The sequence below is a fragment of the Arachis stenosperma genome, chromosome 9, assembly GCF_014773155.1.
Source record: "Arachis stenosperma cultivar V10309 chromosome 9, arast.V10309.gnm1.PFL2, whole genome shotgun sequence".
NCBI classification, from domain to species: domain Eukaryota; kingdom Viridiplantae; phylum Streptophyta; class Magnoliopsida; order Fabales; family Fabaceae; genus Arachis; species Arachis stenosperma.
In genome coordinates, this window is record NC_080385.1 from 139,617,400 (window position 1) to 139,687,603 (window position 70,204).

The following is a 70,204-nucleotide window of genomic DNA, read 5'->3' on the forward strand; positions in this document are numbered from 1 at the left end:
AGTAATGATATGCCGAGGAATGCCAAAACGGCAAATAATATTTTTCCAGATGAAAGAGATCATTTGCTATGATGCAATCTTAGCTAAAGGTTGGGCTTCAACCCATTTTGAAAAATAATCAATTGCAATGACGAGAAATTTTACCTGTCCCAGTACTATTGGGAATGTACCGAGGATATCGAGCCTCCAGTGGTTGAAAGACCAACTGACGTCGGAGGATTTTCGAAGCTAAACTTCGAGCTCCAATGTGTGTTCCGCAGATTCCCTTGTGAGCTTCAGATAGTGCTATTTCTGCTTTAGTTTTGGTAAGGCATTTCAATAATGGGCGAGTGTATCCTCGCCTATATAAAGATCCGTTGAGTAATGTAAAAAAGGACGCTTGTCGTCGAAACTTCTTTGCATTTTCGACACTGTCTGGTATATCACCTGTTTGTAAATAATGTATAAAGGAGCTTTGCCAATCCTGTTCCTGTGTGATACTCAAAACATTTGTTAGAGTAACACTTGGAGTGGTTATAGTGGATTGATCTAATATAGATAGATCAGATTATGTACTACCGAGTTTAGATAAGATATCAGCCCTATGATTTTGATTTCGTAGTATATGCTGTATTTCGAACTTTATAAATTTTGAACTTAAATGTTTTACTAACAATAAGTACTTAGAAAGCAGAGGATCTTTTACCTGAAAAAGGTCGTTTACCTGCTGTACTACCAATAGGGAATCGCAGTATACCTTTATGGCTGATATATGAAGATCTAAATAAAGTCGGAGTCCGGCCACCAGCGCTTCATATTCTGATTGGTTATTGTTGGCTTTAAAGGATAGATGAAGTGAATGTTACAGCATGAAACCATTGTCACCCTCAAGCCGGATTCCTGCGCCACACCTTTGAGTGTTTGATGAACCATCGACATACAATGCCCATTGCACTGTATGGTCATCTTCGGTTGGGATCGTCAGTTCTGATATAAAATTGGCAAGGAATTGAGACTTGATCGAACGTCGTGCATGGTATCTGATGTCAAACTCAGACAATTCGACCGACCACTTAACAAGTCGGCCTGCAATTTTTAGTTTATGCAACACCTGGAGTAATGGGTGGTTGGTCCGAACATGAATGACATGGCTCTGGAAATAAGGTCAGAGCCTTCTTGCTGAAAATATTAATGCTAACGCCAGTTTTTCTATCCTTGGATAGTTGATTTCAGCATTGGTGCGCGAAATTGTGATCACTACACAACTTTGCACAACTAACCAGCAAGTGCACTGGGTCGTCCAAGTAATACCTTACGTGAGTAAGGGTCGATCCCACGGAGATTGTTGGTATGAAGCAAGCTATGGTCACCTTGTAGATCTCAGTCAGGCAGACTCAAATGGGTATAGATGATGAATAAAACATAAAGATAAAGATAGAGATACTTATGTATATCATTGGTGAAAGCTTCAGATAAGCGTATGAAGATGCTTTCCCTTCCGTCTCTCTGCTTTCCTACTGTCTTCATCCAATCCTTCTTACTCCTTTCCATGGCAAGCTTATGCAAGGGTTTCACCGTTGTCAGTGGATACCTCCCATCCTCTCATTGGAAATGTTCAACGCACCCTGTCACGGCACGGCTATCCATCTGTCGGTTCTCAATCAGGCCGGAATAGAATCCAGTGATTCTTTTGTGTCTGTCACTAACGCCCCGCCCTCAGGAGTTTGAAGCACGTCACAGTCATTCAATCATTGAATCCTACTCAGAATACCACAGACAAGGTTAGACCTTCCGGATTCTCTTGAATGCCGCCATCAGTTCTTGCCTATACCACGAAGACTCTGATCTCACGGAATGGCTGGCTCGTTTGTCAGGCGAGCACTCGGTTGTCAGGCGATCAACCATGCATCGTGTATCAGGAATCCAAGAGATATTCACTAGAGCCTCGTATGCTTGTAGAACAAGAGTGGTTGTCAGTCACTTTGTTCATGAGTGAGAATGATGATGAGTGTCACGGATCATCACATTCATCAAGTTGAAGAACAAGTGATATCTTGGACAAAGAACAAGCGGAATTGAATAGAAGAACAATAGTAATTGCATTAATACTCGAGGTACAACAGAGCTCCACACCTTAATCTATGGTGTGTAGAAACTCCACCGTTGAAAATACATAAGAACAAGGTCTAGGCATGGCCGTGAGGCCAGCCTCCCAGTGATCAAAAGATTCAAAGATCTCCAGATATCAAAATACAATAGTAAAAGGTCCTATATATAGAAAACTAGTAGCCTAGGGTGTACAGAGATGAGTAAATGTCATAAAAATCCACTTTCGGGCCCACTTGGTGTGTGCTTGGGCTGAGCAATGAAGCATTTTCGTGTAGAGACTCTTCTTGGAGTTAAACGCCAGCTTTTATGCCAGTTTGGGCGTTTAACTCCCATTTAGGTGCCAGTTCCGGCGTTTAACGCTGGGAATTCTGAGGGTGACTTTGAACGCCGGTTTGGGCCATCAAATCTTAGGCAAAGTATGGACTATCATATATTGCTGGAAAGACCAGGATGTCTACTTTCCAACGCCGTTGAGAGCGCGCCAATTGGGCTTCTGTAGCTCCAGAAAATCCACTTCGAGTGTAGAGAGGTCAGAATCCAACAGCATCTGCAGTCCTTTTCAGTCTCTGGATCAGATTTTTGCTCAGGTCCCTCAATTTCAGCCAGAAAATACCTGAAATCACAGAAAAACACACAAACTCATAGTAAAGTCCAGAAAAGTGAATTTTAACTAAAAACTAATAAAAATATACTAAAAACTCAACTCAAACTACTAAAAACATACTAAAAACAATGCCAAAAAGCGTACAAATTATCCGCTCATCACAACACCAAACTTAAATTGTTGCTTGTCCCCAAGCAACTGAAAATCAAATAAGATAAAAAGAAGAGAATATGCAATGAATTCCAAAAACATCTATGAAGATCAGTATTAATTAGATGAGCGGGGCTTTTAGCTTTTTGCCTCTGAACAGTTTTGGCATCTCACTCTATCCTTTGAAATTCAGAATGATTGGCTTCTTTAGGAACTCAGAATCCAGATAGTGTCATTGATTCTCCTAGTTAAGTATGATGATTCTTGAACACAGCTACTTATTGAGTCTTGGCCGTGGCCCAAAGCACTCTGTCTTCCAGTATTACCACCGGATACATACATGCCACAGACACATAATTGGGTGAACCTTTTCAGATTGTGACTCAGCTTTGCTAGAGTCCCCAATTAGAGGTGTCCAGGGTTCTTAAGCACACTCTTTTTGCCTTGGATCACAGCTTTATTTCTTTCTTTCTTTTTCTTTTTCTTTTTCTCTTTTTTCCTTCTTTTCTTTTTTTTTTCTTTTCGTTTTTTTTTCTTTTTCATTGCTTTTTCTTGCTTCAAGAATCATTTTTATGATTTTTCAGATCCTCAGTAACATGTCTCCTTTTTCATCATTCTTTCAAGAGCCAACATTCATGAACCACAAATTCAAAAGACATATGCACTGTTTAAGCATACATTCAGAAAACAAAAGTGTTGCCACCACATCAAAATAATCAATCTGTTATAAAATTCAAAATTCATGCAATTCTTCTCTTTTTCAATTAAGAACATTGTTTATTTAAGAAAGGTGATGGATTCATAGGACATTCATAACTTTAAGGCATAGACACTAAGACACTAATGATCATAAGACACAAACATGGACAAACATAAAGCACAAATTTTCGAAAAACAAGAAAATAAAGAACAAGGAGATTAAAGAACGGGTCCACCTTAGTGATGGCGGCTTGTTCTTCCTCTTGAAGGTCTTATGGAGTGCTTGAGCTCCTCAATGTCCCTTCCTTGTCTTTGTTGCTCCTCTCTCATGATTCTTTGATCTTCTCTAATTTCATGGAGGAGGATGGAATGTTCTTGGTGCTCCACCCTTAGTTGTCCCATGTTGGAACTCAATTCTCCTAGGGAGGTGTTAATTTGCTCCCAATAGTCTTGTGGAGGAAAGTGCATCCCTTGAGGCATCTCAGGGATCTCATGATGAGAGGGGTCTCTTGTTTGCTCCATCCTTTTCTTAGTGATGGGCTTGTCCTCATCAATAAGGATGTCTCCTTCTATGTCCACTCCAACTGAATAACAGAGGTGACAAATGAGATGAGGAAAGGCTAACCTTGCTAAGGTAGAGGACTTGTCCGCCACCTTATAGAGTTCTTGGGCTATAACCTCATGAACTTCTACTTCTTCTCCAATCATGATGCTATGGATCATGATGGCCCGGTCTAGAGTCACTTCGGACCGGTTGCTAGTGGGAATGATTGAGCGTTGGATAAACTCCAACCATCCTCTAGCCATGGGCTTGAGGTCATGCCTTCTTAATTGAACCGGCTTCCCTCTTGAATCTCTCTTCCATTGGGCGCCCTCTTCATAAATATCAGTGAGGACTTGGTCCAACCTTTGATCAAAGTTGACCCTTCTAGTGTAAGGATGTTCATCTCCTTTCATCATGGGCAAGTTGAATGCCAACCTTACATTTTCCGGACTAAAATCCAAGTATTTCCCCCGAACCATAGTAAGCCAATTCTTTGGATCCGGGTTCACACTTTGATCATGGTTCTTGGTGATCCATGCATTGGCATAGAACTCTTGAACCATTAAGATTCCGACTTGTTGAATGGGGTTGGTAAGAACTTCCCAATCTCTTCTTCGGATCTCATGTCGGATCTCCGGATATTCACTCTTTTTGAGTGAAAAAGGGACCTCGGGGATCACCTTTTTCAAGGCCACAACTTCATAGAAGTGGTCTTGATGCACCCTTGAGATGAATCTCTCCATCTCCCATGACTCGGAGGTGGAAGCTTTTGCCTTTTCTTTCCTCTTTCTAGAGGTTTCTCCGGCCTTGGATGCCATAAATGGTTATGGAAAACAAAAAGCAATGCTTTTACCACACCAAACTTAAAAGGTTTTCTCGTCCTCGAGCAAAAGAAGAAAGAAGAGAGTAGAAGAAGAAGAAATGAGGAAGAAGGGAATGGCTTTGTGTTCGGCCAAAGAGGGGGAGAAGTGGTGTTTAGGTTGTGTGAAAATGAAGGGGTGAAGAAGGGTTTATATAGGAGTGAGGGGAGGGGTAGGGTTCGGCCATTATGGGTGGGTTTGGGAGGGAAAGTGGTTTAAAGTTTGAATGGTGAGGTAGGTGGGGTTTTATAAAGGATGGATGTGAGTGGTGAAGAGAAAGATGGGATTTGATAGGTGAAGGGTTTTTGGAGAAGAGGTATTGAGGTGATTGGTGAATGGGTGAAGAAGAAGAGAGAGAGTGGTGGGGTTGGTTGGGGATCCTGTGGGGTTCACAGATCCTGAGGTGTCAAGGAAAAGTCATCCCTGCACCAAATGGCATGCAAAAACACGTTTTGTGCCAAATCTGGCGTTAAACGCCGGGCTGGTGCCCATTTCTGGCATTTAACGCCAGGTTCTTGCCCTTTTCTGGCATTTAACGCCAGTCTGGTGCCCCTTTCTGGCGTTAAATGCCCAGAATGGTGCCAGACTGGGCGTTAAACGCCCAACTGCTAGCCTTACTGGCGTTTAAACGCCAGTAGGTTCTTCCTCCAGGGTGTGCTGTTTTTCTTCCTGTTTTTCATTCTGTTTTTGCTTTTTCAATTGATTTTGTGACTTCTTATGATCATCAACCTACAAAAAAACATAAAATAACAAAAGAAAATAGATAAAATATAACATTGGGTTGCCTCCCAACAAGCGCTTCTTTAATGTCAGTAGCTTGACAGAGGGCTCTCATGGAGCCTCACAGATACTCAGAGCAATGTTGGAACCTCCCAACACCAAACTTAGAGTTTGAATGTGGGGGTTCAACACCAAACTTAGAGTTTGGTTGTGGCCTCCCAACACCAAACTTAGAGTTTGACTGTGGGGGCTCTGCTTGACTCTGATTTGAGAGAAGCTCTTCATGCTTCCTCTCCATGGTGATAGAGGGATATCCTTGAGCCTTAAACACAAAGGATTCTTTATTCACTTGAATGATCAGTTCACCTCTATCAACATCAATCACAGCCTTGGCTGTGGCTAGGAAGGGTCTGCCAAGGATGATGGTTTCATCCATGCACTTCCCAGTCTCTAGGACTATGAAATCAGCAGGGATGTAATGGTCTTCAATCTTTACCAAAACATCCTCTACAAGTCCACAAGCTTGTTTTCTTGAATTGTCTGCCATCTCTAGTGAGATTCTTGCAGCTTGTACCTCAAAGATCCCTAGCTTCTTCATTACAGAGGGAGGCATGAGGTTTACACTTGACCCTAAGTCACACAGAGCCTTTTTGAAGGTCGTGGTGCCTATGGTGCAAGGTATGGAAAACTTTCCAGGATCTTGTCTCTTTTGAGGTAATTTCTGCCTAGACAAGTCATCCAGTTCTTTGGTGAGCAAAGGAGGTTCATCCTCCCAAGTCTCATTACCAAATAACTTGTCATTTAGCTTCATGATTGCTCCAATGTATTTAGCAACTTGCTCTTCAGTGACATACTCATCCTCTTCAGAGGAAGAATACTCATCAGAGCTCATGAATGGCAGAAGTAAGTCCAATGGAATCTCTATGGTCTCATTTTGAGCCTCAGATTCCCATGGTTCCTCATTGGGGAACTCATTGGAGGTCAGTGCACGCCTATTGAGATCTTCCTCAGTGGCGTTCACTTCCTCTCCCTCCTCTCCAAATTCGGCCATGTTGATGGCCTTGCACTCTCCTTTTGGATTTTCTTCTGTATTGCTTGGGAGAGTACTAGGAGGGAGTTCAGTAACTTTCTTGCTCAGCTGTCCCACTTGTGCCTCCAAATTCCTAATGGAGGATCTTGTTTCAGTCATGAAACTTTGAGTGGTTTTGATTAGATCAGAGACCATGGTTGCTAAGTCAGAGGGGTTCTGCTTAGAACTCTCTGTCTGTTGCTGAGAAGATGATGGAAACGGCTTGCCATTGCTAAACCTGTTTCTTCCACCATTATTGTTGAAACCTTGTTGAGGTCTCTCTTGATTCTTCCATGAGAATTTTGGGTGTTTTCTCCATGAAGAATTGTAGGTGTTTCCATAGGGTTCTCCTAGGTAATTCACCTCTTCCATTGAAGGGTTCTCAGGATCATAAGCTTCTTCTTCAGATGAAGCATCCTTAGTACTGCTTGGTGCATTTTGCATTCCAGACAGACTTTGAGAAATCAAATTGACTTGTTGAGTCAATATCTTATTCTGAGCCAGAATGGCATTCAGAGTATCAATCTCAAGAACTCCTTTCTTCTGACTTGTCCCATTGTTCACAGGATTCCTTTCAGAAGTGTACATGAATTGGTTATTTGCAACCATTTCAATTAGTTCCTGAGCTTCTGTAGGCGTCTTCTTCAGGTGAAGAGATCCTCCAGCAGAGCTATCCAAAGACATCTTGGATAGTTCAGAGAGACCATCATAGAAAATACCTATGATGCTCCATTCAGAAAGCATGTCAGAAGGACATCTTCTGATTAATTGTTTGTATCTTTCCCAAGCTTCATAGAGGGATTCTCCTTCCTTCTGTCTGAAGGTTTGGACTTCCACTCTAAGCTTACTCAATTTTTGAGGTGGAAAGAACTTTGCCAAGAAGGCATTGACTAGCTTTTCCCATGAGTCCAGGCTTTCTTTAGGTTGTGAGTCCAACCATGTCCTAGCTCTGTCTCTTACAGCAAAAGGGAATAGCATAAGTCTGTAGACCTCAGGGTCAACCCCATTAGTCTTGACAGTGTCACAGATTTGCAAGAATTCAGCTAAGAACTGATGAGGATCTTCCAATGGAAGTCCATGGAACTTGCAATTCTGTTGCATTAGAGAAACTAATTGAGGCTTAAGCTCAAAGTTGTTTGCTCCAATGGCAGGGATAGAGATGCTTCTCCCATAGAAGTCGGGAGTAGGTGCAGTAAAGTCACCCAGCGCCTTCCTTGCATTGTTGTTGTTGTTGTTGTTTTCGGCTGCCATGATTTCTTCTTCTTTGAAGATTTCTATCAGGTCTTCTACAGATAGTTGTGCCTTAGCTTCTCTTAGCTTTCACTTTAGGGTCCTTTCAGGTTCAGGGTCAGCTTCAACAAGAATGCTTTTGTCTTTGCTCCTGCTCATATGAAAGAGAAGAGAACAAGAAAATATAGAATCCTCTATGTCATAGTATAGAGATTCCTTGAGGTGTCAGAGGAAAAGAAAAATAGAAGGAAGAGGTAGAAGAATTCGAACTTAATTAGATAGAGTTCGAATTGTGCATTGAGAAGGAGTGATACTCCATAAATAGAAGGATGTGGGAAGAGAGGAAGAAATTTTCGAAAATCAAGAGAAGTATTTTGAAAACATTTTAAAAAAAAAATTTAATTAATTTTCGAAAATCAAGAGTGAGAAAGAGATCAAGTAGTTTTTGAAAAAGATTTTTGAAATTAGAAATCAAAAAGATATGATTAAAAAAAACTGTTTTGAAAAAGATGTGATTAAAAAGATATGATTGAAAAGTTATGGTTTTAAAAAGATATGATTGAAAAGATATGATTTTGAAAACAATTTAAAAAGATTTGATTTTAAAAATTAATGACTTGCCTAACAAGAAAAGATATGATTCAAACATTAAACCTTTCTCAACAGAAAAGGCAACATACTTAAAATATTCAATCAAATCATTAATTGTTAGTAAGTATCTTTGAAAAAGGAAAGAAATTGATTTTGAAAACATTTGATTGAAAAGATATGATTTGAAAAAGATTTGATTTTGAAAAACTTTGAAAACTTGAAAAAAAATTGATTTTGAAAACAAAATCCTCCCCCTTGTGCCATCCTGGCGTTAAACGCCCAGAATGGTGCACATTCTGGCGTTTAACGCCCAATGCACTACCTTTTTGGGCGTTAAACGCCCAACCAGGCACCCTGGCTGGCGTTTAAACGCCAGTCTGTCCTTCTTCACTGGGCGTTTTGAACGCCCAGCTTTTTCTGTGTAATTCCTCTGCTGCATGTTTTGAATCTTCAGTTCCCTGTACTATTGACTTGAAAATAGAACCAAGATCAATGCATGCAAGACACCAAACTTAAAATTAGACACTAGACTCAAACAAGAAACATAAAATATTTTTGGTTTTTTTATGATTTTGTAATTTTTTTGTGCTTTTTCGAAAATTATATGAAAATAGAAAATAAAGGTTTCAGAATTCTTAATTTGAATTCCAGGAATCATTGCAATGCTAGTCTAAGACTCCGGTCCAGGAATTAGACATGGCTTCACAGCCAGCCAAGCTTTCAAAGAAAGCTTCGGTCCAAAACACTAGACATGGCCAATGGCCGGCCAAGCCTTAGCAGATCATTGCTCCAATAGCAAGATTGATAGAAATCAACAAGCTCTTGTGATGATAAGTTGAAACCTCGGTCCAATAAGATTAGACATGGCTTCACAGCCAGCCAGACTTCAACAGATCATCATGAAACTCTAGAACTCATTCTTAAGAACTCTGAAAAAAAAATACCTAATCTAAGCAACAAGATGAACCGTCAGTTGTCCATACACGAAACAATCCCCGGCAATGGCGCCAAAAACTTGGTGCGCGAAATTGTGATCACTACACAACTTTGCACAACTAACCAGCAAGTGCACTGGGTCGTCCAAGTAATACCTTACGTGAGTAAGGGTCGATCCCACGGAGATTGTTGGTATGAAGCAAGCTATGGTCACCTTGTAGATCTCAGTCAGGCAGACTCAAATGGGTATAGATGATGAATAAAACATAAAGATAAAGATAGAGATACTTATGTATATCATTGGTGAAAGCTTCAGATAAGCGTATGAAGATGCTTTCCCTTTCGTCTCTCTACTTTCCTACTGTCTTCATCCAATCCTTCTTACTCCTTTCCATGGCAAGCTTATGCAAGGGTTTCACCGTTGTCAGTGGCTACCTCCCATCCTCTCATTGGAAATGTTCAACGCACCCTGTCACGGCACGACTATCCATCTGTCGGTTCTCAATCAGGCCGGAATAGAATCCAGTGATTCTTTTGCGTCTGTCACTAACGCCCCGCCCTCAGGAGTTTGAAGCACGTCACAGTCATTCAATCATTGAATCCTACTCAGAATACCACAGACAAGGTTAGACCTTCCGGATTCTCTTGAATGCCGCCATCAGTTCTTGCCTATACTACGAAGACTCTGATCTCACGGAATGGCTGGCTCGTTTGTCAGGCGAGCACTCGGTTGTCAGGCGATCAACCATGCATCGTGTATCAGGAATCCAAGAGATATTCACTAGAGCCTCGTATGCTTGTAGAACAAGAGTGGTTGTCAGTCACTTTGTTCATGAGTGAGAATGATGATGAGTGTCACGGATCATCACATTCATCAAGTTGAAAAACAAGTGATATCTTGGACAAAGAACAAGCGGAATTGAATAGAAGAACAATAGTAATTGCATTAATACTCGAGGTACAGCAGAGCTCCACACCTTAATCTATGGTGTGTAGAAACTCCACCGTTGAAAATACATAAGAACAAGGTCTAGGCATGGCCGTGAGGCCAGCCTCCCAGTGATCAAAAGATTCAAAGATCTCCAGATATCAAAATACAATAGTAAAAGGTCCTATATATAGAAAACTAGTAGCCTAGGGTGTACAGAGATGAGTAAATGTCATAAAAATCCACTTTCGGGCCCACTTGGTGTGTGCTTGGGCTGAGCAATGAAGCATTTTCGTGTAGAGACTCTTCTTGGAGTTAAACGCCAGCTTTTATGCCAGTTTGGGCGTTTAACTCCCATTTAGGTGCCAGTTCCGGCATTTAACGCTGGGAATTCTGAGGATGACTTTGAACGCCGGTTTGGGCCATCAAATCTTGAGAAAAGTATGGACTATCATATATTGCTGGAAAGCCCAGAATGTCTACTTTCCAACGCCGTTGAGAGCGCGCCAATTGGGCTTCTGTAGCTCCAGAAAATCCACTTCGAGTGCAGGGAGGTCAGAATCCAACAACATCTGCAGTCCTTTTCAGTCTTTGGATCAGATTTTTGCTCAGGTCCCTCAATTTCAGCCAGAAAATACCTGAAATCACAGAAAAACACACAAACTCATAGTAAAGTCCAGAAAAGTGAATTTTAACTAAAAACTAATAAAAATATACTAAAAACTCAACTCAAACTACTAAAAACATACTAAAAACAATGCCAAAAAGCGTACAAATTATCCGCTCATCAAGCATGTTGGAGGGTTTTGCTGACGAAATATACTGGATGTTGAACTTTGTTGCTTTCTGTAACAAGAGCAGAGTTTATCCCCCAGTCAGTAACTGACAAGTATAAGAATAAATCTTCCCCTTATAAGGGCTTTTGTAAAATTAGTGGTTGCGAGAGAGTTGTTTTTAGAGTATTAAAGGCTCTTTCGCAATCGTCATTCCACTGAAAGGTGTTTTTCTTAAGTGTTTGAAAAAAAGGAATAAATTTTGATGCTAAACATAGGACGAATCTCGATAGTGCAGCAAGTCTTCTTGTTAGGCGTTGCACTTCCTTTATCGTCTTTGGGCTCGTCATTTCCAGCACTGCTCGGCATTTATCTGGGTTGACCTCAATACCCCTGCTAGTTAGTAGAAAACCCAAAAATTTACCACATTGAATGGCAAAGGCGCATTTTTCAGGGTTCAGGCGCATGTTGTAATGCTGTATCTGACCGAATATTTCTGTTATGTCGTCGATATGGTTATTGCCAACCTTTGTCTTGGCGACCATGTCATCGACGTAGACTTCCATATTTGTACCGATCTGGTTGGCGAAGACTTTGTCCATAAGACGCTGATAAGTTGCCCCTGCATTCTTTAATCCAAAAGGTATAACTTTATAACAATAATTACCGAATTCAGTGATAAATGCCGTTTTACTTTGATCAGAAGGGTGCATAAGGATTTGATTGTAACCAGAATAGGTGTCCATGAAACTTAAGGTGGCATAACCAGAAGCGTTATCCACCAGAGAATCTATGAACAACAAAGGGTAAGAATCTTTCGGGCATGCCTTGTTTAAGTCAGTGAAGTCGATGCACATGCGCCACTTATTTGTTTCCTTACCATTACAACATTGGCGAGCCAGGTAGTGAATCTGATTTCTCTAATAAAGTCGGCGTTGATTAGCTTTTGAGTTTCTTCTAATGGCGCCTTCTTCTTTTCGTCTCCGAGGTTTCTCTTTTTCTGCTGCACTGGTCGTGCGGAAGGGTTGATTTCCAATCTATGGGCAATGATTTTTGGGTCGATGCCGGGCATATTAGAAGGTGTCCATGCGAAAAGATCGGCTTGCTCTTGTAGTAAAGCTTGTACTGTTTTCAGTTCTTCCGTGCTTATTGATGTACCTACATAGGTGTATTTATTAGGATCATTATTGAAATATACTTTTTGTAACTCACCTGTTGGCGTAGGTCGTTCGAGAAATTCGGCTCTGGGGTCTAGGTCGGCGTGTGCCGAGTTGTTGTTGGAAAGGTGGACATTGTTGACCTGAGCTTGTTTTGAATGGTTTGGCTACCTCATGCTGATGTTGTAGCACTGTCATGCTTTTTTTTGTCTCCATGGATAGTTGCAATTTGCTCGTCCTGCTGATGAGCGGATAATTTGTACGCTTTTTGGCATTGTTTTTAGTATGTTTTTAGTAGTTTGAGTTGAGTTTTTAGTATATTTTTATTAGTTTTTAGTTAAAAATCACTTTTCTGGACTTTACTATGAGTTTGTGTATTTTTCTGTGATTTCAGGTATTTTCTGGCTGAAATTGAGGGACCTGAGCAAAAATCTGATTCAGAGACTGAAAAGGATTGCAGATGCTGTTGGATTCTGACCTCCCTGCACTCGAAGTGGATTTTCTGGAGATACAGAAGCCCAATTGGCGCGCTCTCAACGGCGTTGGAAAGTAGACATCCTGGGCTTTCCAGAAATATATGATAGTCCATACTTTACCCAAGATTTGATGGCCCAAACCGGCGTTCAAAGTCACCTACAGAAATCCCAGCGTTAAACGCCGGAACTGGCACCTAAATGGGAGTTAAACGCCCAAACTGGCATAAAAGCTGGCGTTTAACTCCAAGAAGAGTCTCTATACGAAAAATGCTTCATTGCTCAGCCCAAGCACACACCAAGTGGGCCCGGAAGTGGATTTTTATGTCATCTACTCATCTTTGTAATCCTTAGGCTACTAGTTCCCTATAAGTAGGACCTTTTACTATTGTATTTTCATCTTGGTTCTTCTGGTTCCCTCTCTGGGACCGAAGCCAATGATCACTCTTGTTCTTATGTATTTTCAACGGTGGAGTTTCTACACACCATAGATTAAGGTGTGGAGCTCTGCTGTACCTCGAGTATTAATGCAATTACTATTGTTCTTCTATTCAATTCCGCTTGTTCTTTGTCCAAGATATCACTTGTTCTTCAACTTGATGAATGTGATGATCCGTGACACTCATCACCATTCTCACCTATGAACAAGGTGACTGACAACCACTCTTGTTCTACAAGCATATGAGGCTCTAGTGTTTATCTCTTGGATTCCTGATACACGATGCATGGTTGATCGCCTGACAACCGAGTGCTCGCCTGACAAACGAGCCAGCCATTCCGTGAGATCAGAGTCTTCGTGGTATAGGCAAGAACTGATGGCGGCATTCAAGAGAATCCGGAAGGTCTAACCTTGTCTGTGGTATTCTGAGTAGGATTCAATGATTGAATGACTGTGACGTGCTTCAAACTCCTAGCAGGCGGGGCGTTAGTGACAGACGCAAAAGAATCGCTGGATTCTATTCCAGCCTGACCGAGAACCGACAGCTGATTAGCCATATGCTGTGACAGAGCATAGGAACATTTTCATTGAGAGGATGGGAGGTAGCCACTGACAACGGTAAAACCCTTGCATAAGCTTGCCATGGAAAGGAGTAAGAAGGATTGGATGAAGACAGTAGGAAAGCAGAGAGACGGAAGGGAAGGCATCTTCATACGCTTATCTGAAGCTCTCACCAATGATATACATAAGTATCTCTATCTTTATCTTTATGCTTTATTCATCATCTATACCCATTTGAGTCTACCTGACTGAGATCTACAAGGTGACCATAGCTTGCTTCATACCAACAATCTCCGTGGGATCGACCCTTACTCGCGTAAGGTTTATTACTTGGACGACCCAGTGCACTTGCTGGTTAGTTGTGAAAAGTTGTGTAGTGATCACAATTTCGCGCACCAAGTTTTTGGCGCCGTTGCCGGGGATTGTTTCGAGTATGGACAACTGACGGTTCATCTTGTTGCTTAGATTAGGTATTTTTCTTCAGAGTTCTTAAGAATAAATTCTAGTGTTTCATGATGATCTGTTGAAGTCTGGCTGGCTGAGAAGCCATGTCTAATCTTTTTGGACCAAGGTTTCAACTTATCATCACAAGAGCTTGTTGATTTCTATCAATCTTGCTATTGGAGCAATGATCTGCTAAGGCTTGGCTGGCCATTGGCCATGTCTAGTGTTTTGGACCGAAGCTTTCTTTGAAAGCTTGGCTGGCTGTGAAGCCATGTCTAATTCCAGGACCGGAGCCTTAGACTAACATTGCAATGATTCCTGGAATCCAAATTGAGAATTCTGAAACTTTTATTTTCTATTTTCATATAATTTTCGAAAAAGCACAAAAAAAAAATTCACAAAATCATAAAAACCAAAAATATTTTATGTTTCTTGTTTGAGTCTAGTGTCTAATCTTAAGTTTGGTGTCTTGCATGCATTGTTTATTTGATCTTGGTTCTATTTTCAAGTCAATAGTATAGGGAACTGAAGATTCAGAACATGCAGCAGAGGAATTACACAGAAAAAGCTGGGCGTTCAAAACACCCAGTGAAGAAGGACAGACTGGCGTTTAAACGCCAGCCAGGGTACCTGGTTGGGCGTTTAACGCCCAAAAAGGTAGCATTTTGGGCGTTAAACGCCAGAATGTGCACCATTCTGGGCGTTTAACGCCAAGATGGCACAAGGGGGAGGATTTTGTTTTCAAAATCAATTTTTTTCAAGTTTTCAAAGTTTTTCAAAATCAAATCTTTTTCAAATCATATCTTTTCAATCAAATGTTTTCAAAATCAATTTCTTTCCTTTTTCAAAGATACTTACTAACAATTAATGATTTGATTGAACATTTTAAGTATGTTGCCTTTTCTGTTGAGAAAGGTTTAATGTTTGAATCATATCTTTTCTTGTTAGGCAAGTCATTAATTTTTAAAATCAAATCTTTTTAAAATGGTTTTCAAATCATATCTTTTCAATCATATCTTTTTAAAAGCATAATTTCTTATCATATCTTTTTAATCACATCTTTTTCAAAACAGTTTTTAATCATATCTTTTTGATTTCTAATTTCAAAAATCTTTTTCAAAAATTACTTGATTCCTTTTCCACTCTTGATTTTCGAAAATTAATTAAAGTTTTTCAAAAATGTTTTCAAAATATTTCACTTGATTTTCGAAAATTTCTTCCTCTCTTCCCACATCCTTCCATTTATGGAGTACCACTCCTTCTCAATGCACAATTCGCCAGGCAGTACTAAGGATGCTTCATCTAAAGAAGAAGCTTATGATCCTGAGAACCCTTCAATGGAAGAGGTGAATTACCTAGGAGAACCCTATGGAAACACCTATAATTCTTCATGGAGAAATCACCCAAATTTCTCATGGAAGAATCAAGAGAGACCTCAACAAGGTTTCAATAACAATAATGGTGGAAGAAATAGGTTTAGCAATGGCAAGCCTTTTCCATCATCTTCTCAGCAACAGACAGAGAATTCTAAGCAGAACCCCTCTGACTTAGCAACCATGGTCTCTGATCTAATCAAAACCACTCAAAGTTTCATGACTGAAACAAGATCCTCCATTAGGAATTTGGAGGCACAAGTGGGACAGCTGAGCAAGAAAGTTACTGAACTTTCTCCAAGTACTCTTCCAAGCAACACAGAAGAAAATCCAAAAGGAGAGTGCAAGGCCATCAACATGGCCGAATTTGGAGAGGAGGGAGAGGAAGTGAACGCCATTGAGGAAGACCTCAGTGGGCATGCACTGACCTCCACTGAGTTCCCAAATGAGGAACCATGGGAATCTGAGGCTCAAAATGAGACCATAGAGATTCCATTAGACTTACTTCTGCCATTCATGAGCTCTGATGAGTATTCTTCCTCTGAAGAGGATGAGTATGTCACTGAAGAGCAAGTTGCTAAATACCTTGGAGCAATCATGAAGCTAAATGACAAGTTATTTGGAAATGAGACTTGGGAAGATGAACCTCCTTTTCTCACCAAAGAACTGGATGACTTGTCTAGGCAGAGATTACCTCAAAAGAGACAAGATCCTGGGAAGTTTTCCATACCTTGCACCATAGGCACCATGACCTTCAAGAAAGCTCTGTGTGACTTAGGGTCAAGTGTAAACCTCATGCCTCTCTCTGTAATGAAGAAGCTAGGGATCTTTGAGGTGCAAGCTGCAAGAATCTCATTAGAGATGGCAGACAATTCAAGAAAACAAGCTTATGGACTTGTAGAGGATGTTTTGGTGAAGATTGAAGACCATCACATCCCTGCTGATTTCATAGTCCTAGAGACTGGGAAGTGCATGGATGAATCTATCATCCTTGGCAGACCCTTCCTAGCCACAGCAAAGGCTGTGATTGATGTTGATGGAGGTGAACTAATCATTCAAGTGAATGACAAATCCTATGTGTTTAAGGCTCAAGGATATCCCTCTGTCACCATGGAGAGGAAGCATGAAGAGCTTCTCTCAAATCAGAGTCAAACAGAGCCCCCACAGTCAAACTCTAAGTTTGATGTTGGGAGGCCACAACCAAACTCTAAGTTTGGTGTTGAAACCCCACATTCAAACTCTAAGTTTGGTGTTGGGAGGTTCCAACATTGCTCTGAGTATCTGTGAGGCTCCATGAGAGCCCTCTGTCAAGCTACTGACATTAAAGAAGCGCTTGTTGGGAGGCAACCCAATGTTATATTTTATCTATTTTCTTTTGTTATTTTATTTTATTTTGTAGGTTGATGATCATGAGAAGTCACAAAATCAATTGAAAAAGCAAAAACAGAATGAAAAACAGGAAGAAAAACAGCACACCCTGGAGGAAGAACCTACTGGCGTTTAAACGCCAGTAAGGTTAGCAGTTGGGCGTTTAACGCCCAGTCTGGCACCATTCTGGGCGTTTAACGCCAGAAAGGGGCACCAGACTGGCGTTAAACGCCAGGAAAGGGCAAGAACCTGGCGTTAAACGCCAGAAATGGGCACCAGCCCGGCGTTTAACGCCAGAATTGGCTCAAAGTGCATTTTTGCACTCCATTTGGTGCAGGGATGACTTTTCCTTGACACCTCAGGATCTGTGGACCCCACAGGATCCCCACCAACCCACCACTCTCTCTCTTCTTCCACACCCATTCACCAATCACCTCAATACCTCTTCCCCAAAAACCCTTCACCTATCAAATCCCATCTTTCTCTTCACCACTCACATCCATCCCCACCTACCTCACCCTTCAAATTCAAACCACTTTCCCTCCCAAACCCACCCATAGATGACCGAACCATGAACCCCCCTCTCCTATATAAACCCTTCTTCACCCCTTCATTTTCTCACAACCTAAACACCACTTCTCCCCCTCTTTGGCCGAACACTAAGCCACTCCTTTCTTCCTCATTTCTTCTTCTTCTACTCTCTTCTTTCTTCTTTTGCTCGAGGACGAGCAAACCTTTTAAGTTTGGTGTGGTAAAAGCATTGCTTTTTGTTTTTCCATAACCATTTATGGCATCCAAGGCCGGAGAAACCTCTAGAAAGAGGAAAGGGAAGGCAAAAGCTTCCACCTCCGAGTCATGGGAGATGGAGAGATTCATCTCAAGGGTGCATCAAGACCACTTCTATGAAGTTGTGGCCTTGAAGAAGGTGATCCCCGAGGTCCCTTTTTCACTCAAAAAGAGTGAATATCCGGAGATCCGACATGAGATCCGAAGAAGAGGTTGGGAAGTTCTTACCAACCCCATTCAACAAGTCGGAATCTTGATGGTTCAAGAGTTCTATGCCAATGCATGGATCACCAAGAACCATGATCAAAGTGTGAACCCGGATCCAAAGAATTGGCTTACTATGGTTCGGGGGAAATACTTGGATTTTAGTCCGGAAAATGTGAGGTTGGCATTCAACTTGCCTATGATGCAAGGAGATGAGCATCCTTACACTAGAAGGGTCAACTTTGATCAAAGGTTGGACCAAGTCCTCACAGTCATATGTGAAGAGGGCGCACAATGGAAGAGAGATTCAAGAGGGAAGCCGGTTCAATTGAGAAGGCATGACCTCAAACCCGTGGCTAGAGGATGGTTGGAGTTTATCCAACGCTCAATCATTCCCACTAGCAACCGGTCCGAAGTTACTCTAGACCGGGCCGTCATGATCCATAGCATCATGATTGGAGAAGAAGTGGAAGTTCATGAGGTTATAGCCCAAGAACTCTATAAGGTGGCGGATAAGTCCTCTACCTTAGTAAGGTTAGCCTTTTCTCATCTCATTTGTCACCTCTGTTATTCAGTTGGAGTTGACATAGAGGGAGACCTTATTGATGAGGACAAGCCCATCACCAAGAGAAGGATGGAGCAAACAAGAGACTCCTCTCATCATGAGATCCCTGAGATACCTCAAGGGATGCATGGTGCACGAAATTGCAATAACACTTTTGCAATCCCGCACAACTAACCAGCAAGTGCACTGGGTCGTCCAAGTAATACCTTGCGTGAGCAAGGGTCGATCCCACGGAGATTGTCGGCTTGAAGCAAGCTATGGTTATCTTGTAAATCTTAGTCAGGATATCAGAAATTATCAGGATTGATTGTGAAAAGCAAAAGAACATGAAATTAATACTTGTTCAGCAGTAATGGAGAATAGGTTGAGGTTTTGGAGATGCTCCATCTTCTGAATCTCTGCTTTCCTACTGTCTTCTTCATCAAACACGCAAGGCTCCTTCCATGGCAAGCTGTATGTAGGGTTTCACCGTTGTCAATGGCTACCTCCCATCCTCTCAGTGAAAATGTTCCTATGCTCTGTCACAGCATGGCTAATCAGCTGTCGGTTCTCGGTCAGGCCGGAATAGAATCCATCGATCCTTTTGCGTCTGTCACTAACGCCCCGCCTGCTAGGAGTTTGAAGCACATCACAGTCATTCAATCATTGAATCCTACTCAGAATACCACAGACAAGGTTTAGACCTTCCGGATTCTCTTGAATGCCGCCATCAGTTCTAGCTTATACCACGAAGATTCTGGTTAAGGAATCCAAGAGATATCTACTCAATCTAAGGTAGAACGGAGGTGGTTGTCAGGCACACGTTCATAGTTGAGAATATGATGAGTGTCACAGATCATCACATTCATCCGGGTTAAGAACAAGTGATATCTTAGAATGGAAGCAAGCATGATTGAATAAGAAACAGTAGTAATTGCATTAATCCATCAAGACACAGCAGAGCTCCTCACCCCCAACCATGGGGTTTAGAGACTCATGCCGTGGAATGTTCACAAAGAAACGTGTAAAATGTCATGAGGTACAGATACAATGTCAAAAGATCCTATTAATAGTAAACTAGTATCCTAAGGTTTACAGAAATGAGTAAATGACAGAAAAATCCACTTCCGGGCCCACTTGGTGTGTGCTTGGGCTGAGCAATGAAGCATTTTCGTGTAGAGACCTTTTCTGGAGTTAAACGCCAGCTTTCATGCCAGTTTGGGCGTTTAACTCCAAGTTTTATGCCAGTTCCGGCGTTTAACGCTGGAATTTCTGAGGCCAAATTGCTACGCCGGTTTGGGCCATCAAATCTTGGGCAAAGTATGGACTATCATATATTGCTGGAAAGCCCAGGATGTCTACTTTCCAATGCCGTTGAGAGCGCGCCAATTGGGCTTCTGTAGCTCCAGGAAAACCCACTTCGAGTGCAGGAAGGTCAGAATCCAACAGCATCTGCAGTCCTTTTCAGTCTCTGAATCAGATTTTTGCTTAGAACCTTCAATTTCAGTCAGGAAATACCTGAAATCACAGAAAAACACACAAACTCATAGTAAAGTCCAGAAAAGTGAATTTTAACTAAAAACTAATAAAAATATACTAAAAACTAACCAAAAGATACTGAAAACATACTAAAAACAATGCCAAAAAGCGTACAAATTATCCGCTCATCACAACACCAAACTTAAATTGTTGCTTGTCCCCAAGCAACTGAAAATCAAAATAGAATAAAAAGAAGAGAATATACTATAGACTCCAAAATATCAAAGAAACATAGCTCCAATTAGATGAGCGGGACTAGTAGCTTTTTGCCTCCGAACAGTTTTGGCATCTCACTCTATCCTTTGAAGTTCAGAATGATTGGCATCTATGAGAACTCAGAACCCAGATAGTGTTATTGATTCTCCTAGTTAAGTATAATGATTCTTGAACATAGCTAGTGTATGAGTCTTGGCTGTGGCCCAAAGCACTCTGTCTTCCAGTATTACCACCGGATACATACATGCCACAGACACATAATTGGGTGAACCTTTTTAGATTGTGACTCAGCTTTGCTAAAGTCCCCAATTAGAGGTGTCCAAGGTTCTTAAGCACACTCTTTTTGCCTTGGTTCACAACTTTATTTCTTTCTTTTTCTTTTTCTTCTCTTTTCTTCTTTTTTTTTTCGAAAATTTTTTTTCACTGCTTTTTCTTGCTTCAAGAATCATTTTTATGATTTTTCAGATCCTCAATAACAGTTCTCTTTCTCCTCATTCTTTCAAGAGCCAACAATTTTAACATTCTCAAAATAACAAATTCAAAAGACATATGCACTGTTCAAGCATTCATTCAGAAAACAAAAAGTATTGTCTCCACATCAAACTAATTCAACTAGTTTCAAGGATTAATTTCGAAATCCTGTACTTCTTGTTCTTTTGTGGTTAAAGCATTTTTTCATTTAAGAGAGGTGATGGATTCATAGGACATTCATAGCTTTAAGGCATAAACTTTAAATTTTATTAATTATGAATTAAGAACAAGACTCAAATATAGATATAAGATGAGACTAAAAAAAATAAAAATAGGAATGGAAAACAAAAGAAAAACGCAAAAATAGGCTCCTAATGATAGAGGTTTTCACAGAGTTAGGACTCAACAACCTTGATTTTGAGAAGTGGATGCTCCCTCAGCTTGAGAGGAGAGCTTTTGGCGTTTCATTTCTTGGAGTTCACGCCCCTGCTTCTCTTGTTCCTTCAGCAATTTGCAGAGCATGCAGTTCTGATTCTGCTGTTCTTCCTTAAGTTGCTCCATAGTTTCTTGCAACTTGGTGATAGATGCTTCTAGGCTGGCCCAGTAGCCAATTTCAGGAAATTCAGGGAGGAACTCCTGCGCCCTCCTTTTGATAGAGTTTTCTTGCACTTGTCCTTCCATTGACTTCTTGGTGATTGGATGTTCAATGGGTATGAATTCATCCACTCCCATCTTCACCCCAGCCTCTTTACAGAGCAAGGAGATTAAGCTTGGGTAAGCCAGTTTGGCTTCAGTGGAATTTTTATTTGCAATTGTGTAGATCTCACAAGCAATCACATGATGAACCTCCACTTCTTTTCCAAGCATAATGCAATGAATCATCACTGCTCTCTTGATGGTAACCTCAGAACGGTTGCTAGTGGGCAATATGGAACGCCCAATAAAGTCTAGCCAACCTCTTGCAATTGGTTTGAGGTCTCCCCTCTTGAGTTGGTTTGGGACACCCTTAGAATTGGTTATCCACTTAGTTCCAGGGAGGCATATGTCCTCTAGAACTTGATCCAACCCTTTATCTACTCTCACCATCCTCCTATTAAAGGAGTCAGGATCATCTTGAAGTTGAGGCAGCTTGAAGATTTCTCTTATTTTGTCCAGATGGAAGTACATAACTTTCCCTCTGACCATGGTTCTGTAGGTATGGTAAGCGGTTCCAGTCATTCTCTGCTTATCTGTCAGCCACAGATTTGAGTAGAATTCCTGAACCATGTTCCTTCCAACCTTTGTTTCAGGATTGGTTAGAACTTCCCATCCTCTGTTTCGAATTTGCTCTTGGATCCCCGGATATTCATCTTCTTTCAGATCAAATTTAACTTCCGGGATCACTGACCTCAGACCCATTATTTTGTGATAATGGTCTTCATGTTCTTTGGTTAAGAACTTCTCTTGATTCCAAAGATTCTTTGGATTATTCTCTTTCTTGCCTCTTAAATTGGTTTGTTTTCCCTTAGGGGCCATGATATTTGATGAATCTTGGCTTAGTGATCACGGAAAAGCACACCAAACTTAGAGGTTTGCTTGTCCTCAAGCAAAAGAAAGGAAGGAAGAGAGAGGGAGGAAGAGGAAATTCGAATGGTGTGGTGGAAAGAGGGAGCCAAACGAGTATTTATAAGGTGGGGAGGGAAGTTTTCAAAAAAAGAGAGAAATTTGAAAGGAGATTTGAGAAGATATGGAAAGAAATTGAGAAAAGGGTGAAATTTTTGAACAATGTTTGTAATTGATTTGAAATAAATTTGAAGAATGGTTTTGATTTTTGAAGATTTGAAAGTGAATGATGAATGATTGAAGTGTGATTTTGTAGAAAAGTATGGGTAAAAAAAGGAAAGTTTGGAAAAATTTGATTTGAAAACAAAATTGTGGTCCCCCCACCTTGCTGGCGTTAAACGCCCAGAATGGCACCCATTCTGGCGTTTAACGCCCATTTGTTGCCCCTTTTGGGCGTTTAACGCCCAGCCAGGTGCCCTGGCTGGCGTTAAACGCCAGAAATCCTTTATCACTGGGCGTTTTTCTGAACGCCCAGGATACTGCACACCTGGCGTTAAACGCCCAGAATGGTGCCCATTCTGGCGTTTAACGCCCAAAATGGCACCATTCCTGGCGTTAAACGCCCAGAATGGTACCCATTCTGGCGTTTTAACGCCCAAAATGCCCCTTACTGGCGTTTTTTTCGCCAGTAAGCTCATTTTCTCTGCTTTTTGAGCTGAATCCTTCTGTAACTCTGTGAATTCCTTCATTTTTGATACTTGCCTCTGTAAGAACTAATCATATAACCTCCTAATGACTGGGTTGCCTCCCAGCAAGCGCTTCTTTACTGTCTTTAGCTGGACCTTTACTGAGATTCACTCAAGTCTCAGTTTTGAGCATTCCTGCTCAAAATTGCTCTCAAGATAATGCTTGATTCTCTGTCCATTAACAATGAACTTTTTGTCAGAATCAATATCTTGAAGCTCAACATATCCATATGGTGACACTCCTGTGATCACATACGGACCCCTCCACCGGGATTTGAGTTTTCCTGGGAACAATTTGAGCCTGGAGTTGAAGAGCAGAACTTTTTGTCCTGGCTCAAAGACTCTGGTTGACAACTTCTTGTCATGCCACTTCTTTGCCTTTTCCTTATAAATTTTTGCATTTTCAAAGGCATTGAGTCTGAACTCCTCTAGCTCATTTAACTGGAGCAATCTTTTTTCACCAGCTAACTGAGCATCCATGTTTAGGAATCTGGTTGCCCAGTAGGCTTTATGTTCCAGTTCCACAGGCAAATGACAGGCCTTCCCATACACCAGTTGGTATGGAGAGGTTCCTATAGGAGTCTTGAATGCTGTTCTGTATGCCCACAGAGCATCATCCAAGCTCTTTGCCCAATCCTTTCTTCGGGCTATCACAGTCCGTTCTAGGATTCTTTTTAGCTCTCTGTTAGAAACTTCAGCTTGCCCATTTGTCTGTGGATGATACGGAGTTGCCACTTTATGGCTGATTCCATATCTAACCATAGCAGAGTATAGCTGTTTGTTGCAGAAATGAGAGCCCCCATCACTGATTAGTACTCTGGGAACACCAAATCTGCTGAAGATGTGTTTCTGGAGGAACTTTAGCACGGTCTTAGTATCATTAGTGGGTGTAGCAATTGCTTCTACCCATTTAGATACATAGTCCACTGCCACCAGAATGTAAGTGTTTGAGTATGATGGTGGGAATGGACCCATGAAGTCAATTCCCCATACATCAAACAATTCTATCTCTAATATCCCTTGTTGAGGCATGGCATATCCGTGAGGCAGGTTACCAGCTCTTTGGCAACTGTCACAATTACGCACAAACTCTCGGGAATCTTTATAGAGAGTAGGCCAGTAGAAGCCACACTGGAGGACTTTAGTGGCTGTTCGCTCACTTCCAAAATGTCCTCCATACTGTGATCCATGGCAATGCCATAAGATCCTTTGTGCTTCTTCTCTGGGTACACATCTGCGGATCACTCCGTCAGCACATCTCTTAAAGAGATATGGTTCATCCCAGAGGTAGTACTTGGCATCTGAAATTAATTTCTTTCTTTGCACATTGCTGTACTCCTTGGGTATGAACCTCACAACTTTATAGTTTGCCATATCTGCAAACCATGGAGCTTCCTGAATGGCAAAGAGTTGCTCATCTGGGAAAGTCTCAGAGATCTCAGTAGAAGGGAGGGACGCCCCAGCTACTGGTTCTATTCGGGACAGATGATCAGCTACTTGGTTCTCTGTCCCTTTTCTGTCTCTTATTTCTATATCAAACTCTTGCAGAAGCAACACCCATCTGATAAGCCTGGGTTTTGAATCCTGCTTTGTGAGTAGTATTTAAGAGCAGCATGGTCAGTGTACACAACCACCTTGGATCCTACTAGATAAGATCTAAACTTGTCAATGGCATAAACCACTGCAAGTAATTCTTTTTCTGTGGTTGTGTAATTCTTCTGTGCATTATTTAGAACACGGCTAGCATAGTAAATGACATGCAGAAGTTTGTTATGCCTCTGTCCCAACACTGCACCAATGGCATGGTCACTGGCATCACACATTAATTCAAATGGCAATGTCCAATCTGGTGCAGAGATGACTGGTGCTGTGACCAGCTTAGCTTTCAGGGTCTCAAATGCCTGCAGACACTGTGTGTCAAACACAAATGGTGTGTCAGCAGCTAGCAGGTTACTCAAAGGTTTTGCAATTTTCGAAAAATCCTTTATAAACCTTCTATAAAATCCTGCATGCCTCAGAAAGCTTCTGATTGCCTTAACATTGGCAGGTGGTGGTAATTTTTCAATTACCTCTACCTTTGCCTTATCCACCTCTATTCCCCTGCTTGAAATTTTGTGCCCAAGGACAATTCCCTCAGTCACCATAAAGTGACATTTCTCCCAGTTTAAAACCAGGTTAGTCTCTTGGCATCTTTTCAAGACAAGTGCTAGGTGGTTAAGACAGGAGCTGAATGAGTCTCCATACACTGAGAAGTCGTCCATGAAGACTTCCAGAAATTTCTCTACCATATCTGAGAAGATAGAGAGCATGCACCTCTGAAAGGTTGCAGGTGCATTGCACAGACCAAAAGGCATCCTTCTGTAGGCAAACACGCCAGAAGGGCAAGTGAATGCTGTTTTCTCTTGGTCCTGAGGATCTACTGCAATTTGGTTGTAGCCTGAATAGCCATCCAAAAAGTAGTAGTAGTCATGACCAGCTAGTCTTTCTAGCATTTGGTCTATGAATGGTAAAGGGAAGTGATCCTTTCTGGTGGCTGTATTGAGCCTTCTGTAGTCAATACACATGCGCCACCCTGTGACTGTTCTTGTAGGAACCGGTTCATTTTTTTCATTATGAACCACTGTCATGCCTCCCTTTTTGGGGACAACTTGGACAGGGGTCACCCAGGGGCTATCAGAAATAGGATAAATAATCCCAGCCTCTAGTAATTTAGTGACCTCTTTTTGCACCACCTCCTTCATGGCTGGATTTAGCCTCCTCTGTGGTTGGACCACTGGTTTGGCATTATCCTCCAACAGGATCTTGTGCATGCATCTAGCTGGGCTAATGCCCTTAAGATCACTTATGGACCACCCAAGAGCTGTCTTGTGTGTCCTTAGCACTTGAATCAGTGCTTCCTCTTCCTGTGGATTTAAAGCAGAGCTTATAATCACTGGAAAAGTGTCACCCTCTCCCAGAAATGCGTACTTCAGGGATGGTGGTAGAGGTTTGAGTTCAGGTTTGGGAGGTTTATCCTCTTCCTGAGGAATTTTCGAAAATTCCTTTGCTTCCTCTAGTTCTTCTTGATCAGGTTGAGCATCTTTGAAGATGTCCTCAAGCTCTGATTCTAGGCTTTCAGCCATATTGATCTCTTCTACCAGAGAGTCAATAATGTCAGCGCCCATGCAGTCATTTGGTGTGTCTGGATACTGCATAGCTTTTACAGCATTCAACTTGAACTCATCCTCATTGACTCTGAGGGTTACTTCCCATCTTTGTACATCAATGAGAGTTCGTCCAGTTGCTAGGAAAGGTCTTCCTAGAATGAGAGTTGCACTCTTGTGCTCCTCCATTTCCAGCACCACAAAGTCAGTGGGAAAGGCAAAGGGTCCAACCTTGACAATCATGTCCTCTATTATGCCTGATGGGTGTTTAATGGAGCCATCAGCAAGTTGGAGGCATATCCTGGTTGGTTTGACTTCTCCAGCCAACCCAAGCTTTCTGATAGTGGATGCAGGTATTAGATTGATGCTTGCTCCAAGATCACATAGAGCTGTCTTGGTGCAAGCACCTTCTAATGTGCATGGTATCATAAAGCTTCCAGGATCTTGAAGCTTTTCTGGTAAGCTTTTCAGAATGACTGCACTGCATTCTTCAGTGAGAAACACTTTTTCAGTTTCTCTCCAATCCTTCTTATGACTTAAGATCTCTTTCATGAACTTAGCATAAGAGGGTATTTGCTCAAGTGCCTCTGCAAACGGAATCTTTATTTCAAGAGTTCTTAGATTGTCTGCAAAGCGGGCAAATTGCTTATCCTGTTCTGCTTTGCGGAGTTTCTGAGGATAAGGCATCTTGGCTTGATATTCTTCAACCTTAGATGCTACAGGTTTATTCCTTACAGAAGTGGTTGAAGAAGCCTTGTTAGAGGGATTACTGTCAGCACTCTCAGGTGTCTGATCCTCCCTTGGCGTCTGAACGCCAGGATTGGGTGGAAAATGGGCGTTTAACGCCAACTTTTCCCCCTTTTCTGGCGTTTGAACGCCAGAACTGGGCAAGGAATGGGCGTTTAACGCCAGCTTTCCTTCCCTTTCTGGCGTTTGAACGCAATATTCCTCTCTGGGCTCTTACTGTCCTCAGAGGGATTTTGAACAGTGGTTTGGTTGTCCTCTGTCAATTGTTCCTTGTTTGGCTTTTTGCTCCTTTGAGCAGTCGTATTCAGTGTTCTCCCACTCCTCAGTTGAACTGCTTGACATTCTTCTGTTATTTGTTTAGATATTTGCTGTTTTGCTTGATTCAACTGCAGTTCTATGTTCTTGTTAGCAACCTTAGTATCATGGAGCATTTCTTTAAATTCTGCTAACTGTTCTGTCATCAGGAACAATTGTTGATTAAGCTCATTCATCTGTTCTTGAGGATTAGGGTCAGTGACTAGTGCCATGACTTCCTCTTTTGGAACGAACTCATTGCTAGAATATAGGTATTGGTTTCTAGCAACAGTGTCTATAAGCTCTTGAGCTTCTTCAATTGTCTTCCTCATGTGTATAGATCCACCAGCTGAGTGGTCTAAAGACATCTGAGCTTCTTCTGTGAGCCCATAGTAGAAGATGTCTAACTGTACCCACTCTGAAAACATTTCAGAGGGGCATTTTCTAAGCATACCTCTATACCTCTCCCAGGCATTATAAAGGGATTCATTATCCTCTTGTTTAAAGCCTTGGATGTCCAGCCTTAGTTGTGTCATCCTCTTTGGAGGGTAAAAATAATTCAGGAATTTGTCTGACAACTGTTTCCATGTCTTTATGCTTGCTGTAGGTTGGTTATTCAACCACCTTTTAGCTTGATCTTTTACAGCAAATGGAAACAGTAATAGTCTGTAGACATCCTGATCTACCTCTTTATCATGTACTGTGTTAGCAATTTGTAAGAACTGTGCCAGAAACTCAGTAGGTTCTTCCTGTGGAAGACCGGAATACTGGCAATTTTGCTGCACTATGATAATGAGTTGAGGATTTAGCTCAAAGCTGCTTGCTTTGATGGGAGGTGTACAGATGCTACTCCCATATGCAGCTGTAATGGGGTTAGCATATGACCCCAGAGTCCTTTTGGACTGATCAATCCCTCTTAGGTCCATAATGGACAAAAGGGAAATGATAATGATTGCAAATAGATAAATTTTGTTTTTTTTTTGTTAAACGAAAATAATAAAATAAAACAAAAGAAAAATAAAATAAAAATTCGAAAATCAAAAAGAAAATAAGATCAAAGCAAATTGAGAACTGAATCAAATAGTTAATTAAAAAGATTTTGAAAATAGCAATTAGAAAGATATGATTGAAAAACATTTTTATGAAAAAGATTTGATTTTTGAAAAGAGGAGAGAGAAAAACACAAAAAGACACCAAACTTAAAATTTTTAGAAAATCAAACACTAATTTTCGAAAATTTTAAAGGAAAAACACAAAGAGGACACCAAACTTAGAATTTTTATGAATCAAAAAGGGACTAGGAACATGCAAAATCGAAAATTAAGAGAAAAATAAAAGCATGCAATTGACACCAAACTTAGAATATGAAACTAGACTCAACTAAAAGACTCTAAACCAACAAAAATAAAACAGTCCTAATCTAAGCAACAAGATAAGCCGTCAGTTGTCCAAACTCGAACAATCCCCGGCAACGGCGCCGAAAACTTGGTGCACGAAATTGCGATAACACTTTTGCAATCCCGCACAACTAACCAGCAAGTGCACTGGGTCGTCCAAGTAATACCTTGCGTGAGCAAGGGTCGATCCCACGGAGATTGTCGGCTTGAAGCAAGCTATGGTTTTCTTGTAAATCTTAGTCAGGATATCAGAAATTATCAGGATTGATTGTGAAAAGCAAAAGAACATGAAATTAATAGTTGTTCAGCAGTAATGGAGAATAGGTTGAGGTTTTGGAGATGCTCCATCTTCTGAATCTCTGCTTTCCTACTGTCTTCTTCATCAAACACGCAAGGCTCCTTCCATGGCAAGCTGTATGTAGGGTTTCACCGTTGTCAATGGCTACCTCCCATCCTCTCAGTGAAAATGTTCCTATGCTCTGTCACAGCATGGCTAATCAGCTGTCGGTTCTCGGTCAGGCCGGAATAGAATCCATCGATCCTTTTGCGTCTGTCACTAACGCCCCGCCTGCTAGGAGTTTGAAGCATGTCACAGTCATTCAATCATTGAATCCTACTCAGAATACCACAGACAAGGTTTAGACCTTCCGGATTCTCTTGAATGCCGCCATCAGTTCTAGCTTATACCACGAAGATTCTGGTTAAGGAATCCAAGAGATATCTACTCAATCTAAGGTAGAACGGAGGTGGTTGTCAGGCACACGTTCATAGTTGAGAATATGATGAGTGTCACAGATCATCACATTCATCCGGGTTAAGAACAAGTGATATCTTAGAATGGAAGCAAGCATGATTGAATAAGAAACAGTAGTAATTGCATTAATCCATCAAGACACAGCAGAGCTCCTCACCCCCAACCATGGGGTTTAGAGACTCATGCCGTGGAATGTTCACAAAGAAACGTGTAAAATGTCATGAGGTACAGATACAATGTCAAAAGATCCTATTAATAGTAAACTAGTATCCTAAGGTTTACAGAAATGAGTAAATGACAGAAAAATCCACTTCCGGGCCCACTTGGTGTGTGCTTGGGCTGAGCAATGAAGCATTTTCGTGTAGAGACCTTTTCTGGAGTTAAACGCCAGCTTTCATGCCAGTTTGGGCGTTTAACTCCAAGTTTTATGCCAGTTCCGGCGTTTAACGCTGGAATTTCTGAGGCCGAATTGCTACGCCGGGTGGGCCATCAAATCTTGGGCAAAGTATGGACTATCATATATTGCTGGAAAGCCCAGGATGTCTACTTTCCAATGCCGTTGAGAGCGCGCCAATTGGGCTTCTGTAGCTCCAGAAAATCCACTTCGAGTGCAGGGAGGTCAAAATCCAACAGCATCTACAGTCCTTTTCAGTCTCTGAATCAGATTTTTGCTCAGAACCTTCAATTTCAGTCAGAAAATACCTGAAATCACAGAAAAACACAAAAACTCATAGTAAAGTCCAGAAAAGTGAATTTTAACTAAAAAATAATAAAAATATACTAAAAACTAACCAAAAGATACTGAAAACATACTAAAAACAATGCCAAAAAGCGTACAAATTATCCGCTCATCACAACACCAAACTTAAATTGTTGCTTGTCCCCAATCAACTGAAAATCAAAATAGAATAAAAAGAAGAGAATATACTATAGACTCCAAAATATCAAAGAAACAAGGTGACTGACAACCACTCTTGTTCCGTGATGATCCGTGACACTCATCACTATTCTCACCTATGAACAAGGTGACTGACAACCACTCTTGTTCTACAAGCATATGAGGCTCTAGTGTTTATCTCTTGGATTCCTGATACACGATGTATGGTTGATCGCCTGACAACCGAGTGCTCGCCTGACAAACGAGCCAGCCATTCCGTGAGATCAGAGTCTTCGTGGTATAGGCGAGAAGTGATGGCAGCATTCAAGAGAATCCGGAAGGTCTAACCTTGTCTGTGGTATTCTGAGTAGGATTCAATGATTGAATGACTGTGACGTGCTTCAAACTTCTAGCAGGTGGGGCGTTAGTGACAGACGCAAAAGAATCGCTGGATTCTATTCTGGCCTGACCGAGAACCGACAGCTGATTAGCCATATGCTGTGACAGAGCATAGGAACATTTTCACTGAGAGGATGGGAGGTAGCCACTGACAACGGTGAAACCCTTGCATAAGCTTGCCATGGAAAGGAGTAAGAAGGATTGGATGAAGACAGTAGGAAAGCAGAGAGACGGAAGGGAAGGCATCTTCATACGCTTATCTGAAGCTCTCACCAATGATATACATAAGTATCTCTATCTTTATCTTTATGCTTTATTCATCATCTATACCCATTTGAGTCTGCCTGACTGAGATCTACAAGGTGACCATAGCTTGCTTCATACCAACAATCTCTGTGGGATCGACCCTTACTCGCGTAAGGTTTATTACTTGGACGACCCAGTGCACTTGCTGGTTAGTTGTGCAAAGTTGTGTAGTGATCACAATTTCGCGCACCAAGTTTTTGGCGCCGTTGCCGGGGATTGTTTCGAGTATGGACAACTGACGGTTCATCTTGTTGCTTAGATTAGGTATTTTTCTTCAGAGTTCTTAAGAATAAATTCTAGTGTTTCATGATGATCTGTTGAAGTCTGGCTGGCTGAGAAGCCATGTCTAATCTTTTTGGACCAAGGTTTCAACTTATCATCACAAGAGCTTGTTGATTTCTATCAATCTTGCTATTGGAGGAATGATCTGCTAAGGCTTGGCTGGCCATTGGCCATGTCTAGTGTTTTGGACCGAAGCTTTCTTTGAAAGCTTGGCTGGCTGTGAAGCCATGTCTAATTCCTGGACCGGAGCCTTAGACTAACATTGCAATGATTCCTGGAATCCAAATTGAGAATTCTGAAACTTTTATTTTCTATTTTCATATAATTTTCGAAAAAGCACCAAAAAAAAAATTCACAAAATCATAAAAACCAAAAATATTTTATGTTTCTTGTTTGAGTCTAGTGTCTAATCTTAAGTTTGGTGTCTTGCATGCATTGTTTATTTGATCTTGGTTCTATTTTCAAGTCAATAGTACAGGGAACTGAAGATTCAGAACATGCAGCAGAGGAATTACACAGAAAAAGCTGGGCGTTCAAAACACCCAGTGAAGAAGGACAGACTGGCGTTTAAACGCCAGCCAGGGTACCTGGTTGGGCGTTTAACGCCCAAAAAGGTAGCATTTTGGGCGTTAAACGCCAGAATGTGCACCATTCTGGGCGTTTAACGCCAGGATGGCACAAGGGGGAGGATTTTGTTTTCAAAATCAATTTTTTTCAAGTTTTCAAAGTTTTTCAAAATCAAATCTTTTTCAAATCATATCTTTTCAATCAAATGTTTTCAAAATCAATTTCTTTCCTTTTTCAAAGATACTTACTAATAATTAATGATTTGATTGAACATTTTAAGTATGTTGCCTTTTCTGTTGAGAAAGGTTTAATGTTTGAATCATATCTTTTCTTGTTAGGCAAGTCATTAATTTTTAAAATCAAATCTTTTTAAAATGGTTTTCAAATCATATCTTTTCAATCATATCTTTTTAAAAGCATAATTTCTTATCATATCTTTTTAATCACATCTTTTTCGAAACAGTTTTTAATCATATCTTTTTGATTTCTAATTTCAAAAATCTTTTTCAAAAATTACTTGATTCCTTTTCCACTCTTGATTTTCGAAAATTAATTAAAGTTTTTCAAAAATGTTTTCAAAATATTTCACTTGATTTTCGAAGATTTCTTCCTCTCTTCCCACATCCTTCCATTTATGGAGTACCACTCCTTCTCAATGCACAATTCGAACTCTATCTAATTAAGTTCGAATTCTTCTACCTCTTCTTTCTATTTTTCTGTTCCTCTGACACCTCAAGGAATCTCTATACTGTGACATAGAGGATTCCATATTTTCTTGTTCTCTTCTCTTTCATATGAGCAGGAACAAAGACAAAGGCATTCTTGTTGAAGCTGACCCTGAACCTGAAAGGACCTTGAAGCGAAAGCTAAGAGAAGCTAAGGCACAACTCTCTATTGAGGACCTGACCGAATTCTTCAAAGAAGAAGAACCCATGGCAGCCGAAAACAACAACAATGCCAACAATGCAAGGAAGGTGCTGGGTGACTTTACTGCACCTACTCCCGATTTCTATGGGAGAAGCATCTCTATCCCTGCCATTGGAGCAAACAACTTTGAGCTTAAGCCTCAATTAGTTTCTCTAATGCAACAGAATTGCAAGTTCCATGGACTTCCATTGGAAGATCCTCATCAGTTCTTAGTTGAATTCTTGCAAATCTGTGACACTGTCAAGACTAATGGGGTTGACCCTGAGGTCTACAGACTTATGCTATTCCCTTTTGCTGTAAGAGACAGAGCTAGGATATGGTTGGACTCACAACCTAAAGAAAGCCTGGACTCATGGGAAAAGCTAGTCAATGCCTTCTTGGCAAAGTTCTTTCCACCTCAAAAATTGAGTAAGCTTAGAGTGGAAGTCCAAACCTTCAGACAGAAGGATGGAGAATCCCTCTATGAAGCTTGGGAAAGATACAAACAATTAATCAGAAAATGTCCATCTGACATGCTTTCTGAATGGAGCATCATAGGTATTTTCTATGATGGTCTCTTTGAACTATCCAAGATATCTTTGGATAGCTCTGCTGGAGGATCTCTTCACCTGAAGAAGACGCCTACAGAAGCTCAAGAGCTAATTGAAATGGTTGCAAATAACCAATTCATGTACACTTCTGAAAGGAATCCTGTGAACAATGGGACAAGTCAGAAGAAAGGCGTTCTTGAGATTGATACTCTGAATGGCATTCTGGCTCATAATAAAATATTGACTCAACAAGTCAATTTGATCTCTCAAAGTCTGTCTGGAATGCAAAATGCAACCACACTGATCCCAATATGGGGACTCGTTCACCTGAGAAGCCGACCAAGTCTCCACGCATTGGTTAGAGGATGTTGTCGCTGAGCTTCATCTTTTGAAAGGTGGAATAAAAAAGAGAGATGACCACATGGTCATCCATATTTTGGATATTGCAATCGAAATCAGCTCGTGTAAATGTCATTTGTGGAAATTGGGGCACAATTTGGGGTTCATACTATAGTCCATCCACCGAATATATTGCTCAGAAAGATCGTTTTCTGGCCGAGTTTGATGATCCTCCACTGGCATATCCTCCTGAGATACAATTGATTATACCTCGAGATTGTTCATATTCGCTTGAGGATGCCTTCTCCTTTCCTCGGTTTTGTTGTTCGGACGAAGTATTGCTTGTGGAAGATGGTGTACGCCTCTGTATGTGACCTCCTATGTATTTGTCAAGGTGACATTGCCGAGCTAGCCGTTATAAGAGGTCTTTTGCCACTACACATTCGTCAGTGGTGTGGCCATGCTTCTGGTGAAAAGCGCAATATTTGGATTTGTCCACATTCTTGGTATCTTGATACGTACCGGCGTTCCTTGGTGGCTTGATCAATTTTGGGTTCAGAATCTCTTTGATTATGTCCTCTCGCTTCGTATTGAACTGCATGTAAGAATAAAATCGAGGGGTTATTTTGAATTTTCTCTTACTATTTTGCGTCTTATCGTCGTCTCGGTAGTATGCTTTGTCGGACTTCCGAGCTTGTCTAAGCTCCTCGATATCAATTTGTCCCTTAGCCTTTTCACGAAACTCGGCAAGGGTTTTTGGCTTGGCTACCGCAATGGTCTCTTGGAAATTTTCTGGCCGAAGTCCGCTCTTGATGGCATGCAGATGGACCTCGGGGTGGAGGTCTGGTATGCTTATTGCGACCTTCGTGAAGCTAGTCATATAGTCTTTCAAGCTCTCATTCTGTTTCTGCTTGATTGTATTCAGATAATCTGAATCATGCAGATAAATTGCAGATCTAGCGAAATAATCTTCAAATAGTTTGGCTAGATCCTGAAATCACGAGATAGAACTTGCAGGCAAAGCAAAAAGCCAGTCAAGTGCAGGACCATCTAAATAATTCAGAAAACAATGACATAAATAGGATCAGATGCAACGTTAATGATCATTATTGATCGGAATTTCTTGAGGAACTTCTTTGGGTCTCCGAGCTCGTCATAAGGGGTGAGGGTCATTGCTAAGGTGAATCTTTGTGGTAGTTTGAAGTTCATCATATCTGGTGTAAATGGTCCCACAGAATTGTCAGGCTTCCTCATTTCACAGCTCAACCCGAATAGTTTTAGAAACATGAGAGGGGTGATGAGAGGATTTTTGCGCGGTCTAGAAATTCACAAATAAATCCACGTTGCAAGTATAGCTTCTAGACCAACAAAAATCCCTTCGTGCAAAAGTTTTGGTTGTTACAAGTAACAAACCCCTAATAAAATTGATAACCGAAGTCTTTAAACCTCGGGTCGTCTCTCAAGGAATTGCAGGAAGGTGTTCTTATTATTGGTTATGCAAATCATGTGAATTGGGGTTTTAGATTGAGAAATAAGAAGAGAAAATTGCAAAGAAAATAATTAATAACAATAAAAAGCCTTGACTAGGAGAAGATTAATCGGAAGTTCTATCCTTGTTGGAATCTCTCAAGAGTAATAGTAAAAGGTTGTTGTTATTACTTAGTTAACCCTTACCGAATAAGAAAAAGTCAAGTTGAGAACCAACTTCTATTCACCAGTCCTAATCCTCTCCCTTGGAAAGGATTAGCGTTAGTAATTAGAGAGCCAGCCAACAACTTCCAATTACAATTTAACTCTTGAGTCTTCCAACTCAAGGGTCTCCTACTAATCAACTCCAAAATCAAGTTGAAAATCTACTCTACTAACATGGATGCAATTTTCATATCTATGTAAGTTGGAATTAAATTAGGAGCAATTAAACAAATAATAAATTTAAATGGAAAAGTACTATGGAATAAATGAATATATAAGAATCCTAAATTAAAGGAACATTGAACATGGAATCTGAGAAGAAAATAGATCTGAAACTGAGAGAAATCCTAAATCCTAAAACCTAGAGAGAGGAGAGAGCCTCTCTCTCTACAAACTACATCTAAAACATAAAATTGTGAGTAAACAGTAGTGTATGAATTTTTTTCTTGATTCCCCCACTTTGTAGCCTCTAATATGTGTTTTCTGAGCCAAAAACTGGGTCAAAAACTGGCCCGAAATTGCCCCCAACGATTTTTGTTAATTCTACAGATCACACATGTCATGCGTATGCGTCAGTCATGCGTATGCGTTGTTTGGCATTTTTTTCCTTGTCACCTGTACGCGTCAGTCACGCGTACGCGTTCCTGGTGTTTTGCGCTTGGCACGCGTCCGCGTCGTCCATGCGTTTGCGTCGTTGCCATTTTCTTCAAAACTTCATTTTCGCGCATTCCTTCCACTTTTGCATGTTTCCTTTCTGTCCTCTAAGCCATTCCTGTCCTATAAAGCCTGAAAATACTTAACACACGGATTACGGCATCAAATAGTGATAAAGGATAATTAAAATTAATAGTTTTAAGGTCTAAGAAACATGTTTTCACATATATCAAAGAATAAGGAAGGAAAATGTAGCAATTTACATGAATAAGTGTGAGATTAGTGGATAAAATCCACTCAATTAAGCACAAGATGTACCACGAAATAGTGGTGCATCAAGGGGTTAGAGTGGTGTTCCTCGTCCTCTAGTTGTGGTTGACGAGCATTGTTATTTTTGATCCGGGCATTGTTCAATCTGGCGATTTGGGCAGCCATTCTCTGATTCTCTTCCGCCATACACTGGTTGGCCTGTTGTAGCTCGGGTACCATTCGAATGAGTTCGGATAGGGAAGGAGGTGGTACATTAGCCATGGATACAGGTGAAGGTAATGGGACTAAAAGAGAAAAGATCTATCTTCCTGGTCCCACGGTGGGCGCCAATTGTTCTTGCTTGGGGAACAAGCCGGCTCTCATGATGAAAGATTGCTGAGCTATCTCCTTGGAGGCTGAATTGTCAATCCTTCTAATCCGAGCTTTTCCTTTGAGGAGGCGTGAGGTTGTAAGCAATGAAGAGGGGAGGAGTGTACCCGCAAAGGCACTTGATGAGCGGATAATTTATACGCTTTTTGGCATTGTTTTTAGGGTTGGTAAGTAGACATCCTAGGCTTTCCAGCAATGTATAATAGTCCATACTTTGCCTGAGATTTGATGGCCCAAATAGGCGTTCCAAGTCAGCTCAAGAATTCTGGCGTTTAACGCCGGAACTGGCACAATAATGGGAGTTAAACGCCTAAACTGGCACAAAAGCTGGCGTTTAACTCCAAGAAAAGTCTCTACACATGAAAGCTTCAATGCTCAGTCCAAGCACACACCAAAGTGGGCCCGGAAGTGGATTTTTATGACATTTACTCATCTTTATAAACCCTAAGTTACTAGTTCTCTACAAATAGGACCTTTTGCTGTTGTATTTTCATCTTGGTTCTTCTGGTTCCCTCTCTGGGGCCGAAGCCAATGATCACCATTATCACTTATGTATTTTCAACGGTGGAGTTTCTACACACCATAGATTAAGGTGTGGAGCTCTGCTGTACCTCGAGTATCAATGCAATTACTATTGTTCTTCTATTCAATTCAACTTATTCTTGTTCCACGATATCACTTGTTCCTCAACTTAATGAATGTGATGATCCGTGACACTCATCATCATTCTCACCTATGAACGTGTGCCTGACAACCACATCCGTTCTACCTTAGATTGAGTGAATATCTCTTGGATTCCTTAATCAGAATCTTCGTGGTATAAGCTAGAATTGATGGCGGCATTCAAGAGAATCCGGAAGGTCTAAACCTTGTCTGTGGTATTCTGAGTAGGATTCAAGGATTGAATGACTGTGACGAGCTTCAAACTCGCGATTGTGGGGCGTTAGTGACCGACGCAAAAGAATCACTGGATTCTATTCCGACATGATCGAGAACCGACAGCTGAATAGCCGTGCTGTGACAGAGCGCGTTGAACATTTTCACTGAGAGGACGGGACTGTAGCCATTGACAACGGTGATGCCCAACATACAGCTTGCCATGGAAAGGAGTAAGAAGGATTGGATGAAGACAGTAGGAAAGCAGAGAGACGGAAGGGACAAAGCATCTCCATACGCTTATCTGAAATTCTCACCAATGAACTACATAAGTATCTCTATCTTTATTTTATGTTTTATTCATCTTTTAGTCATTAATCCTCCATAACCATTTGAATCCGCCTGACTGAGATTTACAAGATGACCATAGCTTGCTTCATACCAACAATCTCCGTGGGATCGACCCTTACTCGCGTAAGGTTTATTACTTGGATGACCCAGTGCACTTGCTGGTTAGTTGTGCGAAGTTGTGATAAAGAGTTGAGATTGCAATTGAGCGTGCCATGTTGATGGCGCCATTGATGATCACAATTTCGTGCACCAACACTCCAATGCTTAAGTCAGTATTGTGTATTGAAAACTTGTCCGAAGAAGATACTTTACCTTGCTTTTGTATGGTGAGCTCTTAGTCAGTTACGGTTCGAGCATTTATGCCGATTTGGAGGGTATTGGTAATGTATCCAATCATTGTACCGTTTGGTCGGCGGTTACGATTGAAGCATTATTTGGTTGAGTTATAGCTCATAAAAACCGAGCTGTAACATATGATACCAAGTTATAACTCGTATTTGTAACTGCATATGAGAAAGATAAGTTTATACATTCTATAAAACTGGAAGCCCACTGCTCCTCTTAGGTATGAACAACTCTAATTTAGAATACCGATCTCTTACTTCTCTAATTTGGGCATTGCAGTGTTATTGTATGTATTACCTATACGTTGTTTCCAAAATTTGTTTAACCTACTCGCCTGGCTGAATAGGTCCCCGTCAACCATCCATCAACAGATCAGGTAATCCTTTGGACCCGGTTGAACATTGGCATCATTTGTTGATTTTAGGCTACATGGTCGGCGACTCCGAAAAGCCTACCTTGACCCACCCAAAATCAAACCACCACCAAAACCTAAATCAACACACCCAAATCAAGAACCGAAAAGAACGGGCCGCGGGGCCATGGAAGGGTAGCTAGTATGATCCACACAAAAGTTTGCGCAACCGAGACAACAATCATATGAAGATGAACGATGGTCAAATGGCAGCAAGTCATTTGGCGGCCAAGGCGAGAACACGAACCACATAATCCAAGATCTTCGACATCGATTCCAAACTATGAAAGGAAGAATTGCCACCAATGAGCACTATTAGCCAGAACACACAAGCGAGGGGGTCTCACAGATAGCATTCCAAAAACACCCGAGAGTATGATCTCTAAACAAACGCCATGAAAGACGAAAAGATTGAAACTCTTCCTGAGAAACCAAAAACCCTAAATCCTAAACTCGAAACGGTAATAATAAAAAATCTCAGAGGGACCCCAAACGAAATAGGAATGAGCATGCAGTGATGGGAGCAGCCCCTTCACCGGAAAAATTCTGAAAGTTAGACTGTCGAAAAACTTTGACAAACTGATTGAAATGAAATATGATGGCACCAAGGATCCTCAAGAACACATAACCACATTTGAGGCAAGGATGAATCTCGAAGGAGCACGGACGTTGTCTGGTGTTGCGCTTTCCCGATAACCCCATCCAGAGTAGCCATCAAATGGTTTAACGCGTTACCAAAAGTCTTGATCACATGCTTTAACAACATATCAAAAATGTTTTTAGCATAATTCACCATACAGATTGCCAAAGCTAAGCACCCAATCAACTTGCTAGGAATCACCCAATGACTCGATGAGTCAACAAGAAGATACTTAGACAGATTCAACAATGAATGCCTAGAAATCGACGGATTGACAGATTCGAGCGCAAGTCTCTGTTTGACCAACAGGTTGATGAAAGGAAGCATTTGATGACAAAACCAGTCTAGACAATGCAAGAAATTCAGAGCATAGCTCAGAAATACATCAATGATGAAAAGGTTAGCCAAATCGTGAATGCTAATAAATGGCAACGCAACAATATGGCACCTCAGAACAACCCAAGCTAGCTACACAAAGAAGTGCACAAAGAGCACATAAAGCCCTTTGCCCCAGGTCGACCACCCCAAGTCAAAAGTTCATAAACTATACCCCATTGTCGGCTCCTATCGCAGAAGTATATCAACAAATCGCAGAAAGAGGAGTCCCTCTATTGCCCAGACAACTAAAAGAGTGCACGAGAGGTAACAAAAGCCTATATTGCGATTTCTACAAAGGTTATAGGCACAAAAGTCAAGATTGCTTCGACCTCAAGAATACATTAGAATAGGCCATCAGAGATGGCAAGCTTCCCAAAGACACAAAAAGAGAAAGATCACCAGAACAAGAAGGATGAAACCCGCGAGGAATCAAGACCATATCCCGGGAGGGCCCAATAGGAGAACTAACAGTAGTAGTAAATGTCATCACGGGTAAAAATGCCCACGAGAAATCCAAATTAGTATTAAAAGAAGACCTTCAGATTTTGGACGTCGCCCTAAGAAAAAGAAAACCCCCAACCAGAATGCTAGTGATTAACTTCAATCCCGAAGACTGTTGAAATGACACATCAGATGAAGACGCCCCATTCGTCATCTCAGCAAGAGTTAGAACAGGATAGTTAAACACATCCTGAATAACATGAGAGTGGACTCCAATATCATTTTATGAGAAGCATTTGATAGGTTAGGCCTGTGAAATGCAAACTTGCAAAGCCAGTTAACCGATGTAACATGCCTCGGAGACAATTTCATTAAATTTCATGGCTCGGTGATTTTACTGATCACAACGGGATCTGGAGTGCAAAAGAAAATCGTGATTTCTGAGTTTGTTGTGCTTCAAGACTCAATGGTCTACAATATCAAATTTGGGCGTAAAATAATTAACGACCTTTCCACGATCATATTCAACAAGTTTCTGGTCATGAATTCAACAACACAAGCATAGCATTCTAGAAACGCTCTCGAGATATTGTTGGAATATTCCTAGTTAACCTATATGCACGGTAGGATGAACAACCAAGGCTGAAGCCGGAGGGCGACATGAAAAAACTCCAATTTGGAAAAAGAATGCAAGAATTCACCTTTGTCAACCGAAACCTCCCCATCATCCTAAAAGGCAACTTATAGAGCTCCTTAAGACGAACAGGGATCTATTTGCATTCACATTAGCTGACATGCTGCGGATAGATCTGACCTTGATGTCACACCGATTATAACTGGATCTGAAGGCTAAACCAGTTGCACAAAAAAGATAGAAAAATGTTTGGCAAAAGGAAAAAAGAAGTCCAAAAGCAAGTCACAGGCCTTCTAGAATTTGGATTTCTCTGAAAAGTACCTTACATGACCTGGATGGCCAATGTAGTCCTAGTAAAAAAGGCAAATTGAAAATGGCGGATGTGCATCGACTACTTGGACTTAAATAAAGCATGTCCAAAGGATGCCTTCTCCCAACCAAATAATGATGGTTTGGTGGACGCATTGTTAAGTCATTAGTATCTTAGCTTTATGGATCCATACTCGGGATATAACCTAATCCCTATGCACAAGCCCAACGAGCAAAAAACAGCTTTCATCACTCCGGAAGACGCTTACTATTACATAGTAACACTTTCGGGCTGAAAAATGTGGGAGCTGTATATCAATGGCTCTCAAAAAAATTCAAAGATCTCTTAGGGATGAAGCTCAAAGTATACATGAATGACATGTTTGCCAAATCAGAAAAGGATGACGAGTGATTCGACGACCTAAAAGCCATATTCGGAATCCTACGGAAGCACCATATGCGACTGAATCTGGCCAAGTACGCATTCAGAATGGATGCAAGAAAAATTCTTAGGATTTATGATTAGCCAAAAGGGAGTTGAGACCAACCTAGATGAATGCCAAGCCATCATTAAGATGACCAGCCTGGCAAGTTTAAAGGATGTGCAGAGGCTAACAAGCCATTTGATGGTGTTATCACAGTTCTTTAGCATATTTGCACAAAGGCCACTCTCTTTCTTCAAACCTATCAAGAAAGAGATGGAATTTCAATGTAAACCTGAATACAGAGATGCTTTTCAACACTTCAAGAAAATACTGGCAAAACCACCCATTTTCTTAAAACCCCGACCTGTCTCTACTTGTACCTGTCCATAACCAAAGAAGCCATGGCAACAACTTTGGTTTGGAAAGCCGAATTAAGAACCAAATTGCCAGCATACTTCTTGAGCAAAGTGTTTTATAACACAAAAACATAATACACCCACTTTGAGAAGCTATCCTACGCCCTCCTTTACTTCATCCAGATGACTCCGGCAATACTTTTAGAGTCATCTAATCATAATTTGAATGGATCAATCAATCAGTCAAATACTCCAAAAAATGGATTTAGCTTGATAGATGCTCTCTTGGGCTATGATGAGCGGATGATTTGTATACTTTTTGGCATTGTTTTTAGTATGTTTTTGATATGATTTAGTTAGTTTTTATTATATTTTTATTAGTTTTTAATTAAATTTCACTTTTCTGGACTTTACTATGAGTTTGTGTGTTTTTCTGTGATTTCAGGTATTTTCTGGCTGAAATTGAGGGACCTGAGCAAAAATCTGATCCAGAGACTCAAAAGGACTGCAGATGCTGTTGGATTCTGACCTCCCTACACTCGAAGCGGATTTTCTGGAGCTACAGAAGCCCAATTGGCGCGCTCTCAACGGCGTTGGAAAGTAGACATCCTGGGCTTTCCAGAAATATATAATAGTCCATACTTTGCCCAAGATTTGATGGCCCAAACCGGCGTTCAAAGTCACCTCAAGAAATTCCAGCGTTAAACGCCGGAACTGGCACCTAATTGGGAGTTAAACGCCCAAACTGGCACTAAAGCTGGCGTTTAACTCCAAGGAGAGTCTCTACACGAAAAAAGCTTCATTGCTCAGCCCAAGCACACACCAAGTGGGCCCGGAAGTGGATTTTTATGTCATTTACTCATCTATGTACTAGTTTTCTATAAGTAGGACCTTTTACTATTGTATTAGGGACATCTTGGTAGCTATCTTTGAGTTTTATGCTATCTTAGATCATTGGGAGGCTGGCCATTCGGCCATGCCTAGACCTTATGCTTATGTATTTTCAACGGTGGAGTTTCTACACACCATAGATTAAGGTGTGGAGCTCTGCTGTACCTCGAGTATTAATGCAATTACTATTGTTCTTCCATTCAATTCCGCTTGTTCTTTATCCAAGATATCACTTGTTCTTCAACATGATGAAGGTGATGATTGACGCCCATCACCATTCTCGCCCATGAACAAGGTGACTGACAACCATTCTTGTTCTACAAGCATCTGAGGCTTAGTGAATATCTCTTGGATTCCTGATTGCATGATGCATGGTTGATCGCCTGACAACCGAGTGCTCGCCTGACAAACGAGCCAACCATTCCGTGAGATCAGAGTCTTCGTGGTATAGGCAAGAACTGATGGCAGCATTCAAGAGAATCCGGAAGGTCTAACCTTGTCTGTGGTATTCTGAGTAGGATTCAATGATTGAATGACTGTGACGTGCTTCAAACCTGTAACCTACTGGGCGTTAGTGACAGACGCAAAAGAGTTATTCTATTCCGGTAGGGGAGGGAACCAAACCGGTGATTGGCAGCACTGTGACAGAGTGTGTGCATTAGCTTTCACTGCGCGGATGGGAGGTAGCTGCTGACAACAGTGAAACCTTACACGAGCTTGCCATGGAAAGGAGTAAGAAAGGATTGGATGAAGGCATTAGGAAAGCAGAGAGACGGAAGGGAAGGCATCTTCATACACTTGTCTGAAGCTCTTACACCAATGATATACATAAGTATCTCTATCCTTATCTTTTATGTTATTTTCGTTCATCACCATATACATCTGAGTTTGCCTGACTAAGATTTACAAGATGACCATAGCTTGCTTCAATACTAACAATCTCCGTGGGATCGACCCTTACTCACGTAAGGTTTATTACTTGGACGACCCAGTGCACTTGCTGGTTAGTTGTGCGAAGTTGTGTAATGCCATGGTATTGAGCCACCAAGTTCTTGGAGCCATTACCGGGGATTATTTGAGTTGTGAAAAAGTATTGTTCACAATTTCGCGCACCAGGCTATCAAATTGTCCCAATATGAGATCCACTTTGAATCCGAAAGCACAATCAAAGCCCAAGCAATGGTGGACTTTATCGCTGAAATGACCCAAACAGGCAGCAATCGAGAATCGTGAAAGCTCCACATTGACGAATCGTCCACTACCAACCATCGAGGGGGCAGTGGTTATCTTAGAAAACTAGGACGAAGTATTGATTGAGTAATGGATTCATTACAAGTTTTTAATTTCAAATAACCAAGCGGAATACAAGAGCTTACTAATAGCATTAACTTTGGCAAAAGAAGTTGGAATAAAAGTCCTTAAAATATTTAGCGACTCTCAAATGGTTAACTCCCAGATTAATGGGGATTACCAAACACGGGATCCCTTACTACAATAGTACCTCTCCAAAGTAAAAGAGCTACTTGCTAAGTTTGACAAAGTCGTAATCCAGCACATACCTCGAGAGAAGAATGCACAAGTAGATTTTCTCTAAAAATTTGCAAGCACTAGGACCTGGTTGAAAACTAATCCTTAAGTTGTAATATTGGATAATAGGTTCCAATTTGCTAAAAATATATTCAAGGTATTTCTAGAGTGCCTCAGCATTTTTCAAAGATTCAGCTCAATGGAACACCCCTAAACTAACGGGCAGGTCGAAGCAGCCAACAAAGTAATACTAAAAGGACTGAAAAAAGACTAAACAAAACCAAATGGTTGTGGGCAAATGTGTTAGGATCTATACTTTGGTCGTATCGAACGATCCTCTAGAGTTCAACGGGGAAAACTCTTTTCCGGCTAACATACAGAATTGAAGTTATAAAACCTAGATAAATGAAAAATAAGTTCGCGTGCAAAAAATATAATTAATTGCGAAAAGCGCATACTGACATTAAAGTTAGCTGTACCAGCTTAAATCCGTCTAGTACCACGTGTGGAAAAATTAAAACTGTAAAAATAACAATAAAAGTATTTAGAACGAAAACCTGAACACTTATATTAAAGGTTTGGCCTTAGGTGGGGACAAACGGGCTATAAATTAAATTGGGCCTTCAATTGGGCCCAAAGCCCAAAGCCCATGACCTATAATCCTTCATTTCACTTTGATCGATGATCCGTTTGCGGCTATACATTCGTGTCGACTCTCTCTTCAATTCTAGCTAACTATTGTGGTAAGAAATTTCAAAATCCTTCCCATTTTCTATTTTCCCACTGAATTCGTGTTTTGGTAGTTGTGGTGTTAAGGAAGTATGGTTTTGATGTTTAGGAGAAGCTTAACCACCATTTATAGCAGAATTTTGACCCATGAACCTATGATATAAGGTAAGAGAACTCTTTTTCTTTTTATTTTTCCTAATTATATGCCTAGTGTAAATCATTGAGATTTTGATAAAATTAAATGAAATGGGGTGACTTGTATGCTTAGATGATTTACAAATTGGGAGGTTGACTTGATTGGTGGGAATTTAGAGGAGGACCATTTGAGGCTCGATTGTGATAGTTAAAGCTCGGGATTGAAATGAGAGAAAATTCAAAGGTTAGAAACAGCCGTCAATAAGTATGTCTTTTGGTTTCAGGTAGGCACTTTGTAAAATTATGTAAAAATCTAGGTTAAATGCCCCTAGGTTAAGATTGAATAGAAATAATTGTTGTTGTGAATGATTGATGAATTAGTGTGAAATTATTGATAATTAGTTGGATGATGGTTTGAATAATGATGGTATGATTTTAATGCAAATGAGCCTGGAGAAGTGTTATACGTATGTATGGTTTGAATTGAGTTTGATCGCCTACGAATGGCTATGAAATGATAAATTAGGCCAGGCCGTGATAGGGTGAGATATCCACTATTTAATAAGTTATGGTAAGTTGGTAGCATTTTCCATGTGTGATTTGTTGTTGGAATGATGAGAATTTGTTCGGTAATTGATTGTTGGTTTTGATTGTTGGTAGGATAATATTGGAAATGATTGATTATGTTAGAAACTGGTTGATTAGCCTTTGAATGGTAGAAAATGATTGAGACTTGTTAAACGAGTGTTGAGGAATGGTTTGGGGTGGTTTTAAAATGAATTGATAGAAAATTGGTGAAATTGACACTTAAGTGAAGTTTTGGTAAAAACATATTTTTGACCAACTTTGACGGGTCATAACTTGACGCTCAAAGCTTGAAATTAAACAATTACCTTGAATTAAAGATTATGATGAGAGCTTTAAAACCATTTAAGAATGGAGAAAAATAATTTTGTAGAAAAAGTTATGCACAATTGAAAACTGGAATAAAAATATGAAATTGTAGAGTTTGCAAAATACCAGCAAAACTGGCTAGTGTGCATGCGCACAAGTTGGTGTGTGTGTGTAACACCCCAACTTTTGACACGTCATGACCAATGTCAATAGTTTAGGTTGTCGTAAGGACCTACTTGGCTCTAGACTCAGATTTCATAAGCAAATGTTAATATAAGCCTTTATCGATTCAACATAATTAACTTATTTATCATGAAAAATTATTTAGTTGATCACAAGGTTAATACTTAAAGTTATATATCAAATAAAAACTTGGTAGCAGAAAATATATAATATATATATATATATATATATATATATATATATATATATTCACAAATATACTTATGAGTTAAACTTGGAGATACATGTCATCCATCAAAAGACCAAGTACTGCTCCAAGTTATATACATAGTCATAGAGAAAAAAGAAAGACAGTCCCAACCCTCACACGGGTTCCCTAAGCTAGAACTGCTCTACTGAAAGATCCTATCCCTTTAAAAAGAACTACTAAAGTAAGAGAAACTATTACTAATGATCTTTAACAGGGGTAAAAGTCAACTAGGTCAATCTTCGGAATGGTCTCCAGCTAGAGTGAACACGTACAGCACGCCAGGATTGAAACGTGGGTGAGGTACAGAAATCTGAAACTCAAAGGACTCCTCTGCCAATCCCATCTGAGGAGGGGGAAAAAGAAAGAAAAGAAGGATGAGAACATAGAGTTCTCAGCAAGGTAAAGAGGGGGACCTAAGATCTTTGTCTCTAAGTTGTCGTGAGAATGAAAAGAACAACACACAGAAACACAGGGCACAAAGTTACATACAACAAGTAAATAGCATAAACATTTAGGAATTAGTAGTAAATTGAAGCCAGGGCATCTAGGCCAGTTTCACTGACCTTTTCTTTACTGTTTTAGGGTAGTTTTATGCATTTTCTTAGGAAATAAGCAAGTTTTGGATAAAAGAACACTTACATCTTGATTTAGACAAATATTGTGAATTTTACATTATTTCATGAGAATTATGCAAGGATTGAATGTTAAATTGGATAATGCATGATTTCATGACTTGGATTAGAACTTTGATGCACTTTATTTGTGTAATTTCAGGACAAAGGAAGCAAGGAAAAACCACGTTAGTATCCACGTTAACCTAGTTAACGTAGGAACTAACGTGGAATAGGGACAAGCTTGCAGCGTTAATGAGAAAAGTGAACACCAGTAACACCCTCGAAGCCATCATGAGCAACGTTAATTGCCACGTTAACTACGTTAACGTGGTAGTTAACGTGGAGACAAAGAAGACTCCAACGTTAGTGGTAATTGTGATCACCACTAATGCTCCAAGATATGGCAATGAACCACATTAAGAGCCACGTTAACTTAGTTAACGTGGACTCTAACGTGGAAGAGAGGAACAATGCCAACGTTAGTGACACTCACCTTTGTCACTAACGTTGGATCAAGCTTGCATTGCCCACGTTAGTGGTCACGTTAAGACCACTAAGGTGAAAGTTAACGTGGAGTTAAGATTGAGGAGCCAACGTTAGTGACACTCACCTTTGTCACTAACGTTGGGATGGCATTCATAACCACGTTAAGAGCCACGTTAACTTAGTTAACGTGGACTCTAACGTAAGGACTAGGGGCATAAGGCAACGTTATTGGGAAAGGTGAGTCCCAATAACGCTTGCGAAGATGAGGCATAACCACGTTAAGAGCCACATTAACTTAGTTAACGTGGACTCTAACGTGGGGGCTAAGGGTACAAGGCAATGTTATTGGGAAAGGTGAGTCCCGATAACGCTTGCGAAGGTTTATAAGGCAACGTTAGTGGCCACGTTAGTGCCACTAACGTAGGAGTTAACGTGGGCCATGTGGTGGGAACGTTAGTGAAAAAAATGATTGCCACTAATGTTCTCGAACCCAATATGTCACTCAGCGTTAACGCCACTAACGCCCCAAGCCAAAGTCCATGCTTACATCACTTTTTCTCTGCAAATAAAGCTGAGCCCACTGAAGATCTCTAACTGCTTCAACTTAAGATTAAAGGCCCATATCCAAGACTTGCAGAATTGACTAGAAGACCAAGAAGAGTAGTATATATAGGAGTAGTTTTGAACTAGAAAAGAGGCTAGCATATTGGAGAAAACTACACTCTGTATATTTTACTTTTCTACAACTTCTAGAGTTAGAATGTATTTTTCTTCTTCTTCTTCTTCATTTCCATTTTCCAGAGCTATGAACAACTAAACCCCTTTTATTGGGTTAGGGAGCTCTGTTGTAATTTGATGGATCAATTATGGTTTTCATTTTTCTTCTTCTTTCTTTTCTCTTGATTTTACTAGAAAGCTTTCGATCTTCATCTAACTGGTTTGTTATCTTGGGAAAGAAACTCTCCATAATTGGATCTCCTCAGAGCCTTGTAAAAGGGATGAGGAGATCATGCTAGAAATGCTTTCTCATGTTGGACCAAATTGGGGTTTGGATGGGTATAGTGACATATAACCTTACCAACACTTTGATTTGGAAATACATGTGGTATAATCAGTGACCATACTTCATCTCTTCTCATGAGCAATTAAATCAAAGAATTGGGCAATTGTTCAAGTTTAGAGAGATTGGATTGCCAAGGAATTGGGATCCAATCACTTAAGATTGCCAAGGAGATCAATGAATGCATTGATTGAGGAAGAGATGAGAATGAACTTGATCCGGAGAATGCAACACCTCCTGAACCCAATGAATTCCCCATTTCTGATCTTACCCATTCTCTTTACTTTTTGTTATTTACTTTTATGCTAATCACCCCAATTCCCCATTTCTGATCTTACCCATTCTCTTTACTTTCTGTTATTTACTTTTATGCTAATCACCCCAATTGCCCATTTAAGATTCTGCACTTTATTTTCTGTCATTTAACTTCCCACCATTTAATTTTCTGCAATTCTATATCCATTTTCTGCTTAGCTCAACTAGAGCACTCTTCCAATTAAAATTGCTTGACCAATCAATCCCTGTGGGATTCGACATCACTCTATTGTGAGTTTTTACTTGACGATAATTCGGTATACTTGCCGAGGGAAAATTGTTGAGAGACAAGTTTCCATGCATCAAGTTTATGGCGCCGTTGCCGGGGATTGGTTTTGAATCAACAGTGATTAAGTTGGAAGATCACTAGATTGAGCATTTATTTTTCTTTTGTTTATTTCATTCAGCTATTTACTTTCAGTTGCAGTTATCTCTTCGCCTTCCCCATCTACCCGTTTATTTTCCCGTGTTATTTACAATTATGTTCACTAACCCACTAACTGTTTGACAATTTGCATCACTCACACTAACAACCACTTTAACAACTATACTTTCTGCAATTTCTCTCTTGCTGTGTGCTGTGTTGGTTGTATGACAGGGAGAAGAAGCAGAGCTTCAACACCCTTTGATTCTGAACCTGAGAGGACCCTCTTTAGAAAAAGGAGAGAAGCAAGGAGAAAACGAGTTATTAGAGCAGAGGAAGAGGAGGAATTCTTTGAACCAACCATAGAGGAAAACATGGATAACCACCATGAAGGAGAAGCTCATAACCATGGCAGAAATGGCCATGTGAACCATGCTGAGCCAGGAAGAAGGGTTCTGGGATCTTACATCAACCCAGACCCAGGCAACTGTGGAAGTAGTATCCAAAAGCCAACCATACATGCTAATAACTTTGAGCTAAAGCCCCAGCTTATCACCCTTGTTCAGAACAACTGCTCATTCGAAGAAAGTGCCCAAGAAGACCCAAACCAACATCTAACCACCTTTCTAAGAATATGTGACACTGTGAAGTCTAATGGCGTTCACCCAAATATTTACAGATTGCTCATGTTCCCTTTCTCACTCAGGGACAAGGCGTCTAAATGGTTGGAGTCATTCCCAAAGGAGTGTTTGACAGCATGGGAAGATGTGGTGAACAAATTCTTGGCAAGATTCTATCCTCCTCAAAGGATCAATAGGCTGAGAGCTGAGGTACAAACTTTCAGACAACAAGATGGTGAGACTCTCTACGAAGCGTGAGAGAGGTTTAAGGACTTGACAAGGAGGTGCCCACCGGACATGTTCAATGAATGGGTACAGCTGCATATTTTCTATGAGGGACTCTCATATGAATTAAAGAAGGCAGTGGACCACTCATCCGTAGGATCTTTGAACAAGAAGAAGACCATCGAAGAGGCCATAGATGTCATTGAGACTGTAGCTAAGAATGACTATTTCTATGCTTCTGAGAGGAGCAACACTCGAGGTGTAATGGAACTGAACCATGTTGATGCACTACTAGCTCATAACAAGATGATTGCCAAGCAACTAGCTGACCTTACAAAACAAATGGAGAAGAACCAAGTTGCAGCAATCACCACATAACTATCAACCCAAGAGGGAGTAAACACAGAGGAAGGAGGTAGATGGGAGCAAGCCAACTATGTTGGCAATTCACCAAGGCAAAACCATGACCCATACTCCAAAACTTATAACCCAAGATGGAAGAACCACCCTAACTTTGGGTGGGGAAACCAACAAGACCAAGGCCAAGACTAGAGACATCAAAACCACAATCCTAACACCCATGCTGGCTACCAACATTCATCACAAAGAGCATATCAATAACCACCTAACCACACTCCTCAACAACCATATCCAAACCAGCATGACCATCCTCATTCTTATAACCCAAACCCACCATCATACCCTGAAGATAGACTCTCTAGAATTGAAACCTTACTTGAAGGTTTATGTAAGGAAGTCCAGGACAATAGAGCATTCAAGGTTGAGGAGCGAATCAACATCAAGAACCAAGGAGACACCATCAAGAGGTTGGAGTCCCAAGTAGAATATCTATCCCAGCAAATTCCTAAGTCCACTGACAGCTTCCCAAGTGACACAGAAAAGAACCCCGGAGGAGAAGCTAAGAAAGTAAGATGGGAAGAATGCAAGGTGATCACCACTAGTGATGAAGTGAGTGTGGAGGAAGCAGTCACACAAGCAAAACATCTTCAAGATAGTCCAGAGGATAAGCATAAGGAGAGAAATCAGGAACCCAACCCTCCACAGGAGGAGAAGCTAAAAAAAGAGGGTCTGAACCCATATGCACCTTTTCTCTAAAGACTCAAAGGTGGTAAAGCAAGAAGAATATACTCAAAGTTCCTTGATATGTTTGCATCTCTTCATGTAAACATACCATTCATTAAAGCTCTCCAACAGATGCCTTCATACATTAAGTATATAAAGGAGCTACTGACCAGAAAGAGTTCATTGAAAGGTGGGCAAACAATACTGATGAACAAGGAGTGTAATGCTCTCATTCAACCACAGCTACCTATAAAAAGAAAAGACCCAGGGAGCTTTCACATCCCTTGTGCTATAGGCGAAACAAAGATTGACAAAGGGCTTTGTGACTTGGGAGCAAGCATTAATTTAATGCCCCTCTCCCTCATGAAGAAGCTCCAAATCAATGAACTATCTCCTACTGATGTAATTATCAAATTGGCTGACAAAACTCAAAAACAGGCAATAGGAGTAGTTGAAAATGTGCTGGTGAAGGTTGAGAGCTACTATCTTCCCACAGATTTTGTTATTCTGGAGATGGAAGAAAGTCATCTCCATCCAATCATCTTAGGGAGGCCATTCTTAGCCACTACTAGGGCACTTATAGATGTGGAACGGGGAGAGCTAATCTTAAGGATACATGATGAACAACTCACCTTCAATGTCTTCAAATCATTGCAAGAAGCAAGTCAAGAAAACAAAGAATCAAGAGAAGAGCATAATGAAGCACTGATGCAAGAAACAAGCAGTGAAGCACAAACAACACAATTGGAAACCCCACTGGTTGGAAAGCCATGTATTCAGGAAGAACCACATTCAAAGGTATCTCAAGGGGAGTTGAGCCCACCAGAGCATGCAAAGCTAGTAACAAGGAATTCCTAGAGAAGGAGTCTATAAAAAGAAAGCCAGAATCAAGGGAAACAAGGAAGAAAGTACCCAGGAGTTGGAGAAACAAGAAGATCCCTACAGAGGATTTCTCCCTAGGAGATGAAGTGATCTCTGGTCACTATCCAATCATCCCACCTCACCTTCCCACCATTCTATCTCAACTGCCCCAAGTGTACACCATCAACAAAATTCTATCCTTGGAACATGTGGAGCTTCTCAACAAGGCCACTGGAGATAGATACACTGCAAGAGGGGAAGATTTGAAGCACTACCAACCACCCTAACAAGGGTCAACCGTCAAGCTAATGACGTTAAAGAAGCGTTCATGGGAGGTAACCCATGATTCTCATCCTTTCTTTTAACTTCTTTAGTGTTAATTAATAAAGTAAGATCATGAATTTCAAGCCAATTTTGACAATACTTAGTGGAATCCTTATATGCAACACATAGTGAACAACAAGTTTGGTGTTCAAAGCACATCAAAATGGCATGAACATAACCCATGTCAAGTTGAATTTAGAGTTTTGTTCAAACCTTTGACACCACATGATCACAAACTAAGTTTGGTGTCACCTATGTTGCATATATGGACAATAAACGAGTCAGTCCTTTTGTTTTCATGAAGATCATATCATATAAAAAAAGTTTTTTTTTTTACGGTAGCTATATTTTTTTTCATACTTTACAGGAAATGAAAAAGGAGGGATTGGAGTAGATTGATGGAACAACCAATGGAAGGAGGTTTAGCCACTTCATTAAGAAGGACTATACACTTGTCTTCAAGGAGAATTCCTTGGAAAATGTTGCCATGCAAGGATGAGAAAGGATCATCTTGAAGACCGAAGCAATCAATTCATAAATATGATGATCCTTGTGCTTAATTTGTGCCAAACCCCAACCGTCCACTATCAAAACCGTACCATTGATCTACACTCTTCAATCACTCACCACTCTCCTATATAAACCCTTTCACCCAACACCTTTCCATCCCAAGTTGTCACCTTCAAATACACACCATACACTCTATCCTCCACCAAAGACTCATACACACTCTCATAAACCTCATCCTGTGAACCGCCACCACCACTTATGGCATTATCGAGTTCTAAAAGAAGAAAATGGAAGGAGCCTATGGAACAACGACCCTTCGACGAGAAGAAGTTCAGAAGCTTCCACCATGCACTACAATATGGGTGGATGGTGGATAAAGAAATTATATATGAGCTAGGTTTTCAAGTGAGGAGGACTGAGTGTCCAGAAATCATAGAGAAAGTAGAGAAGAGAAGATGGGAGCTCCTCACTGATCCAGTCACCAAAGTAAGCACAACCATGGTGAGGGAGTTTTACATTAATGCAGTCAGGTATGATAAGCAAGATGACTCCTATACGAGTTTCGTGAGAAGAGTGATGATAGATTTTGGTCCCATGAGCATTATGAGGGTACTTAAGTTGCGAACCATACCCTTTGAAGAAGAGAGCTACCAATCAAGAATGGACAACAGTCCCAATTATGACCAAATTGTGAAGGACATTTGTGTACAAGGAGCAGATTGGGACAGAGATCCCAATAGAAAACCCAGATTTATAAAGAGAGGAGATCTTCTTCCAGAGGCCAAGGGTTGGTTCGAAATCGTGAGGAGAAGCATCCTCCCTGCCGGGAACAATTCAGAAGTGAACCTTAAGAGAGCAACAATGGTGCAATGTATAATGAAAGGGGGAGAAATCAAGGTTCTTGAACTCATAGCTCAAGGGATTCAAAAAGCTGCTGAGAAGAGTGATTCTGGAGGAAAGTTAGGCTATCCAAGCACCATATTCTGTTTATGTGCAAAGGCTGGGGTAGTGTTTGAAGAGGCAGACCCTGAATGGATAAAGGTGGGCATTCCAATTATAGTTCGACGGATGCATGCTGTTGCAACCCCTCTACCTCAATGAAGATCAAGAAAAAGAGATGCTCATCAAGTTACAGAAGGACAAAACCAGGAGGAACAAGCCCCAACCACTTTAAACATGCATCAACTACAAGAAGCCATAGATAACCTATCTAGGCAATATATGAAAAATTAAGGGGCACAAAAAGAGCTTCAACTACAGATGATGAGCTACCAAGAGGAATCATCTTCCAACTGGAGGAGTCAGCAAAGTGAGTGGCAAAGGCAAGTGATGGAACAGCAGCTAGAACAAGGAAAACAGTGGGGAGAAGCTTTCAATCTAATAAACCAAAAGCAAGATCAACAGCAAGAAGCCATCCAAAGGCTAATCCACATCCAAGCACACCAAGGTGCACACATTCATGATAGGCATCGAAGACAAAAAGAACAGGCAGATATATTTGACGAGTATAGAGAATTATCGGAAGGAGTGTATATGAGCGAAACAGGATATCACATAAACACTCAAGTTAGGCTCAGATACTTAGTCGGACAACTACCCGTGCTGTATCCGGGAATCATAAAGTATGATGATGTAAGGGAAGAATCAGCACGAGAGAAAAGAGAAAGGGCTGAACAGAGCCATGAATCAGTAAGGAAGGCGCTAGAGGATTGGAAGAAGGCCAGAATAACAAGAATGCAGGGAAGCACAAGTAATCAAGGAAAAGACAAAGAAGCAAAGGGACATGAACACCCTCATAAGTAAAAGGTGGTGGAGTTCCCTCTTGTTATCTACCTTTTCAAGCTTTAAATAAGGAAAATCATGTATGAAATAGAACATGCTTCCATAGTAGTTAGAATTTTCAATTCTGCATTTGAATTTCATTGCTTAAGTTTTTTATTACTAGTCTAGTGTCATTGGCTTTCAATTTTATCTTGCTTACTTGTATGTTTGTCCCTTAAGCCAAATAAAAAAAGAAAATGTTGTGAAAAACAAGAGTGGGGTTATTTTGTGAAGTGAATTCTATATGTTTGTGGTAGGAAGATTAGTTAGCTAAGTTGGTTCACCAACAAGGAAAGAAGGCAACTATCTATCCTGAATCCTTTGCTTGAAATACATCCTATGAGACTGACTAAATAATAAGATCCCAATAAGAAAAGAAAAAGAGCAATAAAAGTGAGAAGGAATGAAACACAATAAGAAACAATGCTAGGCACCAAGGGTTTCAAGATGAGGCATGTGTCTGTGGTGTTCATGAATAAGGGATATAATTGGATGAATAAGCTCTCAGGAGTGCCTTATCACTTGGTAACTTGGGTTAACTAACTCGGGATCATCAGCTGAAAGTCCACTGTCAAGAGTAACCCTTGCTACAGAACACTTAGTAACCCAAAGAGGTGCTGGACACCAAGGTCTCAAGAAAGAAAAACAACAAACCATGTGCCTGTGGTGTGTATGTATGAGGGAAAGAGACTTGAGGGAGTAAGTCCTTAGGGGTGTTTTAACACTTAGCACCTTGAACCAACTGGTTGGGGAGTGTTGACTGAAAGCTTATCATAAAGAGTCGCCCTCTTACAGAGCACTTAGACAAAAGAAGAATGTAATAAATCTTGAGAAAACAAAAGAAGGAAGGATCAATAACTAGGAAGTCTCAGGGGATGTAAGTAAGCAAGTGTTCAAGGGTATGATAAAGGCCTGAAACCTGGTAAGGGAAGGAACCTAAGTTGCTATGCATGAAACTCTATAAAACTAAGGATTTGACTTCCACAATAATGATTCATTCCTCTTGCCTTTTCATTCATCATTTATGTTTCAGTACTTGCTTAGGGACAAGCAAGCTTTAAGTTTGGTGTTGTGATGCCAGGGCATCTAGGCAAGTTTCACTGACCTTTTCTTTACTATTTTAGGGTAGTTTCATGCATTTTCTTAGGAAATAAGTAAGTTTTGGGTAAAAGAACACTTACATCTTGATTTAGACAAATATTGTGAATTTTACATTATTTCATGAGAATTATGCAAGGATTGAATGCTAAATTGGATAATGCATGATTTCATGACTTGGATTAGAACTTTGATGCACTTTATTTGTGTAATTTCAGGACAAAGGAAGCAAGGAAGAGCCACGTTAGTATCCACGTTAACCTAGTTAACGTAGGAACTAACGTGGAATAGGGACAAGCTTGCAGTGTTAATGAGAAAAGTGAACACTAGTAATGCCCTCGAAGCCATCATGAGCCACGTTAATTGTCACGTTAACTATGTTAACGTGGTAGTTAACGTGGAGACAAAGAAGACTCCAACGTTAGTGGTAATTGTGATCACCACTAACGCTCCAAGATATGGCAATGAACCACGTTAAGAGCCACGTTAACTTAGTTAACGTGGACTCTAATGTGGAAGAGAGGAACAATGCCAACGTTAGTGACACTCACCTTTGTCACTAACATTGGATCAAGCTTGCATTGCCCACGTTAGTGGTCACGTTAAGACCACTAACGTGAAAGTTAACATGGAGTTAAGATTGAGGAGCCAACGTTAGTGACACTCACCTTTGTCACTAACGTTGGGATGGCATTCATAACCACGTTAAGAGCCACGTTAACTTAGTTAATGTGGACTCTAACGTGAGGACTAGGGGCATAAGGCAACGTTATTGGGAAAGGTGAGTCCCAATAACGCTTGCGAAGATGAGGCATAACCACGTTAAGAGCCACGTTAACTTAGTTAACGTGGACTCTAACGTGGGGGCTAAGGGTACAAGGCAACGTTATTGGGAAAGGTGAGTCCCAATAATGCTTGCGAAGGTTTATAAGGCAACGTTAGTGACCACGTTAGTGCCACTAAGGTAGGAGTTAACGTGGGCCATGTGGTGGGAACGTTAGTGAGAAAAATGATTGCCACTAATGTTCTCGAACCCACAATGTCACTCAGCGTTAACGCCACTAATGCCCCAAGCCAAAGTCCATGCTTACATCACTTTTTCTCTGCAAATAAAGCTGAGCCCACTGAAGATCTCTAACTGCTTCAACTTAAGATCAAAGGCCCATATCCAAGACTTGCAGAATTGACTAGAAGACCAAGAAGAGTAGTATATATAGGAGTAGTTTTGAACTAGAAAAGAGGCTGGCATATTGGAGAAAACTACACTCTGTATATTTTACTTTTCTGCAACTTCTAGAGTTAGAATGTATTTTTCTTCTTCTTCTTCTTCATTTCCATTTTCCAGAGCTATGAACAACTAAACCCCTTTCATTGGGTTAGGGAGCTCTGTTGTAATTTGATGGATCAATTATAGTTTTCATTTTTTTTCTTCTTTCTTTTCTCTTGATTTTACTAGAAAGCTTTCGATCTTCATCTAATTGGTTTGTTATCTTGGGAAAGAAACTCTCCCTAATTGGATCTCCTCTGAGCCTTGGAAAACGGATGAGGAGATCATGCTAGAAATGCTTTCTCATGTTGGACCAAATTGGGTTTTGGATGGGTATAGTGACATATAACCTTACCAACACATTGATTTGGAAATACATGTGGTATAATCAGTGACCATACTTCATCTCTTCTCATGAGCAATTAAATCAAGAAATTGGGCAATTGTTCAAGTTTAGAGATATTGGATTGCCAAGGAATTGGGATCCAATCACTTAAGATTGCCAAGGAGATTAATGAATGCATTGATTGAGGAAGAGATGAGAATGAACTTGATCTGGAGAATGCACCACCTCCTGAACCCATGTCATTCAGAATATATTGGCATCATGATAAGAAACAGGCTATCAATTAGGTGAACATTTTCGCATTAGCAATCTCAAGCTATCAGTTAGGCGGGCACATTAACATTAGCAAGTTGGCACAAGGCCCATTCAACATACAATTCTCAACTTTTTATATCATTCATTATTTTTCATTTTCTTTTCTTTTCTATATACCTCCGCATCACCTTACAATTTAAGCATACTTCCGCATCACCAAGTAGCTAAACATACCTCCGCATCACCAAGTAGCTGAACATACCTCTGTATCACCTGTTGATCTTTAAAATTTTCCTAAGGACAACTTACACACTTTTGATTAACTAAGTTCATACATTCTGCCAAAATTTGGACGTAACCTTTGGGTCTAAATCAAGTTTTACTACGTTTGGATTAGAATTGAATTTGATAACATAAAAGCTACTGCTACACTAAAGAAAATTTTGGAAAAATATAGCAAGCAGTTATGTTTTTGATAAATCTATGATAAATTCAATTCTAGTCCAATACTTCTAGATTTTGGTTTTAAATTTAATTTGATAATGTAAATGAATCGGGTTTGAAAATGATTTGAGATATAAAAATAATTGATGTTGGAAGCGGTTTGATTTTGAATTAGTTTGATTTTATAAATGATTTAATATTTGAGCTGGTTTGATTTTGAAAAAGATTTATTATTGGAATTGGTTCGATTTGAAAATAATTTGATATTAGAACTGGTTGAATTTCGGAAAATGATTGAGATTTGGAAATGGTTGAGAAGGGTTTGAGGAATATTTGGATGACCCGAAAAGGGTGGCAGAGTCCGAGTTTTAGAGGAGATGCTGTCGAAATTTTAAAAAAATTGTAAGTTTCATTTAAAGTAATTATTTAAAAAGATTTAGTTTTAAACCTTATATGTTTTTAGTTTGATTTATTTAGAAAATAATGAATTATGTTGAGTTGGGATTGTTGATGAACGAAATAGGAGGATTGATGATGATGATTGAATTTGAATGAAGGATGATGAGGAATGATTTTAAAGTATGATTTTTGAATGAATGTGGAAATGAGATATGTATTGATGATGAAAATGAATTAAAAGTAAACGAGACTTGTAAAATTGAGCTTGGGATTATTTTCATGGATATTATTGACCTTGGAGATACGCGTACAGAGGGACTATCCAATGGTTAGCTACCGGACATGTCGGGTTGGCTGTTGGTGGACGAAATTGTGATCCTCAAAGTTGGTCTCTTTGTATTTGTATGAAATCAAAAATACCCCAAAGAGATCATGGTGTGTTGAATTGGGATCTTAATAATCCCTGGTGTGATCATAACTCCGTTCAACTTAACCAGCAAGTGTACTGGGTCATCCAAGTAATACCTTACGTGAGTAAGGGTCGATCCCACAGAGATTGTTGGTATGAAGCAAGCTATGGTCACCTTGTAAATCTCAGTTAGGCAGATTAAGTGGTTTATGATGAGTTTGAAAATTAATAATAACTAGAAAATAAAAAGGGATAGAAATACTTATGTAAATCAATAGTGGGAATTTCAGATAGGTGTGTGGAGATGCTGTGCTCCTCCCGGATCTCTACTTTCTTATTGCTTTCATCCAATCCTTCTTACTCCTTTCCATGGTAAGCTGTATGTAGGGCATCACCGTTGTCAATGGCTACATCCCATCCTCTCAGTGAAAATGGTCATATGCTCTGTCACGGCACGGCTAATCATCTGTCGGTTCTCAATCAGGTTGGAATAGAATCCCTTGATTCTTTTGCGCTTGTGATGAGCGGATAATTTATACGCTTTTTGGCATTGTTTTTAGGTAGTTTTTAGTAAGTTCAAGCTACTTTTAGGGATGTTTTCATTAGTTTTTATGTTAAATTCACATTTCTGGACTTTACTATGAGTTTGTGTGTTTTTCTGTGATTTCAGGTAAATTCTGACTGAAATTGAGGGATTTGAGCAAAACTCTGAAAAAGGCTGACAAAAGGACTGCTGATGCTGTTGGATTCTGACCTCCCTACACTCGAAATGGATTTTCTGGAGCTACAGAACTCCAATTGGCGCGCTCTCAACGGCGTTGGAAAGTAGACATCCAGGGCTTTCCAGAAATATATAATAGTCCATACTTTATTCGAAGAATGACGACGTAACTTGGCGTTGAACGCCAAGTACATGCTCCTTTCTGGAGTTAAACGCCAGAAAAACGTCATGATCCGGAGTTGAACGCCCAAAACGTCATAACTCAAAGTTCAACTCCAAGAGAAGCCTCAGCTCGTGGATTGATCAAGCTCAGCCCAAGCATACACCAAGTGGGCCCCGGAAGTGGATTTATGCATCATTTACTTACTCATGTAAACCCTAGTAGCTAGTCTAGTATATATAGGACATTTATCTATTGTATTAGACATCTTTTGACCACTTTAAGTCTTGAATCATTCGGTCACTTGATCATGGAGAGGGCTGGCCATTCGGCCATGCCTGAACCTCTTTCACTTATGTATTTTCAACGGTGGAGTTTCTACACACCATAGATTAAGGGTGTGGAGCTCTGCTGTACCTCAAGTATTAATGAAGTTCTATTTTCTTTTATTCAAATCTCTCTTATTCTTATTCCAAGATATTCATTCGCACCCAAGAACATGATGAATGTGATGATTAAATAACCATCATTCTCATTCTCACTTATGAACGCGCGTGATTGACAACCACTTCCGTTCTACATGCAACAGAGCTTGAATGTGTATCTCTTAGATTCCCCAACAGAATCTTCGTGGTATAAGCTAGATAGATGGCGGCATTTATGAGGATCCGGAAAGTCCAACCTTGTCTGTGGTGTTCCGAGTAGGATCCTGGGAATCCGGAAAGTCTAACCTTGTCTGTGGTATTCCGAGTAGGATTCCGGTAATGAATGACTGTGACGTGCTTCAAACTTGCAAGTGCTGGGCGTTAGTGACAGACGCAAAAGAATCAAGGGATTCTATTCCAGTAGGAGCGGGAACCAACCAGTGATTAGCCGTACTGTGACAGAGTGCGTGAGCATTAGTTTTCACTGCGAGGATGGGATGTAGCCATCAACCATGGGTGATGCCTCCAGACGATTAGCCGTGCGATTGACAACCGCATAGGATCATTTTCCCGAGAGGATTGAAAGTAGCCACCGCTGATGGTGAACCCCTATACACAGCTTGCCATGGAAAGGAGTAAGAAGGATTGAGTTGAAGCAGTGGGGAGGCAGGCGTCCTTGGGCCATACAGCATCTCCATCCACTTATCTGAAATCCCTACCAATGAATCTACATAAGTATTCTATCCATTTTATTATTCCTTTTTATTTATTATTTATTCCAATAATCACAATTACCCTTTAATCTGTCTAACTGAGATCTACAAGGTGACCATAGCTTGCTTCATACCAACAATCTCTGTGGATTCGACCCTTACTCACGTAAGGTTTATTACTTGGACGACCCAGTACACTTGCTGGTTAGTTGAACGGAGTTGTGAATTCAACCAGTGCCATAATAGTGATTTCATACAAAGACAAACAACTTGAAAAGAATAGTGATCACAATTTCGTCCACCAAGTTTTTGGCGCCGTTGCCGGGGATTGTTCGAGTATGGACAACTGACGGTTCATCTTGTTGCTCAGATTAGGTAATTTTCTTTTCAAAAAATCTTTTTCAAAATTTTTCTTTTATTTTTCATTTTTCCAAAACTTTATTTTCGAAAATATTAATAAAAATCTAAAAAAAATTTAGAAAATCATAAAAATCAAAAATATTTTGTGTTTCTTGTTTGAGTCTTGAGTCAATTTTTAAGTTTGGTGTCAATTGCATGCTTTTAAAAATTTTTCTTGCATTTTTCGAAAATCCCATGCATTCATAGTGTTCTTCATGATCTTCAAGTTGTTCTTGATAAGTCCTCTTGTTTGATCTTGATGTTTTCTTGTTTTGTGTTGGTTGTTGTTTTTCATATGCATTTTTTGTTTGTTAGAGTCCATGCATTAAAGATTTCTAAGTTTGGTGTCTTGCATGTTTTCTTTGCATAAAAATTTTTTCAAAATTATGTTCTTGATGTTCATCATGATCTTCAAAGTGTTCTTGGTGTTCATCTTGACATTCATAGCATTCTTGCATGCATTCATTGTTTTGATCCAAAATTTTCATGCATAAAGTATTTTTGTTGTTTTTCTCTCTCATAATTAAAAATTTAAAAATAAAAAAAAATATATCTTTTCCTTAATTCCCTCCAAAATTTCGAAATTTTGGGATTGACTTGGTCAAAAGTTTTCAAAATTAGTTGTTTCTTACAAGTCAAGTCAAAATTTCAATTTTAAAAAATCTTATCTTTTCAAAATCTTTTTCAAAAATCATAACTTTTTCAATTTTTTTTCTATTTTTCGAAAATTTCAAAAATCTTTTTCAAATTATTTTCAAAATCTTTTTCTTATCTTTATATGTAATTTTTGAAAATTCACTAATAATTAATGTGATTGGTTCAAAAATTTGAAGTTTGTTACTTTCTTGTTAAGAAAGGTTCAATCTTTAAGTTCTAGAATCTTATCTTGTAGTTTCTTGTTAGTGAAGTAAGTAATTTCAAAATTTTTGAATTAAATCTTTTTATCTTTTATTTTATCCTTTTCAAAAATTTTATCTTTTTCAAAATTTGATTTCAAAATATCTTATCTAACTTACTATCTTCTTATCTTTTTCAAATTTGATTTCAAATCTTTTTCAATCAACTAACTAACTTTTTGTTTGTTTCTTATCCTTTTCAAAACCACCTAACTACTTTTCCCTCTTCTAATTTTCGAAAATATCTCATCCCTTTTTCAAAAATTCTTTTTAATTAATTAATTGTTTCATGTTTAATTTTAATTACATTTCATCTCTAATTTTCGAAAATCACTAACCCCTTTTCAAAATTATTTTCGAAATCTCTCTTCTCTTTTCTTCTTCTATTTAATTATTTAATTATTAACACTTCTCTCCACCTCTCTTCATCCAAAATCCGAATCCCCTTCTTCATTCTTCTACCCCCTTCTTTTTCTACTAACATAAAGGAATCTCTATACTGTGACATAGAGGATTCCTCTTTCTTCTCTTGTTCTCTTCTCTTTCATATGAGCAGGAACAAGGATAAAGGCACTCTTGTTGAAATTGATCCAGAACCTGAAAGGACTCTGAAGAAAAAATTAAGAGAAGCTAAATTACAACAATCCAGGAACAACCTTTCAGAAATTTTCGAACAAGAGAAGGAGATGGCCGAAAATAATAATAATAATGCAAGGAGAATGCTTGGTGACTTCACAAAACCAACGTCCAAATTTGATGGAAGAAGCATCTCCATTCCTGCCATTGGAGCCAATAACTTTGAGCTTAAACCTCAACTAGTTGCTTTAATGCAACAAAACTGCAAATTTTATGGACTTCCATCTGAAGATCCTTATCAGTTTTTAACTGAGTTCTTGCAGATCTGTGAGACTGTAAAGATGAATGGAGTTGATCCTGAAGTCTACAGACTCATGCTTTTCCCTTTTGCTGTAAGAGACAGAGCTAGAGTATGGTTGGATTCACAACCCAAGGATAGCCTGGACTCATGGGATAAGCTTGTCACTGCCTTCTTGGATAAATTCTTTCCTCCTCAAAAGCTAAGCAAGCTGAGAGTGGATGTTTGATGAGCGGATAATTTGTACGCTTTTTGGCATTGTTTTTAGTATGTTTTTAGTAGTTTTAGTTGAGTTCTTAGTATATTTTTATTAGTTTTTAGTTAAAATTCACTTTTCTGGACTTTACTATGAGTTTGTGTGTTTTTCTGTGATTTCAGGTATTTTCTGGTTGAAATTGAGGGACCTGAGCAAAAATCTGATTCAGAGACTGAAAAGGACTGTAGATGCTGTTGGATTCTGACCTCCCTGCACTCAAAGTGGATTTTCTGGAGCTACAGAAGCCCAATTGGCGCGCTCTCAACGGCGTTGGAAAGTAGACATCCTGGGCTTTCCAGCAATATATGATAGTCCATACTTTGCCCAAGATTTGATGGCCCAAACCGGCGTTCAAAGTCACCTACAGAAATTCCAGCGTTAAACGCCGGAACTGGCACCTAATTGGGAGTTAAACGCCCAAACTGGCATAAAAGCTGGCGTTTAACTCCAAGAGAAGTCTCTACACGAAAATGCTTCATTGCTCAGCCCAAGCACACACCAAGTGGGTCCGGAAGTGGATTTTTATGTCATTTACTCATCTTTGTACACCTTAGGCTACTAGTTTTCTATAAGTAGGACCTTTTACTATTGTAATATAGAGAGTCTTTTGATCATGTTTTGATGATTGAACTCACTTTGGGAGGCTGGCCATTCGGCCATGCCTAGACCTTGTTCTTATGTATTTTCAACGGTGGAGTTTCTACACACCATAGATTAAGGTGTGGAGCTCTGCTGTACCTCGAGTATTAATGCAATTACTATTGTTCTTCTATTCAATTCCGCTTGTTCTTTGTCCAAGATATCACTTGTTCTTCAACTTGATGAAGGTGATGATTGACACTCATCATCATTCTCACCTATGAACAAGATGACTGACAACCATTCTTGTTCTATAAGCATCTGAGGCTTAGTGAATATCTCTTGGATTTCTGATTGCATGATGCATGGTTGATCGCCTGACAACCGAGTGCTCGCCTGACAAACGAGCCAGCCATTCCGTGAGATCAGAGTCTTCGTGGTATAGGCAAGAACTGATGGCGGCATTCAAGAGAATCCGGAAGGTCTAACCTTGTCTGTGGTATTCTGAGTAGGATTCAATGATTGAATGACTGTGACGTGCTTCAAACTCCTGAGGGCGGGGCGTTAGTGACAGACGCAAAAGAATCACTGGATTCTATTCCGGCCTGATTGAGAACCGACAGATGGATAGCCGATGCTGTGACAGAGCATCAGGAACGTATTTCCAATGAGAGGATGGGAGGTAGCCATTGACAACGGTGAAACCCTTGCATAAGCTTGCCATGGAAAGGAGTAAGAAGGATTGGATGAAGACATTAGGAAAGCAGAGAGACGGAAGGGAAGGCATCTTCATTCGCTTATCTGAAGCTCTCACCAATGATATACATAAGTATCTCTATCTTTATCTTATTACTTTATTCATCATCTATACCCATTTGAGTCTGCCATACTGAGATTTACAAGATGACCATAGCTTGCTTCATACCACCAATCTCCGTGGGATCGACCCTTACTCGCGTAAGGTTTATTACTTGGACGACCCAGTGCACTTGCTGGTTAGTTGTGCGAAGTTGTGTTTATGCCATGGTATTGAGCACCAAGTCTTTGGAGCCATTACTAGGGATTGTTTATGTTTTGAAAAGTATTGATCACAATTTCGTGCACCAAGTTTTTGGCGCCATTGCCGGGGATTGTTCTTGTGCATGGACAACTGACGGTTCATCTTGTTGCTTAGATTAGGCATTTATTTTTTTTCGAAATTCTTGAAGATGAATTCTAGAGTTTCATGATGATTTGTTGAAATCTGGCTGGCTGAGAAGCCATGTCTAATCTCATTGGACCGAGGTTTCAACTTATCATCACAGAAGCTTGTTGATTTTTTTTATCAATCTTGCTTTTGGAGCAGTGATCTGCTAAGGCTTGGCTGGCCTTTGGCCATGTCTAGTGTTTTGGACCGAAGCTTTCTTTGAAAGCTTGGCTGGCTGTGAAGCCATGTCTAATTCCTGGACCGGAGTCTTAGACTAGCATTGCACTGATTCCTGGAATTCTCATTAAGAATTTTGATATCTTTTTCCACTTAATTTTCGAAAATCACAAAAAAATTCACAAAAACCATAAAAACCAAAAATATTTGATGTTTCTTGCTTGAGTCTAGTGTCTCATCTTAAGTTTGGTGTCAATTGCATGCATTCATGTGTCTTAAGGATCTTCAAGTAATTCTTGATGATTTCTTACTCTGATCTTTGAATTCTTTTGACTTGAGTGTTTATGTGTCTCATATAGTGTCAGTAGTATACAAACTGCTAAGTTTGGTGTCTTGCATGCATGGTTATTTGATTCTTGTTGCATTTTGATTATTAAAAATCCAAAAATATTTTTAATTTGTGTCTTTTCAAGTCAATAGTACAGGGGACTGAAGATTCAGAACATGCAGCAGAGGAATTACACAGAAAAGCTGGGCGTTCAAAACGCCCAGTGAAGAAGGACAGACTGGCGTTTAAACGCCAGCCAGGGTACCTGGTTGGGCGTTTAACGCCCAAAAAGGGTGCATTTTGGGCGTTAAACGCCAGAATGGATACCATTCTGGGCGTTTAACGCCAGGATGGCAAAGGGGGAAGATTTTGTTTTCAAATCAATTTTTTTTCAAGTTTTCAAAGTTTTTCAAAATCAAATCTTTTTCAAATCATATCTTTTCAATCAAATGTTTTCAAAATTAATTTCTTTCCTTTTTTTTTAAAGATACTTACTAACAATTAATGATTTGATTGAACATTTTTTGCCTTTTCTGTTGAGGAAGGTTTTATGTTTGAATCATATCTTTTCTTGTTAGGCAAGTCATTAATTTTTAAAATCAAATCTTTTTAAAATTGTTTTCAAATCATATCTTTTCAATCACATCTTTTTAAAACCAATCATATCTTCTTAACTACATCTTTGTCAAAATAGTTTACAATCAAATCTTTTGATTTCTAATTTAAAAATCTTTTCAAAAATCACTTGATTTCTTTTCCACTTTTATTTTCGAAAATCAATTAGTGTTTTTCAAAAATGTTTTCAAAATATTTTAATTAATTTTCGAAAAATTACTCCCCTCCTCCTCACATCCTTCTATTTATGGAGTACCACTCCTTCTAATGCACAATTCGAACCTTATCTAAGTAAAGTTCGAATTCTTCTTCTCCTTCTTCTTTCTATTTCTCTTTTCCTCTGACACCTCAAGGAATCTCTATACTGTGACATAGAGGACTCCACATTTTCTTGTTCTCTTCTCTTTCATATGAGCAGGAGCAGAGACAAAGGCATTCTTGTTGAAGCTGACCCTGAACCCGAAAGGACCTTGAAGAGAAAACTAAGAGAAGCCAAAGCACAACTCTCTTTAGAGGACCTGACCGAATTCTTCAAAGAAGAAGAAGACATGGCAGCTGAAAACAACAATAATGCAAACAATGCAAGGAAGGTGCTGGGTGACTTTACTGCACCTACTCCTGATTTTTATGGGAGAAGCATCTCTATCCCTGCCATTGGAGCAAACAACTTTGAGCTTAAACCTCAATTAGTTTCTCTAATGCAACAGAATTGCAAGTTCCATGGACTTCCAATGGAAGATCCTCATCAGTTCTTAGCTGAATTCTTGCAAATCTGTGACACAGTCAAGACTAATGGGGTAGACCCTGAGGTCTATAGACTGATGCTATTCCCTTTTGCTGTAAGAGACAGAGCTAGGACATGGTTGGACTCTCAACCTAAAGAAAGCCTGGACTCTTGGGAAAAGCTAGTCAATGCCTTCTTGGCAAAGTTCTTTCCACCTCAAAGATGGAGCAAGCTTAGAGTGGAAGTCCAAACTTTCAGACAAAAGGATGGAGAATCCCTCTATGAAGCTTGGGAAAGATACAAACAATTAATCAGAAAATGTCCGTCTGACATGCTTTCTGAATGGAGCATCATAGGTATTTTCTATGATGGTCTCTCTGAACTATCCAAGATGTCTTTGGATAGCTCTGCTGGAGGATCTCTTCATCTGAAGAAGATGCCTACAGAGGCTCAAGAGCTCATTGAAATGGTTGCAAATAACCAATTCATGTACACTTCTGAAAGGAATCCTGTGAACAATGGGACAAGTCAGAAGAAAGGAGTTCTTGAGATTGATGCTCTGAATGCCATATTGGCTCAGAACAAGATATTGACTCAACAAGTCAATTTGATTTCTCAAAGTCTGTCTGGAATGCAAAATGCACCAAGCAGTACTAAGGAGGCTTCATCTGAGGAAGAAGCTTATGATCCTGATAACCCTTCAATGGAAGAGGTGAATTACCTAGGAGAACCCTATGGAAACACCTATAATTCTTCATGGAGAAATCACCCAAATCTCTCATGGAAGAATCAAGAGAGACCTCAACAAGGTTTCAATAATAATGGTGGAAGAAACAGGTTTAACAATGGCAAACCTTTTCCATCATCTTCTCAGCAACAGACAGAGAATTCTAAGCAGAACCCCTTTGACTTAGCAACCATGGTCTCTGATCTAATCAAAAACTCAAAGTTTCATGACTGAAACAAGGTCTTCCATTAGGAATTTGGAAGGACAAGTGGGACAGCTGAGCAAGAAAGTTACTGAACTCCCTCCAAGTACTCTTCCAAGCAACACAGAAGAAATCCAAAAGGAGAGTGCAAAGCCATCAATATGGCCGAATTTGGAGAGGAAAGGGAGGAAGTGAACGCCACTGAGGAAGACCTCAATGGGCGTGCACTAGCCTCCAATGAGTTCCCCAATGAGGAACAATGGGAATCTGAGACTCAACATGAGACCATAGAGATTCCATTGGACTTACTTCTGCCTTTCATGAGCTTTGATGAGTATTCTTCCTCTGAAGAGGATGAGTATGTCACTGAAGAGCAAGTTGCTAAGTACCTTGGAGCAATCATGAAGCTAAATGACAAGTTATTTGGAAATGAGACTTGGGAGGATGAACCTCCTTTGCTCACCAAAGAACTGGATGACTGTCTAGGCAGAAACTACCTCAAAAGAGACAAGACCCTGGGAAGTTTTCCATACCTTGTACCATAGGCACCATGACCTTCAAGAAGGCTCTGTGTGACTTAGGGTCAAGTGTAAACCTCATGCCTCTCTCAGTAATGGAGAAGCTAAGGATCTTGAGGTACAAGCTGCAAAATCTCACTAGAGATGGCAGACAACTCAAGAAAACAAGCTTATGGACTTGTAGAGAATGTTTTGGTTAAGATTGAAGACCATTACATCCCTACTGATTTCATAGTCCTAGAGACTGGGAAGTGCATGGATGAAACCATCATCCTTGGCAGACCCTTTCTAGCCACAGCAAAGGCTGTGATTGATGTTGATGGAGGTGAACTGATCATTCAAGTGAATGGAGAATCCTTTGTGTTTAAGGCTCAAGGATATCCCTCTGTCACCATAGAGATGAAGCATGAAGAGCTCTCTCAAATCAGAGTCAAGAAGAGCCCCCACAGTCAAACTCTAAGTTTGGTGTTGGGAGGCCACAACCAAACTCTAAGTTTGGTGTTGAACCCCCACATTCAAACTCTAAGTTTGGTGTTGGGAGGTTCCAACATTGCTCTGAGTATCTGTGAGGCTCCATGAGAGCTCTCTGTCAAGCTACTGACATTAAAGAAGCGCTTGTTGGGAGGCAACCCAATGATTATAATTATATAGTTTCTTTTGTTATTTTATGTTTTTGTAGGTTGATGATCATAAGAAGTCACAAAATCCATTAAAAAAGCAAAAACAAAATGAAAAACAGGAAGAAAAACAGCACACCCTGGAGGAAGATGTTGCTGGCGTTCAAACGCCAGTAAACCTAGCAGTTGGGCGTTTAACACCCAGTCTGGCACCATTCTGGGCGTTTAACGCCAGAAAGGGGCACCAGACTGGCGTTAAACGCCAGAAAGGGTAAGAACCTGGCGTTAAACGCCAGGAATGGGCATCAGCCCGGCGTTTAACGCCAGAAATGCCTCAAAACGTGATTTTGAGCAACATTTGGTGCAGGATGACTTTCCTTGACACCACAGGATCTGTGGACCCCACAGGACCCCACCACCACTCTCTCTCTTCTTCCCCATTCACCAATCACCTCAACACCTCTTCCCAAAAACCCTTCACCTATCAAATCCCATCTTTCTCTCACCTCACATCCATCCTTCATAAAAACCCCACCAACCTCACCTTCAAATTCAAACCACTTTCCCTCCCAAACCCCCATAATGGCCGAACCTCATCTCCCCTCTCCCTATAAAACCCTTCTTAACCCCTTCATTTCACACAACCAAAACACCACTTCTCCCCTCCATGGCCGAATACACACCATCTCCCTCTTCCTCATTTCTTTTCATCTACTCTCTTCTTTTTTTTGCTCAAGGACGAGCAACATTTTAAGTTTGGTGTGGTAAAGCGTTGCTTTTTTTTTTTTCCATAACCATTATGGCATCCAAGGCCGGAGAAACCTCTAGAAAGAGGAAAGGGAAGGCAAAAGCTTCCCCTCCGAGTCATGGGAAATGGATAGGTTCATCTCAAGGGTGCATCAAGACCACTTTTGTGAAGTTGTGGCCTTGAAGAAGGTGATCCCCGAGGTCCCCTTTTCACTCAAAAAGGGTGAATATCCGGAGATCCGCCATGAGATCCAAAGAAGAGGTTGGGAAGTACTTACAACCCCATTCAACAAGTTGGAATCTTGATGGTTCAAGAGTTCTATGCCAATGCATGGATCACCAAGAGCCATGATCAAAGTATGAACCCGGATCCAAAGAATTATCTTACTATGGTTCGGGGAATACTTGGATTTAGTCCGGAAAGTGTGAGGGTGGCGTTCAACTTGCCTATGATGCAAGGA

At 40.2% G+C, this 70,204-nt stretch overlaps 1 protein-coding gene and 3 non-coding genes across 4 annotated transcripts; 2 read left to right on the plus strand and 2 right to left on the minus strand.

The window, feature by feature from the left end:
• Nucleotides 1–7,472: 7,472 nt before the first annotated feature.
• LOC130953258 (small nucleolar RNA R71) lies at nucleotides 7,473–7,580 on the plus strand. The gene has a single exon (XR_009075430.1). It is a non-coding gene; the product is annotated as a small nucleolar RNA R71 (small nucleolar RNA).
• Nucleotides 7,581–33,158: 25,578 nt separating this feature from the next.
• Nucleotides 33,159–33,262, minus strand: LOC130952228 (small nucleolar RNA R71). Its single transcript, XR_009074409.1, has one exon. It is a non-coding gene; the product is annotated as a small nucleolar RNA R71 (small nucleolar RNA).
• Nucleotides 33,263–51,352: 18,090 nt separating this feature from the next.
• LOC130949992 (uncharacterized) lies at nucleotides 51,353–52,003 on the plus strand. Its single transcript, XM_057878568.1, has one exon. It carries the CDS (start codon nucleotides 51,353–51,355, stop codon nucleotides 52,001–52,003), a length of 651 nt encoding a protein of 216 aa, XP_057734551.1.
• A 15,158-nt stretch (nucleotides 52,004–67,161) lies between these two features.
• LOC130952473 (small nucleolar RNA R71) lies at nucleotides 67,162–67,269 on the minus strand. The gene has a single exon (XR_009074653.1). It is a non-coding gene; the product is annotated as a small nucleolar RNA R71 (small nucleolar RNA).
• Nucleotides 67,270–70,204: the final 2,935 nt, after the last annotated feature.

Excerpts from the sequence above, each read along its gene's own strand:
- LOC130949992 (XM_057878568.1), top strand. The coding sequence starts at position 51,353 with ATGAACAAGGAGTGTAATGCTCTCATTCAACCACAGCTACCTATAAAA.